The following is a 69,454-nucleotide window of genomic DNA, read 5'->3' as shown; positions in this document are numbered from 1 at the left end:
TATGGGCACAGGAACGGAGAAAAAAGCTACCATTACCGCCTACCTGCAATGAATTGTGCATCTATGCCCATATCATATTTGTTTTTTGTTGATTGTTTTGTACACAAATCAGGCCGTTATTTCTTTTTCGTTTCAATTGCTTTACATTTTTTTCAGGGCATTTTAGAGCTTGATATGCAGTATGAGTTTTTCTCTTTGTTGAATGCAATACGGTTACTTATAGTTTCTAGCTTCTACATCGTTTGGTAGCTGGGGCAGACTTTTAATTGGCCGTTATATGTGCCATTTTTAATATTTTAAATTAGCTCAATTTCATAGATATTGGTTTACCAGATCCTTTTTCATCGCAAACTTAAAACACTCTCCGTAATACATTTTATCTAAACTTTGATAATCCAAGATTATAATTCTAGAATGGTAATTGCAGAAACAGCGAAATTCAAACGGCCTTCGTCCAAAACAGGTAAAAATATGTACCTAAGTTATACTGTGTACTTCAAAATCGAACTAGGTTAACCTCTGGAAATTTTATTTTTAAGTTTTACAAATTCCAAAGGCACCAATCAAGACAATTTATTGCGGTTACAGCAATATCAAATGTAACCTGCATTTTATCGCAGCCAGCAAAGTTGCAACTTACACAACCTTTCTAATAAAATCAATTCAAATCATAACCTGCGAATTGTTCTACACGATGTTTCAACAAGAGCACTTCTTTGAAATTGTAATTGCGATAGCAGTGAAAATCAAGCTACGCCTGTATTTCAGAGGAGACCCATGTTTTTATTGCATTCATGAATTATTAATTCCTATTTCAAAAAGAACACAGTCATCATTAGGGTATCGTTTCTACCATTTGAAAAGAACGCGTATTACCTATGGTTGGGTATTTGCAATGTGTTTTGGATAACAAATTCAGAATATTGGGAATTCATTTTCTTTAGACATGTTAGACTGATTGAAAGCATTCTGGTTTCCAAACCTTTGTTTTGTAATGATTGTATGCATTTTTGCAGTCTTTAATATAATAATAAGGGGATGTGGTATGATTACCAAAGTTAAAATAAAGTGGATGTAAGCAATTATAGGCAACCGTACGGCCTTCAAAAACGACCAAAACCCAAACCGTATAGTCGGCTATAAAAGGCCCCGACATGAAAAGTATGAAACAATTCAATTGAGAAATCTAACGGTCTAATTTATAACAAAACAATTTACGAAAAACAAATATGAAAGACATGAACCAACGACAACCACTGAACTATAGGCTCCTGACTTGGGACAGGCATATAAAGAATGCGGCGGGGTTAAACATGTTTGTGAGAGCTCAACCCTCCCCCTAACCTGGGGCAGTGGTGTAACAGCACAACATAAGAACAAACTTTACAAATCAGTTGAAAAAGACTCATCAGATCGATACAAAGCAGAAAAACAGAAAACCATTAAACAAAAACACAGACCGGACGTGGCAGGATATTTATCCATTCCGAGTACTTATTAATAGGGACGAGGAATGGATAAAATAAGGACTTATTGTCTTACCTCTTGTCATTACTTATATTGTTTCGTTGTGATTTTGACAGGCTGTTTACCACGTCTTTATTCTTTATCTGTTTGTTGTGCACTGATCGATATTTTTGTCCGGGAAACAGGATTTTGTTCTACTTGTAACAGCTGGATTTGAACTAGTTTTGAGTAACTGCGAGTACTCTTAGATCAGTACTTGGAGTCTTTTGTCTGTTTGTATCTTTGCTAGTAATTGTGGCTTTTGTGTTTCATGAAGATCTGATGAGTCAAGCCCTTTTCAACTGATTTTTACAGTTTGTTTATTAGTTTTGCTGTTGCAGATTAGAGGGGAAGCCCTCGCAAACATGTTTAACTCACCAAATTATATACGTGCCGTCATTTTATTGTTTTAACATACATCTTTGGTTCCTATGTTTGAATTGTTTTATATTTTCTAAAATGACAATAAACACATATCCATCCATTAATCCTGACTGACGAATAGTTTAAGAGATGGCGTGTCAGTTTGGCTTCGTTTTATGAGTTAAATTTCACTTTAGTATCTTCCGCCTCTTTTCATCAGCGTTGTTTTAAGTGGAATATTTTTTTTTTAAAAGATGGTAACGACTGATATCACGTGGTGTGATACGCATTCGCTAACGTTTAAGGGAGATCAATATTAAGGACAAATGGTTTACTTTCATGGGTGGGGTTGAATGTGTATTAAAGATTAAACTCATTACTTTCTTGGTTAACACGAGTGTTTGTTTAATTGTGCATTAATGGGAAATTCACTTAGAAACGAAATCATTTTTGTATAATTTTATGAACAAAACAAGAATGAAAGACAATAAGTCGATACGGCAAAAAGTTTGAAATGCGAAAAATGGAGGCTATTGATCAATGAGACAGCAATCCTTCGAGAAAAACATCTAAAGACATATAGAGAATAACATAGTACATTATTTAAACAGTAGGCAAGTTTCTATACAACATTGTACTTCGTCGTCTCTTAATAGTTCTGAGTACTAGCATTTGGAAATAAGGATATTGTTATTTAAACTACAGTTCAAACCAAAGCTTTTATTTATTGAATGAGGTTTAAAAGTCTTCTAAATCAACGGGAGGCGAAACAAAGGTGGCCCTTTGTAATGTTAAGGTCCGCAGAAATGTAGACATGCTCGCCTGTTTTTCCGTATTTAACCGTATGTTGATCTCTAGATGTATGATTTTATTTTGTTAAATAGCGTGAGTAAGGACGGACGTGTTTAAATCATTACTGGTCGCATATATCTCATGTAGTGTGGTTTTCCTCTTCTCTATGTGAATCCTATATGGGCTGATTTTTTCCGATGTATCAAAATGCAAGAAAATGTATAACGTCATCTGATATGGTAAAATCTGCTACAGGCATTTTGTGTACTCTATATGTTAGATCCTTATGGTTTGGTGATAAAAAAAAATAAAAAGAAAATAAAGAACATTTTTTTTGCGTTAATACAATATAAAAAAAGGAGATAAGGTTTGATTGCCAATGAGGCAACTATCCACCAAAGTTCAAATGAAGTGGATGTAAGCAATTATAGGCAACGTTACGGCCTTCAACAATGAGTAAAACCCACACCGTTTAGTCGGCTATAAAAGGCCCCGACATTAAAAATATGAAACAATTCAATTGAGAAAGCTTATGGCCTAATTTATAACAAAAAATTTTGGGAAAAAACAAATATGACAGACATGAACCAAAGACAACCACTTAACTACAGGCTCCTGACTTGGGACAGACATATAAAAAAATGTGGCGGGGTAAAATAGGTTTGAGAACGCTCAACCCTCCCCTAACCTGGGACAGTGGTGTAACAGCCCAACATAAGAACAAACTATAAAATCAATTGAAAAAGACTGTGCTGGCTCGACCAGTCAGTTTAAACCAGGTGATTGGGTTTACTAAGAGATAAAACAATCAGGTGCTGACTTTTATTTTATCACCAATTCAAAAATGGTAAATAACTGAAAATACAAAATAAAGTACAATTTTACAATGTGTTAAATAATATTATTAAAGTTAATGATTCATCCGGTATGGAGTAACGGAGTAGTTCAGAATGTAGCAAAGGAATGCTTCCAATATAAAAATAGATAAATTTATACTTTTGTTACACAGTTAAATGTATCACGGACAGTTTGAGGGCATCAACTATAATATTTCAAATGTTACTCACACTGTGGTTAGCCACAATTGTGATCAAGAATGAAACCTGCGACAGTCCTTTTGTCCAGTGATAAGACGTGGCAAGGTAGATTTGCAAAAAACGGATGCGAGGATACGGTAACAATATAATGTTGTACGGTGAAGTCTAGATTAAATTCCATAAAAATATAAACTAATCGTGAATATAATTACACAAAATATATAGATAAATTAGCGGATGCAAGGCAACACACTCCCCGTCTGATATCAGACTGATATCACTATTAAATGATGAAATCGTATATGAATATAAAATATATAAATCCCAATTGAAACTGGGTACGACACCGTTTCCCATTCTTTAGAAGGAAGTATCCGACGATAGGATAGTCATCTGTGTACATTTTCCATTTTTGTTGTTGCAACGGTAAGAACAATTTTTTCCATCGTTGATAGAAGGCGATGGCGATCGAAGATGGTCCTCTTCTGACTTTGCTATAGTCACATATTTGTGAGTCTCTGGCGAAATAAATCGTTTCGCCTTAACGTTTAATCCTGCGGATCTAGTTGTTCTGTCTGTAATATGACGATCTCGATATTTGATTTTGTCGTAGTAATGTCTGACAAAAGGCGTTACTTTGTGATGATGTCCAGATAAGATCACTGGTTCCTTTTCACTAAGATTCGAGTCAGACTTGACGATACTGCTTCCTACTCGTAGTAAACCTTGCTTGTTTAAAGGCAGATTGAGATTAACAATTGGTCCTTGTTTCGGAATAGGTTTTTGTTTCTGAACGTAACTTTTTTCTTCTCCGTGAATTTCAGGTCTTGCTGATTCCAGAATGAAATTTTCGTTATCCATAGAATATTCTATAGAAGTCATAGATTTAGCTTTTGTTGACACAAGTGCTGTTCCTTTAGAGGAATTCGTTAATCTTCAAGACTTGGTACTAGGTCCAGTACACTGAAGGAATTTTATGGAATGCGTTTTTGCAACCTTGACATTCGAGTTAAAGTTTTGGTCGTTATCATGACCAACGATTATATTTACGGCCTCGGAGGCTATTTCCAATCTTGAGGCAAGAAGTTCTTCTGGTTCCGTGATTGAAACGTTAGTTATCTTCGTGTTGACTTCAAGTGGAACAGATTGCTTTTCAATATATGTATTTCCAATTATGACCCAACCAAGTTTCAACTTTTGGGCAAATGGAGTTCCGGATGGTCCTAAGCGTTGTTCGAGGACGTGGTGTGCCTCTATAAGGTCTCTTCCAATTAACAGTTGAATTTTGCACTTTTCCTCTATTTGTGGAATGCTTCCTCTGAGTTCTTTTAAATGAGGATGATGCATTGCGACTTCAGGAGTAGGGATTTCGTCCCGATTATTGGGAATATTATCACATTCAATTAATGTAGGCAGATCAAATTGTACGTCACCATGTACAGATTTTATGACGAAATCTCTTCCTCTTTTCCCGGAGGTAGCTACTCTGCCGGTGCATATTGATAGGGAGTAGTTTTCCGGTTTATCCCGTACGTCAAACAGACTGAAGAATTCAGACGTGGCAAGAGACCGGTTGCTTTGGTCGTCAATGATGGCGTACATCCTGATAATTTTGTACACATCCACAGGTAATATCTTGGCACAAAATTTCTAACTCTTAGGATCTTTGTGGATCTCTGTGCAGGTTGAACTCACAGAGGTTAATTTGATTTCAGCGGACTCGCCGTAGATTGTGTCGGAGGAACTAGATTGAGAATGTTTGTGCGGTTGCACCCTTGTTATGTGTAGTGTGGTGGTGTGTCGTTGACTTCCACGCTCGTTACAACTGATGCTCGCGTTGCAATCACGACTTATGTGTGTGGTTGACTCACAACACTTGTAGCAAACATTGTTCTGTCTTAACAGTTTCTTGCGTTCCTCCATTGATTTGGCTCGGAAAGCTCGGCATTCGTTTAAGGGATGCTTTGTACTATGCAAAATGCAAAGACTTTGTTGTTGACTGCTGTCTCCAGGTTGCTGTTCAACTGCCGTCTTATGGACGTTGACCTTAGAATACGTCTGAGGTGTGAACTTTGGCGCAGCACCTTTTGTATTTGGTTTGACTTTTGACCCAAATATGAAACCAGGATCGTTCTTAATTTTGCTAATTTCCGTGATGAAGGCAGATAATTCTGCGAAAGGCGGCTCGTATTTAGACTTGCATCTTGAAGCCCTTGTTAACCACTTTTCTTGGAGTCCGTACGGCAGTTTTTCCACAATTGGATTTATCCCAGAGGAAGAGTCGAAATAAGATAGCAAACATCCCAGCTTGGGATTTTCCTTGTGATATTCTATTTCTGATAGAATATCAGACAAGTCATAAAGACGTGCGCTGTCTTTGTTCGTCAAGGTAGGAAAGTTGATCAGTTTACTTGTGAAAGAGGCCTCCAACATTTCTGGAGCATCATATCGCTCATCCAGTCTCTGCCATAACCGCTGCAGGCCTCTTGTTGGGTTGTTGGCATTAGATGCTCGTATGCTAATGGCATGTCTAGCAGATTTTGGCCCAAGCCACTTGATAAGTAGATCTATCTGTAATTCGTCTATGACATTTTCTAAGCTAGCTTTCCTTGTATGGAAGGATTTGGCCCGGTCGTTAAAGTTTGTTAACCGGGAGAACAGCAGGTCCTTACGTAGGAGAAATCTAGTTATTTCCGATGTATGATTGATTTGTTGCTGGTGTGCAGCAGGGGTCTCTTCTATAATGCCTTGTTTTTGGTGTGAGACAGGGATCTCTTCTTTAACGCCTTGTTTTTGGTGTGAGACAGGGGTCTTTTCTATAACGCCTTGTTTTTGGTATGCACCAGGGATCTCTTCTGAAACGCCCTGTCTTCCTATGCCAGTAACTGTTCCCAGATCTGGGAATACATTAACTTCTGGTGACTTGGCATGTGTAGGTAAGACCGCAGGTGTTTGTGATGGCAAGTACAATGCCACGGATGGCACGAAGTCTGGTGCTTCATGACTTAGCTCAGTCTTAACAGGAGTTTGTTTTTTCTTTTGAGGGCCTGTCACTTCCTGTACGGCAGTTGGTACAGGGTATTTATTGACGAAATCTTGCACACGTTTGAGCGGGTCTTCTGTCTCGTCAGGTAGATGGCAAAACGCTTGACTGTCGTTGCATTCCAGAATACGAGCCTCGGCTTCTGCGGCTGCAGCTTCTCTTTGTGCTTCGAGAATGTTCATAGCAGCCTTAAGTTCGGCTTTTTCTCGGACTGCACGTGCGGCTTCCTGTTCCATTTGAGTTTTTCCCTGCGAACGGCCTCCTGTTCTTTTTTAGCTTTGATGTGCTCCTCCTCCTGCTCAATTCGAGCTTTCAGGTGAGCAGCCTCAAGTTCCATTTAAGCTTTCATGGGTGTGCAGCCTCAGCAATTCTACGTGTGGCCTCTTGTTCCGCCACGGCTTTTCTACGTGTGGCCTCTTGTTTTGCACGGATGGCTTCTTGTTCTATTTCGGCCTTGATTTCTGTTTGTCTGTATAGGGCCTGTTCCTCTAATACGGCCTCCTGCTTTAGGAGCGTAGCTTGTTGTTCGGCAAATGCTATCTTTGATCTAGCAGACTCTGCCTTCCCACGCTTTCTCTGTGCTAGGCTTGACATGTCAGAGACGTGGGAGCTTCCACTGTGAGTGGTTTTCTTACCCTTAGATGTCTTCGTTTTTGTGGATTTAGCCTTTGTCAGGGTGAGGCGATGCTCGTGTAAAGTTTCAATTGCCAGGTCCACTTTGGACAGTCGAATATCTGTTGAAAGATTACACGTATCAATATCTGTAAGACTGTCCAACGTTCTTGTATTTTTTAGAAATTTCAGGTACACGTCTGTGAGCCTGCGATAATTAGTACAGGCTTGTACAATTTTATCTTGTGCTGTTAGCAATTGCTGGAACTCGTTAGTAGGCGTGGTCACTTGCAATAACTGGAATTCTAGATCTGACTATAGGGCCTCTAGCTCCTGACAGAACTTGTCACGTTTCTCTGTGAATGCTCCCTGACCCCTTTCCGTGAGGTCACGTATTCACCTAGTCTCGGGATTTTCATCTAAATGTGCGGTTTCAGACGGATTTTCTAGTAGTTCTTCATTAGCGTCAACCTCTGGGTGCTGAACCTCGTTTTACTGCTCCGCGTGACTGGGATCGATGATGTAAATCAACTAACTGTAGGCAATGTTGGTTCAACGTTGTTGGTTTGCTGCCTAGGACACACAAGCTGTGTTACGTAGTGTCATTGTACCAGCTAAGAACGATGCTCCGTTGTATTTCCTGGTCAGGAGATGTGTAGACAAGTTGTTGTCAATTTACTGGATCAAGGAATGTACGGCCGTTGTCTGGTTGTAGGCGTTGTCACTGCCGCAAGGTGGGGTGTTCTGTGATACACAACAGGCAAGTTGAAGCTTATTTACTGTGCTGGCTCGACCAGTCAATTTAAACCAGGTGATTGGGTTTACTAAGAGATAAAACAATCAGGTGCTGACTTTTATTCTATAACCAATCCAAAAATGGTAAATAACTGAAAATACAAAATAAAGTACAATTTTACAATGTGTTAAATAATATTATTAAAGTTAATGATTCATCCGGTATGGAGTAACGGCGTAGTCCGGAATGTAGCATTTCGATGCTCCGATACGGCGTAGTTCAGAATGTAGCAAAGAAATGCTTCCAATATAAAAATAGATAAATTTATACTTTTGTTACACAGTTAAATGTATCACGGACAGTTTGAAGGCATCAACCATAATATATGGTTAGCCACAATTGTGATCAAGAATGAATCCTGCGACAGTCCTTTGTCCAGTGACGTGGCAAGGTAAATTTGCAAAAAACGGATGCGAGGCTACGGTAACAATAGAATGTTGCACAGTGAAGTCCAGATTAAATTCCGGAAAAATATAAACTAATCGTGAATATAATTACACAAAATATATAGATAAATTAGCGGATGCAAGGCAACACAAAGACTTCACTCACAGATCGATACAAAGCAGAAAAGAACATCAAACAAAAACAAAGACTGGATGTGGCAGGGTGTTTATACATCCCTAACAACAAAACAGTCACACAGTACAGATATGAGAGTCTTAGTAAAACCATAGAAGGGGGCAAATATGATAGACTTAACTTAAATTTAAAGAAATAGTACAAATGTTATAATAAAACCTAGCAGTAAACACGATTGTTTTGAATCAATGTCAAATGTATAAAATGATACCTATTTAATCAGATATCTGAAGTTTACACAATAAAATCTGAAACATTTTTTTTCTCCATCTACATGCATTTTTTCTTGCAGTTTGTCTTCCTCAAATGTTGAATACCTATTCGCGTTACTATTTGAAGGAAAAGAATAATTACATGCTATCAATAAAAAATATGTTACAAATTATACTTGTCTATCACTTAGTCAAAGGCAGCGAATAGAGGAAATGTTGGATGGCAAACTTATACAAGAAATTGAAAAGTATAGAAAACCAAAAATCCTCAACATATTATATCTCGGGTGAAAAAGCCTTAGCTAGTTTTCAAATAATTTAAAATCTAATCAACAGTAAAGTTTCAGAAAAAAAAAAACACTTGACAAAAACTTATAACCTTGCATTTAGAATTTAACATTTTCAATCTTGTCCTTCTGCAATGCTGTACATATCCTTGAAACTTGAGGTTTTTTTTATCTCTCAAAGTATAAGATTTCAAATTATTGTTCTATATATGCTCCTGTAATACTGGTCAGTGAAAAAAGCACTGAATTATCAGCAACCCTGATGTGCAAACAAGTAAGCCAACAAGTAAAATCAATAGTTTCTGCAAATGGAGAAGACCATTCATTAATTCGGTCCAAATAGTATTAATAACACATGTAAACCGTAAGATGCCGCACACTGAATAAATTTCTATGAAATTTTTACGTTTTTGTAAAATTTTACATCTAAGGAATTTTTGTACCAAATGAATGAGAATTTGTTTGTTTCTAAGTGACAATACATACATATAAATAAGAAAATGTGGTATGAGTGCCAATGAAACAACTCTCCATCTAAGTCACAATGTATAAAAAGTAAACAATTATAGGTCAAGGTACAGCCTTCAACAGGGAGCCTTGGCTCACATCGAACAGCAAGCTATAAAGGGCCGAAAATGTAAAACAATTCAAACAGGAAAACCAACGATCTAATCTAAATAAAAAACGAGAAACGAGAAACACTTATGAACCACATCAACAAACGACAACCACTCCTGACTTAGGATAGGTGCATACAAATGCAGCGGGTTTACACGTTTTAACAGGCGCCAACCTTCACCCTAACCTGAAACAGTAGTGTAACATTACAACATAAAAAAACAAACTATAAAATATCAATTGAAATGGCTTAACTCGATCAAAAAGACAAAAGACAAAAACAAGTAAACATACACTGAACGAATAAATTTGATCTATGACACAATATTAATACAATATTGATAAAAAAGATTCAAAACAATGTCAAAAAGACAACTCTAACCTGGGACAAAATGGCGTTAAATAAAATAACGTACACAGGAAATTTTAAATATAATAATCCTGTTGTTAGGAGTACGAAAATATTTTTTATATTTTACAAAATAAATAAATAAATTTGTTGTTCACAGTACGAGTACAGAAGTGAAAATTTATCATCATACTAAATACTTTTCAAAGGTGGTACATATTAAAAATAGTGAGGCGAGATATAACACAAAATAAGTAAACATTAAATAAAAAAAACGCATTACAAATTGAGTCAACAGGTCAAATTAACACGAAAGTACGATTTGAGAGTACTCGCAGTTACTGAAAGCTAGTTAAAAGCCAAAAACAATTAATAATAAAACATTATGCATCAGAGACTAAAATCAATTAAAACACATCCCATGGATTTAGTGTTTTGGTATAAAACCACTAATTCATAGCCACATTGCTTTCTATGTTAAATTCTGCAATTTCAAGCATTAATTGCTACTTTGTCTTAAGTTCAAATAAAGCGGCAGTCATTTGATGTCAAAACTATACCTTATCTTGACCTGTGCTGAAAAACTCAGCATACCTTTAGTTGCATATTAGAGCGTACTGGTTCCTGGAAGTTTGATAGTACAAAAACAAGTCCTTCTGATCTGAACAACAGGGGAAATGTGCCCTTCTATTATAATTCTATACACTTTTTTATTATTCAAAAGAAGCTTTCAACAAGGAATCAACAGTGATCCTACGTCCCCAAGCTTTCATTTGATACCAAACTACCCAAATATTTCACCTATTGCCAAAGATAAAGCTATACGTAGGAAGTATTTTGTTTAAAATAGGTACTACTTTCTTGTATGTTCTTTCTGACCGGCCTCGAATTAGTGGTTCTTTATCTATAACAGCAACAAACTTGTTAAATTGACTTCTGCCTTACTTCATTTCCTTCTATGATCTATGTCTAGCATAGAAAAACACATAAAGCTTTTGTCGAAACACTATATCACTGAATTCAAGCTCAAATTGGACTGGTAGTAACATATACGTCATACAAAGAAAACTCCATATGGATAATAATAGTGACCAATATGAGACTTTTTCAATTTGTACCAGTTCTTATTTGTTAATAACTACTCAAATAACAAGGTTCTTACTTATATGTCTTATTTTTATCAGAGATTGTTTATTAAATATACGTATAGTGGTCCAAACATAAAATATAATTGACAATTTTGTCCCCACTTTTTTCTACATGGTGAAAAAGTAAAGTTATTTGGTAAAACCATACTTTTATGTAAAAACATGGACCAACAAGAGCAATTGATATATCTCCCAGCTAGACAACTTGTTGAACTGGTTATAAACTGCATTTCAAGTGAGATTTTGAAATTCCTATATAAGTATACACCAATTTTCTTTGAAATAAATGATACACTAAGAAACCCAATAAAACACAAAAACGCACTAGATAATTTGACCAAAAGCTGTATTTATACTATAAACCAGCCAAAATATACATGTTTCATTGGTTTCAGTTTTAGATAATGCAAAAATCTAAACTTCAGGTAAAGTCTTAACCGTATGCATAGGGCTGTAATTTGACACCAACATAATTGTTAAATAAAATAATTAATGTAACATGATTACTAGCAATAAATGTGATCAATTTTCATTGTAGTGGGTATGATTTCTAAAATTGGAATTTCACATGCCTTTCAGTAAAAAGTAATAAACCACTAATTCTTAGCCCCATTGCTTTCTATGTTAAATTCTGCAATTCCAAGCATTAATGGCTACTTTGTCTGAATCTCAAATAAAGTGGCAGTCATTTCATGTCAAAACTATACCTTATCTTGACTTTTGCTGAAACATTCAACATACCTTTAATTGCATAGTAGAGCGTACTGGTTTCCGGAAGTATGATAGTACAAAAACAGGTACTTCTGATCTAAACAACAGGGCAAATGTACCCTTCTATTATAGTTCTATATACTTTTTATTATTTAATAGAAACTTTCAACAAGGGTTCTACAGTGATCCCACGTCCGCAATCTTTCATTTGATACCAAAACTACCCAAGTATTTTACCTATTGACAAAGATACAGCTATGCGTAGGAAGTATTTGTTTAAAATATGTACTACTTTCTTGTATATTCTTTCTGACCGGGTCCGAATTAGTGGTTCTATACCTTTTAACGCCATGGTCAGTCAAAGAAGACATGACTTGTGCAATGCAAAAATAAAAGTATCGACAGGCAGTAGGATAGTTAAGCCTCGGTCACACCTTAACGGATAGCTCGAACGGATGCCGAACGGATAACTTTTTTTCAATCCGTTCATGTCCGTTAGACGTCCGTTCTTATCCATTATACGTCCGTCCATATCCGTTTCATGTCCGTGCAGCGTCCGTTTTATCCGTCGACGTCCGTTCTGTCCGGTGGAAATTTTGAGCATGTTCAAAACTTTGAATGGACGTCCAACGGATGAAATGTCCGTTGAACGTCCGGTAGGCGTCCGTTTTGTACGGTACTCGTCCGTTTCGTTTCCGTTTTGTATCCGTTCCTTGTCCGTTATGCATCTGTTAGAAGTCCGGTAGACAAATGCACCAACGGACTTCTACCGGACGTATAACGGATAAAACGGATGATGAACGGATGGGAAATGGACATGAATGGAAGGATAACGGATAAATGCCAATTGAAAATTTCGCGTCACTCAAAAATGACAATTATTGATATGTCAGATTTCTTGAGTGTCATGAACGTCTATTACTCATGATGGATCTTGGAGTAAAGGCATGTCTTCACTATCAAGCAGCTCTTATTCAGGTCCGACTGAACTTAAATGTTGCAAATATAAACCTACTAGTTGTCGAAACGAGAAGAAGGAGAAAACAAATGAGATGGTGGGCAAGATCATTACTTAGTCCTGAAAGATATGTATTATTATTACCGCTTTTAATTTTCCGCTTATCTTGTTCATCCGTTTTATCCGATACGCTTCCGTTAGGTGTCCGTTTTATGCGGTACTCGTCCGTTGGATGTACGTTCGACGTCCGTTCTGTCCGGTACGTTTCAGTTTCTCGTACGTTGCATATCCTGTGAGTGTCCGTTAGGCATTCTTTACCCGGTTCGTTTTATTTGATCAGTATACCAACGGACACCCAACAAATACAAATTTTGTCAACGGCAAACTTTTTTTTTCATCCGTTCGGCATCTGTTCGAGCTATCCGGTAAGGTGTGACCACAGCTTTAGGATTTAACCTTTAAATAAATATGTATCATGTTACATGTATATAATATAGATAAAGCAATCTCTATATAGAAAATAAACGTGGATGTGTATTTATACATCCCAAAAAAACATTCGAAAAGAATACAAATTTAGTTATGTTTTAATTGTTGACGACAAAGTCGATATTTGTGCCAATGTAAACAATATACAAAGATCTCATTCATGTTATTACAACATTAATAAAAAGTAAAACAACAAAAATACCGAACTCCAAGGAAAATTCAAAACAGAAAGTCCCTTAACAATTGGCAAAATCAAAAGCTCAAACACATGAAACGAATGGAAAACAACTGTCATATCCCTGACTTGGTACAGGCATTTCCTTATGTAGAAAATGGTGGATTAAACCTGGTTTCAAAGCTAGCTAAACCTCTTACTTGTATGACAGTCGGATAAAATTCCATTATATTGACAACAATGTGTGAACAAACAAACAGACATAATAGGTAAAACTGTCAAAATTAGGGGTACAGCAGTCAACATTGTGTTATAATCTCAATCCCTATAAAACAAACAAATATGTCAACAAAGAAAAACAAAATAGCATATAGACAAAGCACATACGCAAAAATGAAACACAGGAATACAAAAAAATGACCATAGCACAACAACACAATGGCTGGATGGACAAGTACCGAGCCACGCCTAAAGGATATTACCAAAAATGGACCAAAGAGTAAACGTTAATAATTTACAAAGACAAATAAAAGAACACTATAACACGTAATTAAGATGATACCTAGAATCTATACATCAAGACCATCATGTATTATTTGAGAAGTTGATACGGAATATTTATCAACAAGGTCTTGGTACCTTTCGATGAACTTTTGTAGAAAAAGGACGAGACGTTCTTTGACATAACACTGGTTAATCAACTTTCTGCTCAGACACTGGTAATAACCTTTACTAATAAGATAACCTTTACTAGTAAGTTTGTTTGAGGGTTCGATGAGTTAACACGGATCATATAGTGATGTCCGCGCTTTTAGTACAATATTGCCGTAAAATTTAGGATTTAGAATACCGTTTTTAGTAATTTTTCTACAGGTACAGCCAAATTTACTAATCAAAACTTTGTATCTATGAGAGAATTTAGTAAGTTTTAAGTAATTGATGGTAACGAAATCCCGGACTTAATAATTTACCAGTAATGCATTGATTACGTTCGTTAAAATCTACACCGTATGATTGAGCCAAAGGAACATCAACGTCTAAAAAAGGAAAATTAAGAATAGGGAATGAGAAAAGTCTGTTTTGTCGTAATTTTTTAGTACGGAGTTTCCCTTTCGAAATTGAAATGTCTAAATCTAGAAATGGACAAACTACTGTTTAAGCCTGTTTACAGGAAAATGGGTGACAATTTGATTGGTTTACTTCCAGTGATGGTTGCTATCTTACATGTAATGAAAGATGACGAGCAATGCTCACTATTGTAATGGCTAGGATAAAACTTTACTCTTGCCCAGTAGATCTTATCTGAAACAAAGATAAATTCTGCTCATTTAATTAAATGTCAATCTAACAACGACTAATAGGTGAATAACAATGGTGGTATTACTCGTATTTAGGGAAGCTGCAGTTGCATTTGTGACCTTGTATATCCTCTCATTTTTTATCTGTTTTTTAAAGTCATGCTATTTTTCTGAATATTCCATGCATTACATACTTTAAGTGGATAGAGACTCAAATACGCGATTGAGGTAAAATAGATATTAGTAAGCAGAGCAAGCCATACTCAGTGTTTTGGAAAGCCTTTCTGACATTTTCTCCTCACTTCCTATACTGGACTATACAAGAAAAACTTCCTAAGTAATACTTTAAGAAATATACAGTAGTAAGTAGTTGTAATGATTTTTGAAGCAGTAACAACAAATTATTCACTAAACGGGAACCATTTTATGTCCCTCTCTGAGACGAGGCTTACACTAACGTTTTACGTAAGTCCATGGAGTCAGTAAACTTTTATATAGATAGTCCATTCAGCTTGAACATTTTAAAGACCCTTTTATTATCACAATTCTTGTGTGATAGTTATCTAAAAATTTTGATTTATAAGCCTACAAATTTTAATATTGAGAGAATGAGAGGTATAATGGAACCAAAAGGGACCTGATAATGAAGACAAAGAGATACATTAGTGTTGTTTACTATTAAAGCCTATTATTTGTTTATCATTCAACTGTTTTTATTCAGATGGAATGCATTTATGGGTCCACATCATTTTCTATCATAATGCGGCTTGATTTTGATTTTTAGAAGAAATTAACCTCAAATCGATGTATATGTCGTCTTACATTTAACATATTTTTCTCAAACTTTTGAGTGATTATGACAAAACTCGATAGTTATACTTGCAAAAACCAGTATTTCAAAGGAAGAAAAAAAAAATGTCCTCTTCAGGTGTATAAATAGCACGCAAACAGAGACCGTTACATCCGGTTTCATACGAAAAAAATTCCCGTGAATTTGACAATTGTAGAAAATTGACCCTGCATTTAATTGCAGATAAACTTTTTGAGTCATAAACAAATATCTTGGGTGTTTCAATGCAGCATTCTTTTTCTATTTAGTATTTCTATACAATATTATGAAACTTGAAGCGACGTGGTTACTAATATGGCACAATAAAGACGCCAAAAGTAAATGGTAAATATGAACGATAACAGAGAACCTGCACACTCAAACACAATGGCCAGATCGGCACAACTTACAATATTTTGGTTTTACTATGTACTTGTTTATTTGTTTCTTTATATTGTTTAATGACCATCTTGTTACCGTCATCTGTATTAGTAAGTCTAAGAGTAATCCTAGGTAAAATATATTTTCCATAGATGTCTAAATAAACACCCCGGATACAATTGTATTATCTTATTGATTCTATTGTTTTTTTCTCATTTTAGTTTGTAATGTCAAAAGCTCAAACTGTAGTATGTTACAATCTATTTATACAAAATAATTCATAATTGTAGTATCTAGAGATAGCTTTTATGTTTTAAAAGCCATCCCGGCTGGATATCCGTACGCATCCCGGCTGGTGTAATTTCCGTATACCCACAATCCAAACCGTGTCTTTTCTCTGTGGGTGATATGATGTTGTCCACTAGATATTGGGATGCTAAAACTACTGAAATGATGTTCCTCTTCAGAAATACTGAATATATTTTGCAAGTTTACGAAATTACCGTTTAGTACAAATCCATCGACGGCGTTTGTTGGAACAGAAATGCTAATAAAACTTTGAAAATCTGTTGGTACCATGAAATCATAATCGTACAAATACTGGTTAATACCGGGAATCGTCATCATAAAGGCATCTCCATGACTATCTGATATCTCGTGCGGGTAAATATGTACCATTACACCTCTTTCAGACGAAACATATGAGATAGTTGTATGAGAATAATCCATAAAGTCTCTAGATTTCAGTACTTTTCTAGAGCGAGTGTTTCCAGTTTTAACCACTACGCTTGTATCATTTACAGCAAGCACCCGAACTGTATTTTCCGGTCGATAATTTAGATATGGAATGACATAAACATTATCTAGTTGATTTGAAGGTAATACCATTTCAATAAATGGCTGATGGCTTCCTAACTCATTTATTCTGTTGTATTTATTACCACTGACCACAACAATTGGCTGAGATGCAATGATTCTTGTTCCTGTCAAGTCTGTTATGTGCGATATTTGAAATGCTGTATACTTATTAAGTACCAATGTTAATGTTTGATTGTTAGAATATTGTATATTGGCATATTCAATCGTCCCATCCTTTATTTTAAAGTGTATTCTTATAACTGTGTTTGAATACAACGAAGATAATGAAAAAACGCTTCTATGACTGCTGCTACAAGGAGTGAACGAAGGAATTAAATATTCTGTAGATGCAAATCGAGCTGGTAGAACAAAGAATCCTTCGGAATATTGACGAACAAATAAGAATCCATACAGGGTGATCGGCACATTGGAATGTATTTCTACACCGGCCTGATGTAAACCATTTGTCATCAATACATTGGAATCGAGTATATAATGATTATCGACTAAATTTGAAGTTACCGAAACATTTTTATTATTTGAGAAATAGAAAATAGATAATTCCGCCTTTCTGTTAATTGCTGGAAGTATTCGTGGTGATGGTGTTCGGGGTGTGTCATGAAATATCACCATAAAATCCTTCTCTCGTCCATCTACAATAAGTTTTGAAAAATACAAGTTGTCTAATCTTGAGACAGTAATACAAATGAACGCTATGAACAAATGTAAGAGAAACTATCAACAATTTGTGATTATATTCGTATCACAATATGTATGATAAAACAAAATAATATAGATATAATGGCTGACAATCTGTAACTAGGTACATGACTCTAGTAAGATAGTTCAACAAGTGATGGATTTTTAATTTAACAACTCTTTCTCCGTTAATCTCGACCAGTTCAGTAACGCACAGTAACATTTATTAAGAAACAATAACCTAAAATATATGTAATCGGGTTTAATTGACAAATGTTATAGGCACATATAAAAACAACGGTAAATACTGTTTTGGAAATTTGATTGGTTAACTTGTCATGGTTAAAAAATACATAAAATAACACCATACAAACGCAATTCCAATTTATGTTCTATTTTTAGAGATTTACCTGTGATAAAATAAACGTAACAAAAATTACGTCACTTTTTGTTGCGTTGATACCTTCGTGTGACGCACAGTTTATAATTCTATTGTGGTGTCCTGGTGTGCTGGTGTTTTGTCGTAGATTCATGGGATGTGTCCGTTGTTATTCTGTGGGTTACATGTTGTAATGTACTAAAAAATTATTTGTTTATGTATTTCTGTGTCCTGAGTGTTCTTGCGGTTTTTTTGGTACTGTATTCCTGTCACGTAATGTTGTCAATTTAGCGGTATTTTTAACATTGCATATACATGATGTAAGTGGGAGGTTTTGCTAGCAACAAAACCAGGTTCAACCCACCATTTTTTCTTAAAATGTTTTGTACCAAGTCAGGAATATGGCAGATGTTATCAAATAGTCAATTTCTATGTATGTTGCCGTTTGTTTTTGTAGCAATTCAGTGTTTCTGTTGATCCATTGTTTTCCTCTAATAGTTGATGTGTTTCCCTCGGTTTTGGTTTATGAACCGGATTTGTTTTTGCTTAATCGATTTATGACCCTTGAACAGCGGTATACTACTGTTGCGTTTATTTGCCTATTCTGAAAGCAGTCAGTACTTGCAACCTTAGGCGTTACTGTTTGACGGGAACTTGGGTGATCGGTGAATTATCGGTGATGGATGTTTGACTGATCGATGAATGATCGGTGATGGATGACCAATTGAATCCGTCACATACTTCAATTCAGCTATGTGAGAGCTACCGTGACAACGTTCAGCGATCGATCAGTAAATGAATTATATGCACGGATCGGACGGATACGTATATAATTAAAATTCTTATGTAAAACGAATACCACAATATTTACATGTGATAAACGCGGACTTCTACGAAGACACATTTACTCGTTAATTTGTTATCAACTTTGTTGCAATAACACATACAAAAATGTATAAGTTATTTTCACGCATTACAAGTATTTTTTCATAATTGGTTTTTCTTATTTTTTTGCCAAATAAAATAAATAAGTGCAGAATAATGTCATGCTCAGAAAGTTTCTGTATCACTAATGTTTCTGTATCACTGAAAAGCGATAAAATGTTATCATTTATAAGAATAAAGATACTAAATCTTTTGTTTGTGTTGAATGAAATTCAATCATTTCTTTATTTTAATAGAAATCATGAACCGCCATTGGATTTGTAAAACCCTTGTACATCAGGATCGGTTGTTTTTCATAGAATTAGAAGAATATCAGAGGAAAGATACTAAAATTTTGTTCGCATTGTTTAAAATTACCAATATTTCATCTTTTTATCAAAAATGATGCAATGTTATTTGTAATTATTTATTTCAAAGGCCTTCTTATAAATTATTTTAAAAAGAATTTCAATAATATAAGGAGAAAAATACTAAAACGTTTGTGTTGGATAAGAATGAAATAATTACTTTATGTTAATAGAATTATGAATGACCATTTGATTTTAGTACTTTTTACACATCAGGATTAGTTGTTTTTCATCAAATATGCTGAATTTCAGGGAAAGATACTAAAATGTTGTTCACATTGCTTAAAAATGCAACTATGTTTTTCTTTTATATCAGAAATAATGCAGCATCATTTGCAATCAGTCATTATAAATAGCTTTAGATAATTATTTTTTTATACGATTTGAATGATAAAAGGATAAAGATACTTAAACTTTTGTTTGTGTTGAATAAGAATGCAATTATTTCTTTTTTTCGATGGTTTCATGCACTGTTGTAAGCAATCAGTTACTTAAATTGCTTTTGGATAGGTTACTTTTTATAAAATTTGAAAAATCTAGGGATTATTAAGATATTTAAACTCTTCTTTGTGTTGAATAAGACTGCAAGATTTTTTTTTATTTCAATAAGATTAAATTACACAAAAAATATCATTAGTATATAATTATTTGTTTTGGGTTGTTTCCATAATATAATGAATTCTGAGGGAAAATATACTTTATATTTTTTTTTGGCAATGTTTTCGAGTCTTCCACTTGCATATTTTTTTATTATATTAAAAATAATGCACCAAAATTTGCAATAAATGATCATTTCATTTCATTTTTCAGAGCACTTCTGGAAGAAATATTTAACAGTCGCGATAAACACCGTTTTAGCACTCATCAGGTTTGACAAAAATAACCCAAATATAAACAACTATCACAATTCTTTAATAATATTCAAATCTAGTTTTATCTGCATATTTCTCTTTTCTTTTTATTCTTAAAACTTTGCTGAATGATTTATAATAAAATGTCGAGCTTCTAAACAATACGTAATTTTCGTGGAACCATTTTTTATTAAAAGAAACTAAACAAAACTAAGATTCCGTAATTTGTATGAGTTCAACATGTGATGTAGTAGAGTTCAATCCGTCAGGAAGGTCAATCTGTCCGATCTGTACGATCCGTCCGATCAGTCAAAAATTTTTACTATACGTCTGACGGATTGGTGGCGGGAGTTTGACACGAACTTGACTGATCGGAAACTGATCGATGACCGCTGATTGATCGCTAAAATAGTAACGCCTGCGGTTGAAAGTACTGCAAGTACCTGGCACATCATTTAGTAAGTGAGAAATCGTTTACATAAGTATCAACAGTAAGGCTCAAATTAAAAACAATTAAAAGTAAAAAAAAACTCAAAAAGGTGGCTTTGAAATTTATGGTAAATTGAGATAAGATCTTTGGAACTAGTACATTTATAGCTCTGTTTGTTTTGGAGACAATTGGATGTTCAGGTTGGGATTTTTAGTCATTCAATCTTCTAAAAACTTTATTACACGTTCCAACTCATCACTGTCAAGTTGCTGACATCAAGTAAGTCTGTTCAGTATGACATGAGAAAAGAGTTACGGAAATACTTGTTGGAAAGTAAGTATAAAACTATTAAGGGGAGTAAAATGGTATCGATAAAATCACTTTAATATTTATTCATATCACCTTAATTTATGTTATGATAGACGGCTGACTAGTGTTACATGATTGTAGAGTAATTACGATCCAATATCCCTTTCATAATTGAGGTGTGAAATTATAAGAAATAAGAGAAAAAAAGAAAAGAAGGGCAAAGGATACCAAAAGTATTAAACTCATCAATCGAAAATAAACTGGCAACGCCATGACCAAAAAAAAAAAAAAGAAAAAGAAAAAAGACACAAGGACAAGAAACAGTATACAAATCACACCAAAGAGAACAAAAGACTAGGCGATACGTACCAATCCAAATTGGGGTTGATCTGAAGTGCTATGAAAAGGTAAGCAGATCCAACTCCACATGTGTAACCCGGTGATAAAGATTGATTAATGGTTTGTATGTGTTTAACTTCGCTTTCAGCACTGTTGGCTATATCAAAACGAAAATCACCGATCTTCAGCAAGAAAACTGGCAATCTTTGGTATCAAACACACCCACCACGTCTTGCGGGGTTCGATCTGAAAACCTCAGTTTTGAAAGGCTATTGATTCTGTAGATGACCTTCTTAGACCGATGAGCCACCGATACCCAAGACATAAAGAGGTATCTTAACACAGCAGCTCCAATTAGTGATTTAACTTGAATACACTGGGATTTTTAAATAAAAAAAAACTTTCAAATTTCGACAACAAGATTTAACTGTTATAGAATAGTGTTTTACTTTCGAATGATACTGAGTACGTTATTAGTATTACCTGCATACTGACATTTGTCACCGAGATAGCCGTCAGCACATACACAATTATGTCTGTTTTTCAAAATCTGACATTTGCCTCCATTCCAACACTGTTCGTTAGCGCAAATATCTGTGAAAATTGAAATATGAATTTATGATTCATGTATCATGTGTGTATGTTAATGCTCAGATATAATACAAAATAAAGTGATAAATGTGAACACTTTATATACAACATATAACGGATCGTACTGTTTGCTTTTAAACAGTCACAGAGTAAGGAAAAGTAAAAACAGGTTTTTAATTGTACACGATTGTTTCGATGCAGTTCTATAACTGATATGTAACTCTCCATCGTATTTTAGACATAAGAGATTAACACTTTCTTGGCTTTTATTAGGTAAAATAGAAATTACACAAATCATGTGCCTGTAAAACTATTAATGCTTCTTTATTTGTGCATTTACTGTCATTTTCATTATGTTTCGTGGATTTGAGTTTGGTTATAAAATACTTTGCACTTGATTTCTTATATTGAACATTATTAAGCTTTACATGAAATTCCATGTGGTAAGCTCCTTTTTTTATATTGTATTGATATTTCTTATTATCTTGTAGTGTACATGCGATCCCGAAGCGTTAAATGCATCTTAATTTTGTTTCAGCATTATGTGTCTTTTATATATAACAAAACAGTTTTTTTCCAATAATCTGCTTTTAGTTTGTTAATTTTGTGCTTGTTTCTGCTGGAAGAATGATCTAAACAAAAGTCAGTACAACTTTATCATGTATATATGTTTAAAATGTAGTTTCAACAATAATGAACAGTTGATATGCCACGATACAATACTTTTTGCACATGCTGATTGTGTCCAATATTCAGTGACATCACACTGGCAGGTCCCTCTAATACAATGTAGTGTGTCTTGGCATTGGAAAGATTCGTGGCATTGTGAAGTCATATTTCTTTCTAAAAAGGAATCAAATAATTCAGATGAGCCCTTAACAATCTCAAACAGGACATTGGATGAGGCACATAATTTCACATTGTTGCATCTTTCCCTCTTCTTGTCAACTCTTTTCTCCTCTTGACTTTTGTCGTGTTAAAAATAGATTACATTAGTAAACAATATGTATGAACATTGGATTTATTATCCTTCTTTACTTACTTAATCCTGACATGTATTCTGCAATTAATGAGCGAAAGCAACGTTATCAGAGTTTTATGGGTTCCTTTAAAATGTGTTTAATTGTGGTCGTGAACTTCAGAAAATAAACTGTATCAGAATTCAAATGCATTATAAGATGTAAACTGCTGATACATAAAGAGAATGTTAAAATAGAATTGGACATCCTATCTCAGAAAATTAACCTTAAGAAAACAAAAAATTATTTTTAAAACATACTGACCCTCTGTAATAAAACAAATGATTTTGTGATCATGTTCTCTACGTTACAGTTCAGAATTTTATCGCAGTATCATTTTAGGACGTAAAATGTAACTAATCAAATCATTTATCTGTTTTTTTTAAATATAAATTCTGCGCTTTACATTTGAGCTAACGGGTTTGAGGCCCTTTCGAGAAGTCCTAAGTTGTGATTCCTCAAGCTTCCAATCACGACTATAATGTTATTGCAAATAAACAAAGCTTTGAACATCGATTTTGTCATCAACAAATTAAAAAATAACTAAATTTGTATTTTTTTCGAATGGTTTGTGGGATGTATAAATACACATCAACGTTAATTTTCTATTTAGAGATTGCTTTATCTATATAAAACATGATACATATGTATTATAAATTTAAATTCTATCGCTCCTACTGCCTTGCGATACTTTTATTTTTGCATTGCACAATTCATGTCTTCTTTGACTGTCCATGGCGTTGAAACACTAAATCCCTGGGATGTGTTTTAATTGATTTTAGTCTCTGATGAATGATTTTTTATTGTTAATTGTTTTTTTGGCTTTTAACTAGCTTTCAGTAACTGCGACTACTCTCAAATAGTACTTTCGTGTTAATTTTACCTGTTGACACAATTTGTAATGCATTTCTGTATTTCAATTTTTACTTATTTTGTGTTATATCTCGTCTCACTATTTTTAATATGTTCCACCCTTGATAAGTATTGAGTATGACGATAAATTTACACTTCTGTACTCGTACTCTGAGCAACAAATGTATTTTGTAAAAAATGTTACTTCCATACTCCTAACAACAAAATTATTATATTTAACTTTACCTGTGTACGTTGTTTTATCACTGTAACGTCTATGTTATATAGGCACCTACGTTTTAATATTGTATTTATCTTTTGTCATATATCAAACTTATTCGCTCAGTGTATGTTTACTTGTTTTTGTTTAAATGTCTTATTGATTGAGTTAAGCCATTTCAATATATATTTTATAGTTTGTCTTTTAATGTTGTAATGTTACACTACTGTCTTGTGTTAGGATGAAGGTTGCCGCCTGTTAAAATGTTTAAACCTGCTGCATTTTTATGCACCTGTCCCAAGTCAGGAGCCTGTTATTCAGTGGTTACCGTTTGTTGATGTGGTTCATAGGTGTTTCTCGTTTCTCATTTTTTATATAGATAAGACCGTTTGTTTTCCTGTTTGAATTGTTTTCCACTAGTCATGTTGGGGCCCTTTTAACCTTGCTGTTCGGTGTGAGCCAAGGTTTTGTGTTGAAGGCCGTACTTTTGCCTATAATTGTTAACTTTTTATACATTGTGACTTGGATGGAGAGTTGTCTCATTGTCACTCCCACCACATCTTCTTATATATATTATTTAGAATGACTACATTAAATGTTCGAATCTTCTAAATCTACGCCATAAGCTTGTCTTACTGTCTTTAAAGGTGATATTTGGATGTGAAAAATGCTTTGAATCCCATTTTTTGTTTTCATTATAAAAAAAAACTGGATTCTGTACTTGATTTGTAAATTCAAATATAACATTTTTTTTCCAATAAATTATAACACGATCAAATTAAGAATATAGCGGGGTTTTATTTTAAGGAGAAGAACGGTAGTTCACGAATTTATGTGTATCATACAACAATGTGTGTGTAATAGGTTTCTTTACACTTATGTGTTATAGTTGAGAAAAGAGTTTTTCTATCTATACTTTGAGAGATTCCTGACTTAGGAGAGGCACATTGATCTGTGTTGGGGTAAAACTAACACCGAAATGAAAATTATTTGCTGTAATGAAATCATGAGGTCCCTCCGTATTATAGACTACTGTACTTCTTTGAAGATGTCAAACAGTAACTGCATGAACAGTTTGTGAAGACAAGATATTGTGCAATGCCCAAAAACAAACCATACAGTAAAAACACACAAGACCAAAAAAAGAGTACAGTTTCTAACTAGTATTAACCGAATTGACACTTATATCCAAAAATACTAGATGCATTGATTAAAGAACAGTATGATTATTACTCATAAAAATCCTGCTATTCAAGTAGAAGAATGTTTCTAAATCATGCCCTTAGAATTGCATACACATGTCAAAATTGTACAATTTGTGGATTCCTGTGGATTCTTAATAAATTGGGTTGACTATGCATGTTTATATTTTAAAAGAATAGCGTTTAACGTTTAATCATTACTACCTTTATTGGATTGAACATGTTTAAAATCCCAAATACTGTTACAGAGTATATGTGTTTCAAAATGCAAATGAAAATTACTTCGTTTTTGTTTAAACATAAAAAGTCTTATTATTTTGTGACATATGCAGGTCTATGTATGTTTATCTCAAATTACATGTTCTTACAATTATTCTGACCTGGAATTTATCTTCTACTGTGTTGTACATTCTATGTTCTATAATGTTCTTTGTATTTTAAATTGTCATGTTACGTTTTTGTGTTTTTTTCTAACCAGTTTATCTTTTTTTTTAGATTTCAGGATTAGTTTCTTGTTTTAAATATATATGTTCCATCCACGAAATATTGTTCTTAATTCAGCTCAGATAAAAGTTTCAGAGATTTTATTTTAACTAGTATAGATTTGTAACCCTTACTTCTCTCACAGAACTGTCCATTCCAAAAATCCCGTTCACAGCAAACACAGAGATTTGTTCGGCACTGTAGTGTTGCTTGACATTCAAGTGAAGAATTGCAGAGGACGTTCTCGTCTTTTTCTGAAAGTACATAATACAAAAACGCAAGTACATTTATATCTTCTGTGTATTAAAGTGCCCCAAAAGCGTCCCAGTTTATCAATATCGTATTTATGATACGGGATTTTGCATTTTGGTTAGCATTATTGTTTTGCATTCCGTATTCGCTTTATTAATTCACATTTATTTTATGTACACTTCAACATTGATTCGTCAATTAAATAAAGTAAATTAATTTTTTGATAAAATTCCTTACTTTCTTTTTTAACAATCATGATGTTTTTCTTTTTTTTAAATTCTAATTTGGGTTTACTGTAAAATCCGTTTAAGTTATTCCTGCTGTCATTTCATGTACCAAGTCAGCAATATGGCAGTCGGTATTCACTCGTTCCGTTGATTGATAGGGTTTGATTTTGTTAGCTTCTCCATTTTTCAATTTGCCTTGGAGTTCGGTATTTTTGTTATACTTTTTTCTCACACGTATATACACACCGTTCGTTGCTAGGTGCGTTCGACAACGATTGTAATTGACAGGATTTGCCAGTTTTCACCCAAAGGTTGACGATCTCTCCGGGTTATTTCGCTTCCTCCGCTTATAGCAAATTGATCAATTTCTTTTTTTTATTTATTAGCCCAAGGCGTTAAAAATTGCGTTGAACTAAAAACAAATCAAGCTGTTGTAAAATTGACGTGAGTCTTTTCATTTATGGGTGATTTGCACAATATTAATCACTTGAACTAGTTTGATCGCTTTCTCTTCAACTGACATGATAAACGAAATAAAGCGGAACTTATGTGTATTCTTGAAACTTACTTTAAAGAGATATTTATTACTCAATTTACATAGTTTCATGTTCGTGTTGAAAATTCTGCCAATTCACATCTTGAACTCTTGCGCTGTAGTTATCGTTCTTTGAAAATATTAATCTTTTGCCTTTTTATTTTTGAAATGTATGTGCTCGTTGTAAAGTTGTATATAATTATTTCTGAAATGCATGATAATGTAATATCCTGTGTTGAAACTTAAAGATGGTATTATTGTTTGACTTTGTTTTCACGGCTATTAATTTCACGAAACAATTTGCATAGCGGGAAACGGGGCGTGATTTACGTTGCCCAGAGCTCGGACGTTAAACTTTGAGCTCCCTACCTGAATTGGGTTAAATATTGGATAAAGAATTAATACAATGTTAATATTGTTAGTGAATAAGTATTACCTATATTCTTATATATTTTAAGTCATAAAGCGATGAAGTTCGCGACTTGAAAATAAACGGACTCTAGGTTTTTACATTGAAAGGGAGTTTGTCCTTAGCTAAAATTGTTATTACTGTTATTTATATATAGTTAATATTTAATACCGGGTCGGGCAAAATTCACTGACACACAGGTTAATTGTTTTTTGTTTTTTGTTTTTTTTGTATTTTGTCAGCTGTACTGATTTATTTATTCGATATTTGTAAATATCCATTTGAATAATTTATATTGATTTTGGATTTCGTGAATAATTTGCCATCATATTCTTTTCTTAAAGTATTCAAACGTCTGACGTAGAAAGTTATAAATGATGATCTTTTAACAAATTTTGCTTTGTGTCCTTATGTAGCTTTGAAATTAAACACTGTTAAAGTATAAACATCTTCCGCATTGCTACCAAACATTTTTGGTTTCATTGACGATGTAGTGCTTTATAAAAAATAGTTACCGTGACTATAATATATAGAAAATATATTTAGCAATAATAAATGTAAACATTGGAAGCATAAACTACGTTGGATTGCAGAACCAAACTTGGTTAGGCTAGTGCACTAAACAAATAACTCTCTGTACTGTCTGGCTTCTTCGGTTCTAAAAGTTTTCTGCTTCTTTTTCGAAAAGAGTTCAAATAAGACGAGATGAATTACAGCGTAATTTGTATTTAAATTTGGTTTTAGCTGAGTTTCAAAAAAGCATTCCTAAGTAAGCATGGTAAGACTGTCCAATCTAGCATAAAATATATTCGACAATACTATTAATTACTATTATCCATACTTAAAGAACATTTTTGATCCAGTCCAGTAATCGGATGACGCACACTGGCATACACTCCTAGCGCAGTATAAAGTTTTTCCACGTTCTCCCTCTTTCATACAGGCATCGTTTACAGATTTTCCTAAAACAGTTTTGATATCGGTATCATTATTAAGGTAGGTTCATTTTGCATAAGCTAGATACAAACAGAAACATGCATCATCTGATGTAACACTAGTAAACATGTTCGCAAAATAACAAGCATAAGAACGATTTTAGAAGGGTAATGTATTCACAATGACTGCAAATACTGTGCGAACATCGATGCGGATATAACATAATACAATTTCGATGATTATTATCGCATGTTTTATTTAATTATTTTAATAGTTTTTTTATTTGTTAATCCCAATTATTAAAGAAAAAACAATAATTTTCGCTGGTTTAATGATAATTAAAAGCAGTCATACATGTTTCTTGTAAAATTATTTAAAAACTTGTCTGTCGGTAAAGATTGTATGTGTAACCTTTTATATATTTTATTTATTATATCTCCAGTGTAGCACATAAACTAACTATTATAGTTACCCGTGTATTTTATAACACCTTTTGATTTGTTTTAGAAAATAGAAAAGCAGGGATGATAATTGGCTTGTTCAATTGGCGCATGCAACATCTAAATACAATCGTATCCAAGAATGCAGGACTACAAGTTTGATATTATGAAGGAAAAAGAATGATAACTCAAACTTAATACTGGTCTTTGTAGCACACGTAAATGTTCCCTGAAACATATTTCTGTAGAAGTTATGTTAAAGTAATTAAAACATGACTGTAGGTTTTTATGTACTTTTAAATGTAAATTATTTGTTTTTTATAGGTGAGAAAAATACTATAATGATAACAACAAAGGGTTTAAAAAAATGAATTACCATTTCAAATTAAGATTCTAAGTTGGTCCGTAAAAACTTATACACGACAAAAAATTAAAACACTTTACATATTTCATGCGTCCGAAGCGCTTTTATGGATTTATCTTCACCAGGAACGCTCAAAGCCGAATGTTTGAAAGACTAAAATGTATAAGAAACAAAATGTTTGGACAACAATATGACAAAAAAGACCTAAACATAAAAGCCAAATCCATCTAACTTTGCCTGATTGAGTTGAAACCTTAGACAATGTGTCCTTTCAGGGCGTCTGTGTTGAATTTTCAAATGATTATGAAAGTAATACAAAACGCTCCCTTAATGTGATTTATTGTCTTTGGAATACTACTGTCTCGATAGTTAGTTATGTAATCTAAAATATAAAGAAGTCACAAAAACACAAATACGGTAATGATATTTATATAATTAATAAAACACCCGACATTTAAGTGAGAAAAAAACAATATGATCTCTTGAAAAGACCAATTTAATAATTTTTACATTACACCTTTTGATAATTCTAGAGTTAGATGAACGTATTGGGACATGATGTCTCAGTAAAATATATGTGTGGGCTGGCACATGAAATTCCGGTATAAGGCAATGTAAACATGAACACATAAAAATGCATATCTCACTTGAGGAACATTTGGAGTTATCCCAGTACTCTGATTCTGGACACTGACAGAGTGATTCCCTACATTCAAGATATTCTGCACATTCGATAGAATAACTACAAGAGAGAGTGTCCATCGAAATGTTCTGCAATATAAAATGTGCTGTCTATTCCAACTTCAAGTAATAATGATATTTATCACAAAAGGAATTATACAGTTTTTAACAAAAAAATATAAAATTTGACGGCATTGGATGCCGAAAGACTTGTATATTTATGTTGTAATCATACAATGACAACGTATATCCAAATATTTTGTTTGAAGTAACAAGATATTGTCTCAATTACAGGTTGATGATTGTTAAAGAGAATATTGGAAGAGTGAGGAGATTTTATTTTACTCAATGCAACCTATGAGATATTAGTTCTTTTTTTCCATGGAAGAATTTGCAACATTGTCAGTTCTTTACACATCTTGCAGTAGATAAAGAATAATCAAGTTTGGAAGCTTAATCTAAATTAAAGGCACCAATACAATTTTTCATGATGTTAAAAGAATACAATGTATGTACGTAAACAGTTTGCCTATATTTCGTGTATAATCAGCATAAAAGACTTTTTCACCACTGAATCTTTAGGAATACATATATTCCCACCCTCGAAATCTAAATTGTAAATTTTAAACAATATTGGCAAGTGTTTCGTTTTATACTCAAATTAGAAGAGTTGTCTTGCGAGGAAAATGTTATATCTTACTCGATGTAGTAGTAGAAATTCATGTAAGCATTTTTTTTCACTTCAATATAAAAATAAGGTGATGTGGTATGATTACCGATAAGACAACTATCCACCAAAGCTCACATGTAGTGGATGTAAGTAATATGAACAAACATACGGCCTTCAACAATGAGAAAAAGCCATATCGATTATTCGGAGAATAAAAACTAGTACTTACTAAATATGCATTTGCTTTCATTCCAAAATAAATCAATAGGACATTGACATTCTCCATCCTCACACAAAAAATTTCATCCACATTCGTTTGATTTCGTGCATGTGTCATTAGATTTCTTTTCTGTAAAATAGTATTAATGGTAATTGCAACAAGTATTTATCAATTAATTTTAGAATTAAAAATATCGATTTATTTTATAGATTTTGTAAATAAATTTATTTTCTAATTAGTTGTTTATGTTGTACGAAACATGTGTATTGTCTCATGTTGTTTGTGGTGGATTTGTCCATTCTTTTTGATTTCTTGTGCATGTATGGTCATATATATTTCCATGTATGTTCAATCATTTATACATGTACATTCCTCATTTGTATTAATTTTTGATTTGAATAGTTCATAATAAAGGTTAATGCAGTGTTAGGCTCTCCGGACGCAGCAAATTTATAAAGTGTATATAATAGAAAAGAAAGCATGTGGAATATATATTTTCATTTTGCTCTCTGTGACATAATGCAATATTTAAACTCATTTGAAAAAATAGATACTTCCTGTTCAATCATCTTGATTTCTTTTTTTTTTTTAGATTTTCGATTTGCGTTTTAATAGATGGTCATATTTCAATATGTAAGATATTGATGAACGATTTTTTTTTAGATTTGGTAGATATACACTGATAAAGTGTTTAAACGTTGATATCAGAAATACTTCTACTAAGGTTAGTTTAACAACCTTGACTACCCATGAGGGTCTCGAACCTTCTGTAATTATGTATATATATGGCAGAATAAGTTCTTAGTTGTTCTCACACAGAGAAACTATATGATGGAATTAGAAGGAGAAGGGCTGGTAAGAAAGTCGTGTGTGGTGCCAATGCGACGTCAAAGAAAACGAAGATGAACTATAAAATTGTGCCAGAATAACACAATGTGAGTCATTCTAAAGAAAAGCAATTGATCTCATTTTGCAACATCATAAAACAAAAACCTAGTTATCAGACAGCAACCCATGACAACCACTGGTTTATAAGCTACGACAGATTTATTACGAATGTCATGGTTAAACCAATTGTGGGCGCTCAACATCTCCATAACCTAGGACACTGATGTAACTGCAGAACTGAATACCAACGAGAGGTGAAAGATACCAAAGGGCCATTAAGACTTATGAGTCAAACATGAACAACGTCATGGCTAAAAAAGTAAAACGGTCAACATACAAACAAATAGAACACAAAACACAACATAGACAACCAAACTAAAGACTGAGAAACACGAACCCTACCAACAATTTGGGGTGATCTCAGGTGCTCCAGAAAGGTAAGCATATTCTGCTCAATATGTGACATCCGTCGTGTTGTTCATGTTAGTACAAACTCAGTAATAAGTCTAAATCGGTAGGTCACATTCGGGGAAAAGGGGAAGGGATTGTAGTGACGACGATAGGAATATATCCGCTATCATCTGTGAAACAGATATTCCACAACCATGATTACGGTCAACTAAATCGTGATATCGTTCGTTATTACGAAGGGATGATTTCAACTTCGCCACTTAGAACTCTTGATTGTATAGCTTTATTGTGAGCAGCAACACTATATCATGGAAATCGTGATAGGAAATACAATCACTAGAATATCAACTGGGGTACTTACACTCCGTATGCATGCGCTGATGGAATTTTGCTACATAGAAATGGAAATTTCACAATTGGGAAGCTGAAATCACCACCTTTTTCGAGAAATTTGTTGTCAAGGGACCTCATTGTCAATGTCGAGATGTAAGTCAAGATATCAAATCCGATAGGATAGATGCGTCTATCATAGTTACGAACATTTTGAATTATTTAGTGAGATATATTCATCTTGAAAAACTGTAAAATCAGTTACAAATTAATTCCAATTTGCATACATCACTCTTAATTGTTCCTGTAGGTGATTAGGGTTTTCTTTCTTTCACAATAATTATAACTTACTAGTTACACAGATATTCCCATTCCAGTAGTTTATCTGTGCACATTGACAGGTACCATATATACAGAACAATGTTGACCCGCATTCTGTAGTAAGCTTACATTTAGATTTAAAACTTTTCTCTAAAAAAAAGTAATAGACGTATTAAAAGAATATTTAAGCTGTCAGTGGCGGTTGCATATAAAATCTAATTAAATTGAAAAATGTTTATCTCTTATGTTGCCTAAATTTATGACTGTTGTTCCAATCTCTACTTACAACCTTCCTAACCCCTTTTCTACATTTATGCAGTCTGCGTATGACTATGTAAGCTCATTTTATCAAATTGTAGAATAAACTTTATATGATCTTAGATTTGAAAATTATGTTAATGTTTTAGTAATTTAAAAAGATCTCATTTGCTATACATTTTAGTTCTGAGTTTGTGCTTAGCATAGAAATTAGTGAATGAAATTCAAATGTAAATCATCATTTATTTTTATGAGAAATTAGCAATCTTCTTGGTTTAAATATAGTATGACGTAAATAAACCGGATATACAGTATAAATTCCTAATTCTTCAATTCAAACATATATTTTATTACCTCCAATGCAGTTGGTGCCATTCCAGATGTGGTTTTTGCAACACTGGCATTGTCCATTGACACAAATCAGCTTTCCACTACATTGATGTGTCGCTTCGCACGAAGTATTGATATTTAGTCCTTTACAAAACAGAAAGAAATTATAGCTTACGTTAAACGTGAACGTAAAAGTATGACAAGATGTCAATATTGAAATAAATCTATAGGCCAAATATTTTGATCATAATGCGCTGTCATTAGCTATCACTACAAAAGTCTAAAAGTCTGAAAAGACCAGTTTTTGTCTTGATTTGCATGAACTTTTACTCGACATTCTCCAAAAGTATGACTCGTGTCTTAATTTTTCTTGACAAATTCTCATTTATATTAAATTTGTATGAAATTTACTCGACATATTCTCGACATTCAGAATATGGTCTTAAAATTTCTTGACAAATTCTTGACATTTGAATACTGTCTTGATATTTCTCGACATATTCTCGACATTCTTATTTTTTCTCAGTATGGCTTGACATATTCTGAACATTTTGAATTGTGTCTTAAATTTACTTGACAGTTCTGAGTTTTACAAATCATGACCAATATTCATGATATAACTTTAATCTTTATTTCTCTTTATATGATATACTGTTGTTCCAAGTTACACTTCTTACAACAAAAACAAAAGTTGGGCATGTAAAATAATTGAAAATTTGGGTATATAAATATTTTTACAAATGCCAATATGGCTATGAAATCTAAAGTATAAAATAATTCAAATGTTGGTGTGTTGATATAAAATAATTTGAATGTGCGTTTTTAAATAATTACAAATTTTGATTCCTAAATCTTATAAATTAAATGATTAAAACCAATCATGCTGTAGACATATTTCATTCTACATTCATAATATTCAATGCTGATATGGTAAATAATTATTATACCAAAATGTGGTTTATATAAATAGCAAATAATGATGATATACAAATCATTCATTTAACAGAAGAAAAATTTGTGTAATGTCATCTGTTGGAATATATATATTAAGTATTACACATGGACAGGATGTTCCCCATAAAATTAAGGTATTCCACACCCAAGAGTACACGCAACTGTCAAATAGAAATTACTGCTTTACCTGTAATCAGCCATACAACTTATCAGTTGACCGAACATGCCACTACAATTTAAAAAGTTTGTTGATAGATGAAAATGAAAATCATCATTTTGATGAAAAAAAATTGAATTAAAATGGATTTTTTTCATCAAAATTATGAAGTTAATTATTTTAACATAAAAACAAATTGAATAATTCCCAAAGATTAAAAGAAAATTATTATCTACTCCAGGAATAATAAAAAAAAATGTATTTATAATGGGTTCCATCAATGATTTCTATAGAATTCATTGGTCTTATGAAATGGATCTCAAACAGAAATGCACAATATAGTTCTAAACATTCGTTTTCTTTTCAGGAAGGAGTTATCACAAATATTTATTTTTTAAAAAAATATAAAATTCAACACTAAAATTTGAATAAAAAATGTTTTTGGGTTGTTCTAAAAAATGAATAAGGTTTTGAATCAAGATGGGAACAAATTCTTTAACCTAAACGAAAGCCCCCCCCCCCCCCCCCCCCCCCCCTCTTTTTTTATCCACATAAACCCAAAAGATGAATTGTGGGGTCCAAAAGAGACAAATGGTCACATTTTAAAACTGCCTATAAGACACCTATTTTAGTAAAGCAAATTTGACTGGCAGTTTTGCGAACGGCAAAAATCTAAATGCTGTTTGTTAGTAACTTTGACTTATATTCCAAGTGAAAACAATTAATTGAATGTTTAATAAAAATAAATCAAAATTAAACTACATGGGGAATTATTCAGGGTATTCCAACTTAGTTGCACCAAAAGGGTATCTTACTATACCAAATTGATCCTTGACTCTTCAAAGTTTAGTTTAGCCATAATAAAAAGTAGTAAAATAACAGCAATAGAATGTCATAAACAGTGCAGAATAAGTCTGTTCACATTTCAGGCCAGACATATTCAGACATTATTAAGAATCAAGAATATGTCAAGACAGATCGAGACAAATTTAAGACAGTCAAGAATTGGTCGAGACTCATCCAGACTCTTATCAGATGATACAGGAAGTGTCGAGAAATTTTAAGACAATGTTCATACTGTCAAGACACTTGTCAAGAAAAATCAAGACCCTTCTTAGACAAATTCATACTATGTCAAGAATTTTTAAAAATTATTTAGACAAATTAAGAATGTCGAGTAAAAATTCATGCAAATTCAGACAAAAACTGGTCTTTTCAGACTTTTTGACTTTTGTAGTGTATGTTTCCTAACAATCTTCCGCCTCTTTCCCACTGTAGCTTTTCATGGTATTTATTTATTTTAGAAAGGTTTTATCGATACTCACATTAACAGTTTGGAACATGAACATGCATTTTTAAGTTTTCAAATATATTTTTTAAATTATCATTTAACATTAATAAAGACAGGGTTAATGCGCACTTTCTATGATTTGTTTTGCATGTAACCTAATTTAAAGACGACACACAATATAGGACAACACAACTGTATCAGTTCTATATTGGCAGACTACATGCAAGTTCTGTGAAAGTTTTTCTATTATTAGCTACAAAACATGAACGAGCGTTAATTGAAGTTGTATGGTCTTTTATTCATTTACATGTGTCTGCCTTACTGTCGTAATATATAAAAAATACAGATATAAATGAGTTTTTGATAATACTATAGTTCAGGGAAAGCTTGGACGCGACCTAGAATTCTGAGTGGGTCAATCGTTTAATTAAAATTCATGCGAGATTTTGCGAGATTTGGATGAACTGGGGGCAAAGTTATTTGGTACAAATCAATATTCGATGTTAAAGACCGGACTTGGGGTATAAATAGCTGCCAATGAAAAAGATCATGGTTTCTTAGGTTTTCTTCAGTTTTCAAAATTAGAGCACATTTTTTCAAATATTACTTTCAACAATTTTTTTATTCACATGAAATTTAGCCCTCAAGGAGGAACAACAACAACACACCTATTCACAAAAAATTGCTGAAAAATAACTTGTATTTGAAGAAATATCAAGGTTGTAAATACTCAAGGGGCAAGATTTTCAAATTTTGAATTTCCCAGACTGACAGATGAAGGCGGAGCTTTTATTGTTATTGTTTACACGGGAAGAAGGAAATACCATGCTTTCCTGCATATCAGCATGCTGATAACAAATCAGCTAACCTTAGAGGCAGGAGAACTATTAGCATCCGATTTACAAACACCAAATGATTCATCATGTCAATTAAATATATTTCTAATCAGCACTTATATTTCTGAGTTATTATTCCCACATGTGACGCCCGCCTTTTTCCCGTTTACCTGTGAAGTCGTTGAGTGTCATCTGTTTTTTTTGTTTGTTTATGTTTATGTTTAATAAAGTAAAAAAAAATAAAGTGAAGAATTTCGAGACCTAGTGTTTGAAAATTATGGGAGAAAATTGGGAAAGAAATTTGAAGGAAACTTGAAATTTACCTTGCAAATAACCAAAACGAAATGTTTGATAAAGAAGGAACAAGGGTCTACAAGTCCCTGGAAGCTTCCAAGAACTTTGAGGAAGTTTATGTGCAGAAATATCATCTTTTGAGATTGAGAATAATTTCCTGATACATGCTGACGTAATGGCATTAATTGCCAAAACAGTATATCATTCAACGGTACTATACATAATTTATTCTCTTTGGCATGTGTCGGGCGGATATAGATAAACAATTTAACCCATGTGATTGTCATGAAAAACGGAGCTTTTTGAAAAGTTGTTGCTTGTCATAACACAAAGTCGATATCATGAATGATATTATGCGAAGTATTCAATAAAATAAAACCATGGATTCATAAATGTTATGTTTTCAATATTGTATAAAAAGTCTGATCGTTTAACCTTGGAACAGTAAATACGTTCCTTGTTCAACCCATAATAAAAAAGTTCCCATAAAAACAAACAGCTACAGGTCGTCGTATGGAATTAAACTCTTAGCAAAAAAGCCACACCCACTAATAAGCTATACAATGTCTTGACTCGGACTGTTGCATTTTGAACAAACAAGTGAAAAGTCCAGCGCAACATAGAACAAAACAGTTTCAACATTTATGTATTATCATCGTCATCTTGACCGGCATGGATATGCATTTTACTTGCAACTGGACGATTAAACAAAACGATTATTGATGACTGCATGAAAAACTTTAACCTCAGACAAAACCTGAATTTAACTGTTAAGGAAAAACGAAGTCCATCTAGTAGTATAATACGGAAAAATGAAAATAAATATTTGCAAAATTTTGCCCTGGATACTGTATTTTGGACATAAAGAAGCTTCTGTCCCAATTTCCCGAAATTCCATTATGTTTGACAAGGATTTTGATGTAAAACAAAACTTTAACCACAGACTGAACCTAAATGCTGACGCAGTCGGTGTTAACACTGACGACGGAATCTAGGATCGCCAAGTCTCGCTTACGCGAAATAAATTTCGCAAGCTTGACAAAAAGAAGGATGTATGTCAAAAGATCCAAGTAGGCAGTTATTTCACTCATAAATCTTGAAGATCTCCTTGTTTTCGACAAGACGACAATCATTGTTTTTTTTTTTTTTTGTCTAGGGGGGGGGGGATACTTTTTTCTAAATTAATTGTAATATTACAATATTTTTTTTTCACATTTATTATCATTTTTCTACCTATTAACGTGAATTTTGTGACACAAAAATAAATATACAACAGCACTGTTCATTAAAAGTATGTGATCAAATGCCTAACTATATATTTGTGTGAATATTTACTTTTTGAAGATATAAAAAAAATATATAAAGTATCTTTTATTCTGTTTAAGATCTTATAAAATCTCATTGAAATTAATTAGATATTCTGCATACTATATTATGTATGCTTCACGATAAGACAAGATAAAATGCTGAACGACCAAGATCCCCCTCCTTTCAAAATTGTCAATATCTGATGCATTGAATTAAGCACAACAATACCTTTATGTAAATTTAATACACGCATGCAATCAGGGCTAGTATTTTGAACATATGTTTTAACGGTAACTGTCAGAACATGATTATAATTATTAAGGGTATATTAATTTTGTCCAACTGTCGCCTGGTGAGATTAATAGTTTAAGGTAAAACTTTATGATACCATATGGCCTAGGTGTTGATTGACTTTTATTTTTATGACCTAAGATATGGTAATGAAATAGCACCCGTAACTTATTGAATGTATCTGCTAAGTGAACATCACAGCATGAATCTGTCCATTTTTGCGTGAAGGTGACACGCAAAGTCAGGTGACATATCAAACCGTTTCCTTTGTAATTAAGATTAATTAACATAGCGGTCAAAATAGTCTGTTTTAATCTGTCAGTGTAATCAATCACTTTTTATAAAAAATCTGATTACAGTAATAACCATGCCGATCTGATAAATCAATAAACTGATAATGCCCCCAGTTCACCAAATCTCGTATCTAATTAGTCGATAACGCAAAATCACGATCGAGCTTGCACATGCGCATTGTTACCCTGAACTAGAGTATTCTGAAAAAAATTCGATACACCGTTTGCTATTCAATTAATTGATAATAAAAACAAATTTAAAAAAAAAATTGACCGCAATTTATTAATCAATAATATAAATAACATACACATCAATTGTTGTTCGAAACAAAAACAAACTACAAACAATCCATGCATTAAACAAGAGAGGACTTTCTATTGCTCTAGAATTCCACCACTACTGTCAGGAATAAAGTTTAAATATTTCTCAAATGATAAACAGCTACTTAAAACATTGAAATATAGAACATAATTATAAACCTGAATCGAATGTTTTCTTTAAGCAAATCACATGACTTTTGCATAATATATAATTTTTTATACTTAAAGACATACAATTTTGCTATTATCGATTTTGACGTTAACTTGCAAACTTACTATTAAGTACTTGTATGCCCGTCTCACCTGTATATATTCCAGAATCTAAGTCACTACTATTAACCGTAGAACTAATTTTCAGTGTATTTCCATATGCTGACATCCAGAGCAGCAAAAATAGCAGCATATTACACGACGGTAACATTTTGAATATCTGGTGGTAATGCCAGTTAATAGATGAGTCAAGATGTTGCACCAGAAAGAACGTAAAGTCTCATGATATCAAAACAACACTTGTGAGAAGTACGTTATTACTTTCCAATGATGAGGCACATAAGGGGCTTTATTCATTGGAAACAAAATTGTGCGGAAAATAAGATGTTTTTTTGGTTATATGATTAATTTTTAACTATCAGTTTATAGATTAATAACGAATATCTACAGAAATGTTTTTTTTTTAAATAAATGCGCCAACCTATCAAACCTATCATGGACAATATTGTAACTGTTAGTACAAGTGCCTCGTGATTTACAATAATACTGGGAAGAAGAAAGTGTACAAGGACAAGCGAAGAGTGTCTTATTTAGCGTTCACTTAAGAGTCATTCTCTGTAAGCATTAAAATCATGTGGAAATGACATGTCACAGAATTGGTTCAAAATATTTTGTAAAAATGTTCTGAGATATACTGAAATAAACATCATGTTCCACATAAAATTTTGTGGTAACGGCTTGAACACTTTTTGGTCAACTTTTGTATATAAAAAAGGCTAAAAATGTGCAATTACAATTGAATGTATATGGCCTTTTAGAGCATAAAAAAGAAAATTGTGTTTGTTGTTATAACTAAGTATGGTTATGACATATTTAAAACATGTATTTTGAAAACTTTACTATTTAGCAGTTATGTCAAGAACCTATCCCCCAAAAGAGTCAAATTCCTGGTGTATTGGGAGTCCCAGTTTACCCTGTTTTGAAAGCTTTGAGAATTTTCAACCCAGATTTTCCTGATACGGCTAAAATAAAATTTTAAAAGTTTAAACATTGATAAATTAAAATTCAAAAAATTGGGAGGGGTATATTTGAAACTTTCCGGAATTCGATTTTTTCGAAACCATATTTTTCGAAATTACTGTTACAATCAGAATATTGAAATTAACGTTAACACGAATGCTTTATTTGTCTGGAAATACTTAATTCTGATCTCATAAAGTATAAATGTTCTCAAATCAAATATAACAACTGTTAAATTTTTAAATCTTAATTAAAAGTCCCTTTAAGTTACCTCTGTGTAGTAGGAGTAGCTTCCCCTAAATAACTCTTCAGACAAGAAGACACAAATGTTTTATGTATGTCTACAGAAAACAAATCCACATAGGACAATGACAAAATGTATTCCAAAGTACTATACACACAATAGAATGTGATGTGTTTGCCAATTGAGGTTTAACCATAAACAAGACTGTTGAAAACATTCCAGGTGCTCTACTCAACTTGTGAAATTGAAATCATTTCATCAATCGGATATTTTGATAATTGATAAATTTTTAACTGAATTCAGTGAAGAGTGAAGTAGATATTTTACCAAACTATTTGGAAATGTCTGATTTTTCCGAAATGTTTGTTTAACACATTCCCAACAATTGTTCAAGCAAAATGGAGAAAAGAAATGGGGGAATCTGTGCATGGTATCCAGAACAATCGGTACACACCCAAATGTAGATCATTCAAAGAAGGGGTCGGGTCTAGCATTACCTGCTGTGAACCTGGTGGAAAAGAAAATGTTCTAAACGCCTGTCAGAAAGAGACGTACTTGTGACACCAAAACAATATTGAGTCATTTTAGCTCTTTGCACTCGGTAAGTAAAAAAATATTTTTCCTGAAATTATTGATGTGGGGTGGGGACGAGGAAGTGCCCCGACTACCCCCTTCCCCCAAAGCCGAGATCACCATTATCATTGAAACCTGTAATACAGAACCCAATTTACAATTTTCTGTATTAGCCATTCAATAGTATTTAAACAGTGTCTTAACTTGAATGTATGTATATTATGTATTGGACAGATATTCACATGTATATTGAAATACATATTTGTATATGTTGCAGTACATGTCACGCTATTCAAAGCTTCAAATTTAATTGAATTACATTCATAGCGACTAAAGCGCTGTGATTTGTCAAGTAATCTCCCATGCGAAATATCAGTGCTTATTTCACCCTAGATAGTAGCACAACAATTTTGTTGTCGACTTTGTCAAGCGATACAAACAGCTGGTTTATTGAGTATCTTAATTCAAATCAATGTACAAAAGTACAAATGTAATACATGTCTTAACAGAATAACACGTAACTATTGAATTATCATACTGAAAATTTATATTTTGTAACTTAAAATGTTATTAATTTATTAGGACACTCATATGCTATACTAAATGGACAGGGTCTTTGCATGTTACACTAAACATGATGTCATAAAAATCAGTAAAAGGAGCGTTTCCTACATGTATGTTTGTTTAAGACACATATCAGTTAAATTCATAAAATGATTTGAAATTATTTGTTAATTGTTAATCATGACAATATCATATATTTAAATTCTCTTTTTCATGACTAAATGTCAATCAATAGTTTACACAAATGTTGCTGAAACTAAAATGTACATGTGCACTTTTTACTGTATGCATGGTAACTAATCATTTTTTCTTTTTTCCAGCTTCTTGTTTATCATGAATAGTCCAAAGTAAAGAAATGAATGAAATACCCCATATGTCATGTATATGTAGACATGCATTCAATGGCAGGTATGTATAACATTATTTTTTTGGGGTAATATATGTTCCCTATTAGAATTTTTGAAACAAAGATATAATATTATTGTTTTGCTTCTTATCATACATGTTTAGCCCCATTTTTGTCACACCTGCAACAGAAAGTCGGCAGTATGCAAGACATAGATATTTCAATCCATCAGCGGTGTTTACTATATATATACTTCAAAAGGTAGAACACCAGGATGGTTCATACATTGTATACAGATACCTTAAGTGACGAAGTTTCCGTCTGTCATATGTCCATTGTCTTTGGACATCATTTTCATGGTTCAATGGCTGCTTGAATAAAATTACAAGTTTTTTGTTAAGTGAAATACTCACTTATTATGAGTTATAGGATAACTATGTTAAGCACAAACTTACAACTTCTCGTCCAATCAAACTGCTTGAATTTGTCTTCTAATTGTCATAGTACATACTTTTTCCGTGTAAAAAGCGTTGACATTCATATAATTTTGTTTCAAATAAAAGATGCTTAACTATTACGATAATTTTGTTTTATGCATTTTTAAAGTTTTAAAGATGACGTGATTTCAGTGTCTTTTAAAACAGGACGATACATATTGCACATGTTAACACAAAATACATACAGAATACAGGAAACTAAATACTTACCTTACAAAACAAACATACATAACCAACACATATCTGCTACGTTAAATGACAAACATCCAAACAAAGACAAGAAAATACTGACAACATATGGTCCAGACAGTCTGAAATGGTCAACGTCCAATTCCGTCGACTCATTTATCAAAATATCTTATTACAAAAAGCAATACTACGCCATGCACATTTCAACATAACTTAAGATTAATTATGGACGTAAGGTTCATTGTGAAAATATATTCCGAGCAGTTACATACCCTCTTCCGAAGCCCATGGCTTGTACATATCTTAATTAATTCGTTATTTTATGTTCTCCACACTATAAGAAATTTAGTTTTAAAGTCTAAATAACTGTCCATTCCTCGAAAATATTGGGGCGGGGGACTGTGGGCCGACTCCCATAAGATGTCAAGAATGCAAAATTGAAATACATTTTTTGTATTGAAAATTAAAATGAACATCATAAAGAATTCTATTTCAATTTGTAATGTTTTATTTTTTTGCATTTTCATCCCGGTGTTGTAACCAATAATCCACAGGCAGGATTTAAGATCAAATTGACCATCTACTAACTCAACGAAGTATTTATGAGCAGTAGCATAAATGTGATAAAAAGATTTTGAATAGAGGTCATCCAGATTTATGATTTTTAGTCATTGGATACGCACGTAGTTGGATTGAAAGAATAATTTTGTTATGTCTTTCAAATATAAATAACAAAATTATCAAACTCCAGTGAAAATTCAGACAAAGATTTTTTCACAGCAAACACAGTTATTTTATCTGCACTGTTATGATACTTTACAGGTTAGTATTGTTTAATACTTTCTTTTGTATGCATTTTGTTATTATTTGTTAACGTTATAACGTCGTCTAGCACAGTTATTTCGTAACCGTATATTCAACTTCGCTACTTAGGGACGGTATTATTATGATACAATGTATGAAGTTTAGATAAAGATTTCATTATATGAAGACGCTCTTCATTATTGCATTAGAAAATATATGTCAGAGTTAAACTTTCAATACTGCAGTGATCTGGAAGGATTTATACTCTATGGGCCCAGGGCCCCCCAAAAATAAATTCAATGGGCCATTTTTAGAATTAATGGGCCATGTTGTCAAATGAGTGGGCCATTCGTTTACAATAAAAGAAAATAAAAAAAGTGTATATTTCACTGTACTAACAAGTATGATTCTAATTAATATCATGGATATTGTTCCTGTGATTTTGTAATTTCAATTTCAATGAATATACAATAACTTCTTCCAAAACGGGCAATATTTACGATAAGCTTTATTTACAAGGTTAAAACTGGTACTGTTCCCTTGTTCATGTTCATGTTTTTTTCACATTAAATTTGGGTCTTCGTCGATACCATACTTATTCCAGACGTTCCGTATTAGAGGACGTTTCTGGCATTTCCTCTGCACTTGTATTATTATTACTTCATCACGATGACAAGAATAACAGTAGAGAGCAACGTTAATTGATAAGACACAACAACAATTCGCTGAAGGCATGTGTACAAAATGTAAAAACGAGACAAAGACCAAAAAAATTGACAAGGACAGTTAAGCCCCATTTATGGAGACAAATACTATACTATTCATAAAAAGGCTTTTGGGTTTTTCAATCGAAATAATAGCAAGCTTACTTAAAAGATTATAATTAGAGAAGAATTCTCGCTTGTACTAGCCAATTTTCACAAATTTAAAGTTGTTTATAAAAAATTATATCATGAATGTTTTTTGGGTAATCAGTCATACCGCTTGTTGCTATTATTACCATAGGGAAACACCCGAGACGTCCAAAAATATAAAGGTGCTCCTATCATTGGAGTAAACACTACACAGTTGTGTACTCACACATGGCGGCATGTAATACGATCGGAAATCCATTTGACGATATCTCAACGTTTCAAAACGAAGTGAAAAATATCATGCGCCACGCGGGCGCTTACATTTGTCACTTTATGCGCCATTTCTGGTCGATAAGCGCAATTGGCGCAAGGCGCACGTCCTTCCCGATCACTGTAATACTGTATCAGAATATGTTCTAGCCAATAAGCTTACCGAAACTTTCTGTGTGTTTATTTCACGGGTATTTTTATTCAATATTGTCATCATACTTATTTGCTAAAATGACACTTTCGTGGTTAAAGATAAAACATTATATTACTGTTTATACACTGTTTATGCTTATTAGTCATGAAGATTGGTGAAGCAATTGTAGGTTTGATGATAAAAACACCAAATTACTCATGGTAGTCTGATTTGGTTTGTCCCACACAATTACATATGGACCCACTTTGAGATTTCAATATGGAGGCTATTTCCAATGTTCCCACCAAATACAATCAAAATAAAAGAACATCATTTTCACAATGTGTTTTGTTTGGACAGGAAAACTGACTGCTCTAACTATCATATTTAGTGCAAGCATCATTCGTAAACTAAAACCAGACCTCAAAAAATTATAAGGCGATCATTATATTTTGGGGAGGGGCTTGACAAATTTTGAAAGTTAATATTATGACTCTAAGTTGGAAATAAATTATCTTGCATTATTTCAATATTCTGACAAAACCAAATGTAATTTACGACCATTTGATTTGATGACCTGAAAATAAGTGTTCTGGTATTAGTGTTAGTAAAAACAAAATAATCTGGCCGCCTTTAAATTGGAAATAAATATCTTGACCTCATCAAATTTGCAAGCCCCCTAAGATTTGAATTGTTTCCCTTTCGTGAGGAAAGAATATATTATCTAAACCATGCTAACCACGGCACTGTTCTTGCAGAATAGTAGTCTCCAACGTAAAAATAACGTATCAACACTGAATTGATATGATTTAATAGTTAAGGAATACTTAGCCAGAATCTATACTTCTGGACGCAAAATGTTTTCTTTATGATCAACTGGAAGGGATATAGTGATGATGAAAAATCTCATTCTTGCAATAATTTCAACCCTGAAGGGCCATTACCAAGCTTAAAGCAGGAAAGTGCTTCTTCTGTAAATGATTAGTGTTGCATGGATAATGAATAGGCATCGATATTCCCAAGAGCTTCACAGGTATTATGATTCAATTATGCCTCTGTCTACAGTGCAAGGAGATTCCTTTTATAAAAAGTAAAACATTGAATATGTTGTTTGTCCAGCAAAATATTCTGGTTATTTTACAATTCTAGCCGTGGGCAATATTGAAAAAAATAGACTTCAACTACTGCTACAAAATTGTCACTAAGTTTCAATGTTTGAGCGCCAGCTACAGGAAATGTAGTTCCAGGTAACTCCAATTGATGCCGCATTAACTCAGCGAAAAAGTTTAAAACTTTTAACAGAATAATATAGTCGTCTCACTTGTTATGCTTCAAAAGAAAGCAGCAGAAATACCAACAGTTCATGGTAATGGTCTAATGATGAATGACGTGATGAGATTATTGGTACTTTGAACTGGATACTTGTTACAGGCGGAAGAAGAGGTACTTTTGATACTCGCATTATGATGTCAGCTTTATACACTAAAAATATACAATTACACATTGTAGCTGTAATTGAACTAAGTTATGCCTGGAAAGTTCATAATAACCTTAAACTGTGAGGTACATCTAGATACCTTATAATTTGTTGTTGTACTTAAGCCAAAATATTATGTTTTAGGAATATATCATATCTGTCACAACTTTTGGAAAATCCATGATAAAGTCAAATAATTTGCATATTCTTAAATCCTAGACAGACACCTTATGAATATATTGGTTTTGAGGTTTCCGTTTAGAAATGAAATCTGGCACATTTTTTTTTAGAAAAATAATGGTTGTTCAAGTGTAATTTTGATTCAAATTTTTTGACTATCTTTTATTTTGTCATGAGACCATTTAAATAAGAATGACGTTAAAGTGCTCGTACGCGATATGAGGATATTTAAGTGCTGCAAACGTAATTTGAAATGATGATGTAGATAAATCAAACCCATGAGAAAAATAAGAATCTTGTCAAAAAAAAGGTAGGACAAAAGAATGACCATGAATGTAGCACAACAAGAGCATTTATTGATGTCTTGTGTAGAATTGCCAAAGTAATTAAGTTTCATTCTTCCTCTGAAAAAATCAATCAAGATCAGGAAATATGCATGAGGTTTGACATAAGAAACGGGTTGAAAGCAAACAAAAGACATTCTCAAAACATGTAAAAATTTTAGGTATGAGAATGTTCCAACTTTTTTCAGTGGTGGCTACTTCAAATGAACTACCAAACAAGTATCAACATTTTGTAATGAGCTGATTTAATATTGCTGCAAGATAGAAACGGATGCCGTGGAAGATGCAAATGAGAGAAGAACATTTATTATGAACAGTTATGTACGACGCTGTGTAAATGAGGTGGAGATTGTGACAAATAATAAATGGGCTGTCAACCAGACACATTTGAAAAATGCTGATGCCAAAAAAAGCTTCTTGGAGATGGAGAAGATACTAAATACATGAAGTTCAATAAAAACATACACCATCACGACAAAAAACTACAAAAAGGCTTACTGCAGTCAACAAATCACTACACAGATATCTACAATGGCTAAGCAACACGAACTCCAGTAAAAATCGGAGTTGAACTTAGGAACTCTAAAAGGGTCAGTAGTTCCTGTTCCACAAGTGACATCAACCTGTGTGCTCTTGTTTTAATAGATCGATAAGTAATGACCAGTAGTTATGCATATTCTATTACAATAGCGGATTAATAAAAGGTTTTTTCAAAACATGAGAATCACAAAATTATGAACACATTAACCCTCGATGCATTTTTATTCTCTATAAATTGATAACAGTCGACTGAATTGGAACGTTTGAAATAAAATAAAGTTTTCCAGGACAATGTACAAACTAGAATGTTTAAATAGATGACTTAATCATTTTAAAAAATAAAGGCGGAATATACTAAAGTGCTATTTAAATTACTTATAAGTCGACAACAAACTTAAAGCGCAACAGCAAAAACAATTAGCGTCCAAAAGACATACAACAATTTACGAATCAAAACATACAACATGTAGAATATTTAGAAATTAGCAACACAAACGTAACCAAAAACTGGGCATGAAACCTTTGATTTAATTGCATTCTTATTACATGTAGCTGCAACCGTGTATCATTAAAATCCAATCGATAGAAATTAGATTCGACAGAAAAGATAGATATCAACAAAGGCGTCTCAGTTTTGTTCATTTTATCTTTTTGACGGCCATTCGGATATTTTCCATCATTTTTAGAAATATTGAAGAATCTTAATAAACTTATCATAGATACCAGGATTGAAAATTTAATATAACTTCATGACTTATTTGAAACGTATATTATTTGCATTGTTTTATACATAGTTGTGTAATTTAAACTTATTAAATGCCATCTTGAAAATTTCCGCAATATTGAATGTTTCAGAGTGGGTTTTTAGCTTTTATTAACTACCAGGTGTATGTCTTCAAATAGTCAAAGTTTTATTATTTCATCATCAAACCCACAATTCTTCTTAAAATATGCCCAAATTAGCTTAAATATAAGATTGAGATAAAATTGAAAATTCCTTCTGTTCTGATTTTTTTATTGAAACAAACAATATTATCGTCTTTCACTTGCTACTTGTTTCTCTCATTCATCAACGGGACGGCAGTTCAATCCCTGGAGAAAAAGAATAAAATATGTTAATAATAACTCTTCAAATCTTTTATTCTAAATTAAGTGCAATTGCATCGTGGGTAGTATTTCGATTAAATATTTGACTTTGATCACGTGTCTAGAGTTAGTATCCAACGAGTTGGGGGATTTGTTTTCACAAAAAATGAAAATTTATTTCATAATCATTAGAGAAAGACAGATTAAGTATTGATTGTCCACTTCTACCAATGTAAGAATCTATATAAAAACACCAAGTAGTGAGACTGTATAAAATTTATAAACACAATGTTAAATGAATGCAAAAGATGTTATAAACAACATGAAAAGTAAATACATAAACTGGTATAAACACCATGAAATGAGACTGCATATAAAATAACATTCCTTGTTTTAAAATTGATGAAAACTGACTGCATAAAATTATATTCCCTGTTATAAAGAAACAAAACAAGGAAATTGGCTGCATACAGTTACATGCCCTGTTACAATGTAGCAACACCATGAAAAGGGACTGCATCCAATTTCATGCTTTGTAATAAAGCGTCATGACCATTAAAAGGGACTGCATATATTTACAATCCCTGATACAATGTATCAACACAATGAAAAGTGTCAGCTTCAAAAGAGGGAGAATATTGTAAAGGGACAATCAAAAATCATAAGTTGAAGTAAAACAGAATATACCAATATATACGGCAAAAAAGAAAAAAAAGGACAAAAGAAGAACCACGGTCTACAAAACTCTACACAAAAAACTAAAGACAAGGCCCACCTAAATCTTAAGGTAATCTCAAATGCTCCGGATTATTCAACAGATACTGATTCACCAGTACAACCAATTACTCATTGTAAGTAATATTTAAATGATAAGTCGCACTCGATGATGGCACAATCAGATAAAGAAGACGGGTTTGTGGCTACGACAATTAGACAATTGAAAGTCCTTACCTTGTTATAAAAGTCATGAAAAATAATTGCAATAATTTTTTTCTTTTTTTTTTTTCTTTATCATAACTTAACTCTGTCCAAAAGTGAGCTTTTTAGAAGGGTATATCAGAGGCGGGGTTAAAATGTATCAGACATTTATTGTCTAAATAATGTCATACCTTACATGTAGGAGATTTGAAATTAATCTGTAATTAATAACGTTGAAATAAATATCAATATGGATAAATAGCAATTCTATCAATTTTATATCAGAGGACCAAACATTGGTGGCCGTAAGAAAAGTAATAAACAAATAAAACTATGAAAATGAGAACGGTCTTTGTTTTGTATAGTTTGTTCTTGTGTTGCGACGTTGCACGACTGTCCCAGGTTAGGGAAAGGGTTTGGCGCCAATAAACTAGTTTAACCCCGCCACATTGTGTACGTGCATGTCCCAAGTCAAGAACCTGTAATTCAGTGGTTGTCGATTATCATATTGTTTTTCGTTCATTATTTTGTAAATAGATAAGGCCGTTAGTCTTCTCGTTTGAATTGCTTTGCATTTGTTATTTCCGGGCCTTTTACAGCTGACTATTTGGTATGGGTTTTGTTCATTTTTAAAGGCCATACGGTGACCTATAGTTGTTTATTTCTGTGTCTTTTGGTCTCTTGTGGAGAGCTGTCTAATTGGCAATAATACCACATTATCTACTTATGTTTACATTATATGAACATAAACTTACATGTGAACACTCACATATATACCCCATGTTATCTAGGTTGCACGGAGCATCATTCCATTCATAATGATGGAGTGACCAAAAATGACCACAATCTTCACGATTGTTGTTATCGTCCGGTTGATTTGGACTCCAGTTGGAAAAACGAACAGACGAGTCATCTTCCCATCTCCAGTCTCCTTCTTTATTTAAGTCTGTCATCCCCATCCAAGAGCCATGATAGAACCTATCCGATTCTATGTTCACCAATAGTAAAATTTGTCAGTTTATAAAGGGGCAATTATTTATGCAAATTAAAATTAACTCACAAGTAAACATATATGCGCAAAGACATCAATGACACAATACTTTTATTTTTTATTGTCCATGCAACCAGATTGTTAAACAAACGGTTTCATAATGGAATAACATCACAATTTTAAATAATGGAATTCGGTTAAATTTCAGAAATGTTTCTCTAACTGAGTTTTGGAATTAGTACAAAAATTGTTTCTTAACCCAAAAATTTGACTTAACTGGCAGAACGTTTTTTGGAAACAGATTTGAAGACAATAATGGATGACGTATCCATGAATTTTTGGTATGTTTAGAACTTATTAAACTGTCAGTTTTGGTATTTGTTGACACTGTACTTTACCTTAATTGATATTACAAGATATGATAACATATTCAATGAATTGGTTTAGATTTATTTTTACACACTTTTTTCTATTTGTTATTTTTTCTAATATAGCTGTGTTTATTGTAAATATGTCCTTTCATAGGTATAAAACATACTTACTATTAAGCATGTCAACCACCCACGAGTTTTCAGCTGAGTCAGTTATCTTCACAAGGTAGCCTCTCATATTTTTACATTGTTTCTGAAATGACAGAAATATAACTGTATACCCTGAACAATAGCATCCTTCGCTTAAAATTTCGCATGATGTACCTTTCAGACAACTCGCAAATTTTGTTAATTTGATTACAGTTTTTGAAATATTCAATACATTGCAAGGTATAATCGACAGAAAATTGAGAAAGATGTGAAATAAAATACTGAAACAAATTGGCAACCATCGCATTAAAAAAGCAAATAGTAATCATTGTAGTAAAATTACAGTCAATTTGATAATGCTTCTTGATATACCGGAAACCATTCTTTATTTAGCAAATGTTCTTGCATTGGGTTATTTCTTTTAATCGAAACTTATTTAAACATTTCAGATTTTAGGACACACATTATACATGCTGGTCTTAAGTAGAGTCACCTGAATCGAGTAGTTTCAATAGAGAAATATTGATCCATCACTTAATAAATGATAGAATAAGTCTTGACAAAATTGAACATACCACATGTACCAGTTGTATGGAAATTTGTGAATAATTTCCTATGTAAATATAAGTAAAGAAGTGACATACTGCAGCATCATGCCATGTTTTACCATCAGGCGAAAAAAAGTAGCAGTGATCTTTGTATTTCTTCGAACCGTCTGGACACTTGTTTTCATTGGGACTGCACTCACGAGAATTGTCTGTTAAAATAAGTATTATAAGTACTATACCAAGAGCTGTGACTCAATGTAAAAATGATCAATGCATAGCTAAAAAAACTTTCAAACCATTTGTTTAGCTACTTTACTTTCAGCCGTTTAAAAAAGCGTTAAAGTGATTTTGACGAAATGTAAATACACATCAAAAACATTTTTTCTATTTAACGTTTAAAATGCAATTCTCTCCCAACCCATTCACTAACAACTTTAAAATACAATTCTCTACTAACCCATTCACCTAAAAAAAATAATACTAGCCTGAATCAAAAACAGAACAACATTAGGTTATTTTTTTTCATGATTGTCTAATTTGAAGCTTAATTTGCTTGTTAAATATTGTCAATTTCCAAAATATAGACATTGTAAGTTTACCGTTTATCTTGTTTTCTAATGACTCAAGCAATGAGTGCATAGAAACAGACATAGACCGTATTTCAGATATCATCGCTTTCTCTTTGGATATGTCGTATGTGAGTGCCTCGATCATAGAAATACAACATGGAAACAGAATTACAGAAAAGAACATCCTGTAAAACATAATCATTTCTAACATGTTTAATGTTTTTGAAATTTTAAAGTAACACTTCTATTATACAATCTATCCTGACATAAAAGAGTTACTGATTTATTCTGTGGCCATTTAAATTCACAAAAAAAAGTTTTGGTTGAGGCGATCAAGTATTCTTGTTATACGAGCCAGCTTGAGATATCAAAACCACTGAGTTTTTGTAACTAGTCAATACTTTGAATAAAAAGAGGACATGCTGACAAACTCTAAAGTGATGCAAACAAATGTTTGTAGTAATTGTGTTCCAATGTTGCTGTCATTTGAAAAAAAGTACTGATTTATTATGCGGCTTTATGAGTTTCTTTAATAAAAATGTAAATTTTGTCAGTTTTGGTTGATGCAGTCAAATATTATTGTAGAACGAGCCATCCTTATATATCAAAACTACTGATTTTTTGTAACGAGTTCATGTTTTGAATAAAAAGAGGACATGCTGGCACTGTAAGTTGATGCAGACACAATTTCGTAGTCATTTTGTTCCTATATTATTGTCCTCTGTATTTGTAATCCGTCCTGAGTTTAAAAAAATACATTTACTAAATTTTATCATCGGTACAGATGGGTGCGGTCCTCACCAGTACAAAAGTTAACTTTGAGCAGACTTGTTGACTGCTTTTCAAGTTAACTTGGGAAATTTAAAGCAGACAAGCAAGTTAACTTTGTCGTTGATAGACCAGACCTACGGTCTGCTTTTTTAGGACTGCTGCAGACCTATTGACAGGTCTGCTCCAGACCAGACCTGTGGACAAGTCTGCTTTTGACCAGTCCTGAGGACAGGTCTGCCCCAGACCAGACCTGTGGACAGGTCTGCTCCTGACCAGACCTGTGGACAAGTCTGCTATTGACCTGACCTGGGAACAGGTCTGCTTATGACAGATTACGGTGTTTAAGACTTTTGATTTTAATATGTAAACAATAATCGCATTGTTCTTTTTTCCCAGTATAGCAAATTACTTTACTCGTTAGACTCTATCGATATTATACACATTAAAAAAAAAATCTTTTTTTCATTTCATATTCTTATATACATTAAACAATGGCTATAAAATTACACACTTGTGATCACATACAGCTATCATTAAAGAAAGGACAGTTTTTATTTAATTAGAAGGCGGATAGAAAGGTTATCCAACGCATCGGAACAATATTTTTATGTCATGGGATATCAACATCGTTGTCGACGTTGCTTCGTTCCCCATTTTTTACAGTCTCTTCCTTAAATTTAACTTTATGCATTACATGGATATTTCATCGTAATTCATCTTGTTTGCCTTGGATTTACGATTCTGTTTTTGACAAAATATTCTAACGAAAATTGTACAGTGTCCGGATACATAAGGTGTTGCATAATTATGAACAATCTCGTCAATATTTCGTCCGATTTGTCTTTACCGATTAAAAATGATGATATGGGACTTCCAAAAAATATACTCGTTGTGCACATGAATGAAATAGTTGCCACTTGAGGTTTAGCTACAAACAAATCAATCAACCGACATGTATACTATTCCCAGAAGAGAACTTCTTATACTTTTCATTATGAAGTAAAAATGAAATCAGACATGTCAGTGTTGGATGATGCTGTCAAATAGTTTTGTTATACACACCATCCTCATTTTGATCCTGAACTAATAACTTTAGTGATGGTCTAATATTATGAATACGGAGATGAAATGCTGACAATCTAAATTGATGCGGAAACGATATTGCATTCATTGTTTTCCAATATTGTTTTCATTTGTATTGTAATACAGTACATCCATGACATCCTGACATAAAAAAAATTCTAATTAAATATAATGCAGCCATATAGATTTACATACTAAAGTGCAAATATGGTCAGTTTTAGTTGATACGGTCAAAAAATTTTGCTATACCAGTCAGCCTGAGGTATCAAAAGTACTGAAGTTTTGTTACATATCAATATATTGAACAACAGGAGGACATGCTGGCACTCTAGATTTATGCGGACAAAATTTTGTATTCATTGTGTTCCAATATTGCTGTCATTTGTATTATACTTTAAATCCTGACATAAAAATATTACTGAATTATTATGCGGCTATAAAGATTTACATAATAAAATGCAAATATGGTCAGTTTGAGTTGATACGGTCTAATAATTTTGCTATACAAGTCAGTCGGGGGTATCAAAACTACTGAAATTTAGTTACGTATCAATATATCATGTATATTGAACCAAAAGAGGACATGCTGGCACTCTAAATTTATGCGGACAAAAATTTGTAGTTGTTGTGTTCCAATATTGCTGCAATTTGTATTATACATTGATTGATTGTTGGTTGCTTAACTGTATTATACATTAAATCCTGACATAAAAATAGTTGCTGATTTACAATGCGGCTATATAGATTTACAAAATAAAGTCAGTTTTTGATGATGTGGTCAAATAATTTTGTTATAGGAGTCAGCCTGAGGTATCAAAACTACTGAAATTTTGTTGCGAGACAATATTTTGATTAAAAAGAGGACATGCTGGCAATCTAGATTGATACGGACAAAATTTTGCATTCACATTATGTTCCAATATTGCTGTCATTTGTATTGTACAATACATCCTGACATAAAATGTAACTGAATTATTATGCGGCTATATAGATTTACAAAATAAAGTGAAAATATGGTAAGTTTTGGTTGATACGGTCAAATAATGTTGCTATACGGGTCAGCCTGGGGTATCAAAACTACTGACATTTTGTTACGTATCAATATATTGAACAAAAGGAGGACATGCTGGCACTCTAAATTTATGAGGAGAAAAATTTGTAGCTGTTGTGTTCCAATATTGCTGTCATTTGTATAATACATTTAATTCTGACATAAAAAAATAGTTGCTGATTTACTATGCGGCTATATAGATTTACAAAATAAAGTGCAAATATGGTCAGTTTTGGTTGATGCGGTCAAATTATTTTGTTATAGGAGTCAGCCTGAGGTATCAAAACTACTGAAATTTTGTTGCGAGACAATATTTTGATTAAAAAGAGGACATGCTGGCAATCTGGATTTATACGGACAAAATTTTGTATTCACATTCTGTTCCAATATTGCTGTCATTTGTATTATACATTCATCCTGACATAAAATATTACTGAATTATTATGCGCCTATATAGATTTACATGATAAAGTGCAAATATGGTAAGTTTTGGTTGATACGGTCAAATAATTTTGCTATACAAGTCAGCCTGGGGTATCAAAACTACTGAAATTTTGTTACGTATCAATATATTGAACAAAAGGAGGATATGCTGGCACTCTAAATTTATGCGGACAAAAATTTGTAGTTGTTGTGTTCCAATATTGCTGTCATTTGTATTATACATTAAATCCTGACATAAAAATAGCTGCTGATTTACTATGCGGCTATATAGATTTACAAAATAAAGTGCAAATATGGTCAGTTTTGTTTGATGCGGTCAAATAATTTTGTTATAGGAGTCAGCATGAGGTATCAAAACTACTGAAATTTTGTTGCGAGACAATATTTTGATTAAATAGAGGACATGCTGGCAATCTAGATTGATAAAGACAAAATTTTGTATTCACATTCTGTTCCAATATTGCTGTCATTTGTATTATGTAATACATCCTGACGTAAAATATTACTGAATTATTATGCGCCTATATAGATTTACATGATAAAGTGCAAATATGGTAAGTTTTGGTTGATACGGTCAAATAATGTTGCTATACAAGTCAGCCTGGGGAATCAAAACTATTGAAATTTTGTTACGTATCAATATATTGAACAAAAGGAGGACATGCTGGCACTCTAAATTTATGCGGACAAAAATTTGTAGTTGTTGTGTTCCAATATTGCTGTCATTTGTATTGTACATTCTATCCCGACATAAAAATATTTCTGATTTACTATGCGGCTATATAGATTTACATTATAAAGTGCAAATATGGTTGATACGATTTAAAGAATTTGATATGTATTGGAATATATATTGAGCTCGTTAGCATTGTAACCATTATCGTTTTTTTTAATATATAGAAAGGCAGATCACGGATAAATTTGTATATAAACAAACAAAGTTTTATGCGTACTTTATTTACAAATAGATATAAGAAGATGTGGTATGAGTGCCAATGAGACAAACTAACTCTCCATCCAAGTCAAAATTTATAAAAGTAAACCATTATATAGGTCAAAGTACGGTCTTCAACACGGAGTTACATGTATTTAATCATGTTTATATCACGGAAGTATTAAATTGACTCTATTTTTTCTATGTTTATACCAAGAAACAAAGACATTAAAAAATATTTTAAAAAATCGATGTAGATCGAGCGGTCCTGGTTTAAAGTTAACTTAATGTTGAGCAGACCAGGCCAAAAGCTAACTTGAGATCAGGTCTGGTTCGATCGGAGTTTTCAAAATCAAAGTTAACTTGTGCTAACTTATGGCAGAACTGGTTTCGAAGTTAACTTATATCATGGCAGACCTGTTTCCAAGTTAACTTTTTCGGCAGACATAAAAACAGTCCTATGACCAAGTCCGCTTTTCAAATTAAATAGATTGTAGTCCTAGGACTGGTCAGAGCAGTCCTAAATCCTGTCACAGGTTAACTTTGACCAGTCCAAATGACTGGTTATCAAGTTAACTTGCTGTACAGTTTAGGACTGCACCCATCTGTACAAGGACATCATTCGTAAATATAAATCAACATGCAGACATCTTATACGTTCAGGTATTTCACATCCAATCTTTTATGGTAATATTCTTTACAAAGCACAAAAATGTCGGCATTGAAAATACCTCATAAGCTAACCAAACCTTTAAATAGACTTATTCAGAAGTGATATAGTTACGATACTGTTGTCGTTGTCAGGTTATTAAGGATTGCATATTTTGGTATTAATATTGATTCACTCATTGGGTCTTTGCATCGGAAATAAACACATTTATTCTAAAACCAGTTGTTGGCATGATACGGGTTACGCTCTTCTCATATATTTTATGATTATATGATACTAAATCCCTAACGGTAGGGATTGTGCTTGATTATCATATGATGAAGACGTAATCTTTCAATCAGTTTAATTGAGGTCTGGAGCTGGCATGTCAGTAACTGCTAGTAGTCTTTTGTTAATGTATGTATCATTGTCATTTTGCTTAGTTTCTTTTGTTACCTATTCTGACATCGGACTCGGACTTCTTTTAATTTTAGTTCATTTATATGTTTTGGAGTTTAGTATGACGTCCGTTTTCACTGAACTAGAACCCCCTTTTTTAGGGGCCAGCTGAGGCCCACCTCCGGGTGCGGGATTTTCTCGCTGCGTTGCAGACCCATTGGTGGCCTTCGGCTATTTTCTGCTCTTTGGTTGGGTTGTTGTCTCTATGAAATATTCCCCGTTTCCATTCTCAATTTAATGATTTATTATGCGGCTTTATTATTTTTCTAGTAAAGTGCAAGTTTGGTCATTTTTGGTTGATGCGTCAAATATATTTGTTATATGAGCCAATCAGAAATATGAAAACTACTGATTTTTGGTGACGATTCAATTATTTAAAAAAAAAGGGGATATCCTGGGAAATTGATGCACAAAAAAGAACTGGAAATAATGTTGGCACTCTGAATTTCAGCCGACAATAAACATGATCAATATTAGTCGCTGTAAACCAATATTGCTTTCAATTAACATGATTATTGTTAACAATTTATGTACCATGTTTTTATGCCATTGTTAAACTATTTTGTTTGATAACCAAGTTTTTTTTCAAGATTATTGCTACATTTTAGAACAGACCAGAACATTTTATTTCAATAAATATACGACTTCAAGAATTTGACATGTATTGAAATACATATTAAATGCACGTTAGTAGGGTAATCCATATCGTTTTTCGATTAATAAAAAGGCAGACCACGGAGAAATGTGTATAATTAGCAAAGTTACAGTCGTACTTTATTTACAAATGTATTTAGTATGTTTTGTTCATATCAAGAAACAAAGACATATCAAAATATTTTAATAAATCAATGCAGGACGTCCTGGTTACTAGTTATCTTAGTGTTAAGCAGACCAGCCAAAAGTTAGCTTGAGATCAGGACTGATCAGGACTGGTTCGATCGGACTTGTAAAAATCAAAGTTAATTATGCCAGACTGGTTTCAAAGTTCACTTTTAATATTAGCGGACCTGTATAAAGTTAACTTTTTCGGCAGTCAAAAAACAGTCCTAGGACCAGGTCCGCTTTTCAAGCTAACGTGATTGTGGTCCTAGGACTGGTCAGAGCAGACATAAATCCTGTCGCAGGTTAACTTTGATCGGTCAACATGATTGGATTCCAATGAACTTGCTGTACAGGTTAGGACTGCACCCATCTGTACCATAATAAAGAATATTACAAAACAGTTTTTAGTAATTTTAAACCACATACCTTTTTGAGATGGGTAAGAGCTATTGCAATGCAGCACATAGATATACAAAAAAGTCAAAAAGAATATTCATACATACCTAATGGCAAGATGACTAAATCCTCAGCGTTAACGTTGTTGGGTAGATTTTTTTTTGTATACAGTTGGATTGAAAAAAAAAATTATACGAACTTCTTTTTTATAGTCAATGCAACACCCACATGGTAATTAATCGATGTCAATCGTCGAAACTCCGCCTTTGTCAGCATTTTGTTACAAATTCAATTATTTTTGTTGTTTGTATTTGCAATCTGGCAAATTGTGTTTGGTGCAACAAAGAATTGTGAATCAAGTCTGATGAATGTTATTTGGGTTTTAAATTTTACTTGTTTTATAAATGTTAAGATAAATTGAAATTTGCAATTCCCTCCACCACGTTACATTGAGTGTAATACTAAATGGTGCGAATCGTATTTGGTTCAAATACGAATGAAGAAAGAGTAATTCTGTAATGGTGTATATATAATGGTGTGTTATATACTGATATATAACTTATTTATGACTTTTGAACAGTGGTATACTACTCTTGCCTTTATATATGAAGAATATAGGTGTGATGGTAAATGTTTCATGGTATAAAGGTCAATGGTTAGTGTGGACATTTTCAACCTTTCAAGAACTGTATTAAAATTTCTTTATTATTGACAATGCTGACCAGGAATTCATATACACAATTAAAATTAAACTTACAATTAAGGTTAAAAATTACAAAATAACAATAATAAGTAACGATGAGAAAGTCAAAGTGAGTTTAAAATAAATTTGAAAATAATTTCGTGCGACCGAAACGCTTTTCCAAACTGAGCTTAATCAGAAACGATCAAACCCAAAATTATTTTTAAGTCCAGAAGGTATAAATACCTGAAATCTTTATGACACATATAAAAGTGACTTTAAACGTATACCAAAATTCATCTGCAGTCAACTTGAAATTAAGATAAAGAACAAATGGTAAGGCGGACAGTCTAGATTTGAGTGCCATTGTTTGATAAGACCAAATAACCGATTACTAAATCCTAACCCAAGACATCTTCAATACGTTTTTGACCAAATTATTTGTCTTAGTGGCAAATTATTTGCCAACTTTGTTTATGAACTGATAAAAGATAGAATCCACATTTGACATATTTGTTATATACTCGCACTATTTTCCTATTAGTGACAAGAAGTTGGTTTAAAGTGTCTAACATGAATCTACGGTTAACTGGAATAATAAGTACATATACAATGTAAGGAAAATACCAACTTTGTGTATGTAGTTAGGACTGAGCCTCTAATAGTTAAGTGCCGACGACACACAATGATAATAGGCATATAATATATAATATGTTTTACACTTTAGCTTAAAATTGTCAACTATTATAGCTATGAAATTGTTAACACATTAATGAAACTTATTGTCAATTCCTCAACGAGAATCAATAGTCACGAAAAATAGCTTAAAATTGCCACTATTATAGTTATGAAATTGTTAATACATTGATTACACTAATTGTCCATTTTTCAACAAGAATCAATAGTGACATAAAATGACGTGACATTCATTAATGCATACCTTAATTATGGGCAAGTGATAATTTAAAAATGTTTAAGTATAAAATTACACAATTGTGCAAAATAAATAATTTTACTATCAATCATAAGCAGTTTGGCATTTTCAACATGCATATGCATGTGAACATAAACAGATAATTAATATTTAATTGTATTAATGTATAACATAATTACAGATAACTCATCAACACGATAGTTCATTTATAATATCATTATTGCAAATAGCGTCATTTGTTATTCATCATTTTTTAATTCCTAAAGGGTTTAACTAGGTTATATTCTTCATCCGGTTGCCACGCTTTGTATGTACAACATATAGGCTGTAACCCTTAAAGAATGAGCTATTATAATAGTAGTAATTCATTTTGATATTTCTCCCCGTGTAAATGTGTGATTATTGGATATAACCAAGGTATTCGTGTTTATATGCACATGCGTACCATCGCTACACATAGCAAACGGTTGTGTTTTAGTTTTAAAGGAGGGAAAAACGGTGTGCGCAACATTTGCAAATACTCTTTTCGAAGATGAATGGGTTTTTCCCCCAACGGTGAACATTTCACATATTGGTATGATAATGTAATGCATGTAGACAGTACTTACAACATATATATTGATTTGTAAATAACGCCATTTTCAGCACTAATGGCTATTTTGTGGCGGTCAGTTTCTATGGAATGGGAAATCGTAATACCCAAAGAGAAAACATCGAACCTCGACAGGAAAACTGATACTCCTATTCACGTGAGATTGAAGTCGAATACGGCTTCCTTGTGATATAGTAGTTCGACCCAAATGCAATATACACGTTAGGCTTCTGCTATAGTAAAAAAACTATCTTATTTGTTTAAATGACTTAGCTTATAGAATGAGCGCGGCAAAATATGAAACTGTAGAAGATCCGGAACGTATTGTTATATTTCTTTATATGTTCGTATGTAATTGTTGTTTTGGATATGTTTACCTCTTGTTTCACATGTTAATGTGACAGAGTATTTTATGAAAAGAGCATTGTATTGTATTGTATATTATCACTAGTGTACCGCATCTGGTTCTGCAAATAGAAAGTATGGAAATAAACGCAAAACTAAACCACAGTAACTCGAGCGTCAACTGAAGGCCATGGTGACCAAAAGAAAAAAAAAGTATTGGTGTTCTCTCTAAGAGTAGGACGGACAAGGGTGATAGTGATGATGTATGCCCTTCCACTTCAGACATGATAAAACACACATACAATCATACTATAGAATGTATACACTACATATGAAAATGTTATAAACGATGACGATCTGGCGCTTCACCTTTTATCTTATATATATGTCCGATAACGCTGTAACCTTGTTATCGTGTCCGCATGAGTAAGGACTCTTGATCATACATGCTAATACATCACTTAATACAATAAGTCTTGACAAAATTGAATTTACCAATCATTTACCAGTTGCAAGAAAATTTGTGAATAATTTAGGTTATCAAAAGCTTTTTGCTGCATAAACGTTTAAACTAAGATTTGATCAACCATTTATAGTTTCTAAAATAAAAATGTTTAACAAGGATGAAAGGGAAACAACGATTAATATTTTACTCATTCAATTCATTGAAAACAAATAGTTTGTTGACCATATATGTAGCACTCTGAACCGCGATGGTACGCTGATGTGCGATGGTTTGACTCGGAAGTGCGTGTTTCATCACGCTGAAGTGCGATGGTGGCATTGTGACACTACCTAGTTGATAGCTACGTTGACGTGCGTTTGTGGGAAAGCTCAAGTGCGATGGACTACACAAACTATTTTTTAAATACTTTTCATATATTCATCAATATGTCGATGAAGAAGTCAATTTATTTGTTAGTATCTGTTTTTTTCGGGTTTTGAAATGATAAGGGGCTAATAAACGTTAATACTATGGGAAACGGGGAGTAATTAGTGGAGATAAAAAAAGTTAGCCTTCTGTAGTGATTTTTTTTTTTTTTCAAAATCGACAAAAGTTTGTTTTGTTACTGTGAATACATACGGGTCCACATACAAACTCTTCGTATTCTAATATCACGATAAACGAGTAGCCCATGAGAGGAATTCCAACAAAGTAAAGATAAAATATTAACGCAGCATTATGTCCACATGCAATAAATCAAAGAGAACAATGTCTCGTTTAGTATGCAACTGTTACTAAGGCTATACACAGACAATAACGAATGCAAAGTCATCTGCTAACTATTTAAAAGATCTACTTATTATAATGTTTGAACATCTGTACACTTTAAACTAGTCATTAAGCATGATATAGACCATAGACCATAGCACATCAGCGAACGGACCATCGAACTTCGTCACAAACCATTGCACTTCTGAGTGACCATCGCACTTCAGCGTCCCCATCGCACCTCCGAGTCCTAAAATTATGACCTAAATACCAGAATGCACGTGTACAATTTGCAGAGTTCGGTAAATTGCGGTTGAAAAGGTCGAGTTTTAAAGAAATTTTATATCAGGAAAATATTCGAATATCCTTTATACACTATACGGTATAACATGTAGTAGTTTGGTTGATGTCGAAATATGCACATGTGCTTGAAAAAAATGTCTTATCTAGTAATGGATAACTTTAACATGTTTAATGATGTTTCTTTATTTATGAATTGAATGCTTCTTTTTGTAAATTTATTGTGGTGTAAAAGCGTTGACCGAAGTATATTTTGTATGAACTGCGGAAGTGCTTCATTTTAAAAATACGCGCACTGTCAACACTTTTGCAACCCTATAAATTTACATTCAATACTAATAATTACATTTTTTGGCTAGGATCACGAAAACACGATTTCTATCAAGTGTTTTTCTATTATTTATCTGTGCACTTTATATTGGAAGCTCATGTCATCATGAATGTTACATTTCATTTTTAAATGAAGAATAATTTCAGAATGACGCGAGATTACTGTTAGCCAATACAAAATACCGTATTATAATAAAACAGACGTGTAATGTAATTATTTTTTATTTTCAGTATTGCGCTTTACAATGAAGGATACAGATGGTCAGTTTATATATCCAATGTTTAGGTATAAAACTCATCAAAGAAACGTAAGAATGTAGTTTTTTCAGGTTAAGGAATTTTTGTCAGATGTTCGGATTCCTTTGATTTTTTCCTACGATACAGGGTTAAATATTTTGCCCCATATCACCCACTTTTCTTTCATTGAAGATTTCAATAGCTCATAAAAGGTCATTACCAAAATTTAAGCAGATTCTCGATTTCTTTTCTAGCATTTATAGTACGCTTACAATATCCTTAAGATATTGAACACATACTGGACATCCTTTCCTTCGTCGACGAAAGAAGAACATATTATCGAAGGTAACAATCAAAAAGTCGAAGAAAGATAGAAAGAAACACGACCAAAAGAAAAAAGGCAAACAGCCAAGCAGCAGTTCACAACATACTAAATAGAAAACTGAAGTTTTCAAATATTGAGCAAAATTTATCTTCTGACCATGTCTACAACATTCTGATATAAAAGCAAAAAATTCAGGTTTAAGAATTAAATACAAAGGTCGATTAAGCACACGCAAACACCAGAAAGTGGTTTGAATTTGTCATTGATTTCGGAGCAAAGGCAATTTACATTTCAAATATGTCAACAAAAAGAAAATAAATTTGACTTTAAAAAACATATGTTTACTGAATATAGCTAGTATATTCATTTTTGCATATTTTATAAACCCCTTTACTAACATGTTCCTCAGTTTCAACAATGTTTCTACAAGTTTCACAAGTTTGTTTTTGCACGAGTAGTCTCTCAAATCGCCGAGTCTCTATGCGGATCGGTGCAACACCAAAACGAAACTGCGCGTATGCTCTTCTATGTGATGGAACTATAACTTTGTGCAAGTATTCTTCGGTGTGTATTGAAGTTTTAAAAGTTCTATAAGTCCTGAACTTATTCTCACCGTTTCCATTCCTTTGAGATACAGTTTTATTTAGATTTTCTGACCATTCATCGTAAAATTTAGATAAAAGACTGTCATAGAGTACATTTTTAACTGAGGCGTTATCCACATTTTCAGCGTTATACAGGATCAACATATCTGCTGATAAAAAATGCTGACGAATTCCATAGTTTCAGCTTTTACATTTACGTGCGCTTAAGCTACAAACTTCTGACACTTAAAAAATGTGTAGTTAAGTCTATTGCGGTCCATGTTTTTGAGTCTACACCATTGGTTATTTACACTGTTCCATTGTTTTACGTTAGCTGGTATCCATCCTTAGTCACCAACTATCGTCGTGTTTGGTGTGTATCGATCAACACCCATAAAAAGGCGAATCGCTTTATTCTGAACCGGGTTAATACAGGAAAAGTTTGTATCTCCCCATACTGCAGCTCCATCGCTGATAGTGCTCCAAACTGTTAAATCGTATAGTTTGGAAAAAGTGCTAAACGGAAAACCTGCAAACGCTTTATGTTTCGAAATTAAAAGTCCTAAAGCTCTGTTGGCGGTAGCTGCAACATGTTTAACCCTGATCTGGTAGTCCAAATGTTCCGTCAATACAAGTCCAAGATAAGTGTACTTATCGACTGTTTGCAATGTTATATTTCATCATTTAAAGTTCGATGCAGATCTTGGTGAAGAATTTGGACGAAAATGTATGACATTTGACTTGACAAATATTAAGAGTTGTCCTTACTATATACACCAGACAGTCCGACATGTTTTACATTTTTGTTCCAAACTTTCCGTTTATTTTCTCCGTGTTTTGTGTTGTATTTGTTCTTTTAAGTGAAAATTTAAAAAAAAATTGAATGTTTGAGGGTTTACTTTGCAGTTATGTTTTTCAAATAAATGATGTAAAATTTTTATTCAGCGATTAGACTTTATTTAAAATAATACTTGTTAAATTCAATTATACATTGTATACCAACCCGATAAGTATGAATGCAAAAACATGTTGGTTGTATGTTAATAAGACAGCAACCCTACGACAATCTTGAGACCAACATACAGTATATAACATTTGACATGTGTTCCCATATAGTGTATCATAGATTTTTATAGGTTGTTCTCATGTTGTGTTGTAACACCACTGTACCAGGTCACGGAGGAGTTGAGCGCTCACAAATATTTTTAACCCCACCACATTCTTTATGTGCCTGTAGCTCAATGGTTGTCGTTGGTTCATGTCTGTCATATTTGTTTTTTCGTAAATTATTTATTTGTTATAAATTAGGCCGTTAGTTTTATCAATTGAATTGTTTCATATTTTTCTTGTCGACTATACGGTATGGGTTTTTCTCATTGTTGAAGTCCGTACGGTTGCTTTTAATTGCTTACATCCTCTTCATTTGAACTTGTGTGGATAGTTGTCTCATTGGCAGTCTCACAAAATCTCCTTATTTTCAAAGAACAGTTATGAATTCATTAAACAGAAGCAATCAAAGATCTGTCATCAACACCCAATTCATTTTTCATAAAAATTGGTCCTGAACATGTATGAAATAAAATGACATGTTTTGAAGCACAAAGTTTATATGTTGTTTGTGCTGTATTTAGACCCCTCTAACAAGAAATTTGTTTAGCATGCACACGTATAAAAATTGCGGTTTTTATCCAACGCAATCATAGGTTTGAACGTTGTTTTCTATTAGACTTGTATATATATATATATATATATTTGGTGTCACGATATCTCAGTAGCATGAGTTCGAATCCCGGCGAGGGAAGAACAAAAAATTGGCGAAAGCAAAATTACAGATCTAACATTGTTGGGCTGATGTTTGGACGAGTTATATATATATATACGTAAAGCTGTGATACTGTAATTTTTTTATAAAATATTTTGTTTTTTAAATTGATCAAATTTTGAAACTGAAATTCTTATAAAGAATATCTAACTCAAGTTCACAATGTTCCATAAGATTCCTTAAAAGTACATTCGAGAAGATAATTGAAATAGACGAGGGTCTATATGGGGTCATTCATTTCTGTGTATTCTTTAATTTGTTTAGGCCATTTTTCTCTATTATTTATACTTTTTGCTCTTAATTCTCATTTCTCTATATTTTAGCACCTCATTATTCTCTTTTCTATATTTTTTTTGTCCATTTTTCTCTATTCTGTATATTTTTGTCCATTATTCTCTATTCCGTAAACCGGGTCCATTCACACCCTCATAGACTGCTAATCTGTCTAAATCAGAATAAAATTGTGCAAACATAAAAAGCTTGTACATCTGCCGGTACGTCTAAAAACCGCTCAAGACTTCCTGATATAAATATGTGTGCGTGTTTTGTTCTAATTTCTTGTCATTAAGATTCATTTAAATACATGTAATTGACACGTTTGACTATTGATAGCCTTTATGTAAAACAAACCCAATCTAATTCCAAATTTCATTTAGTAAGATTTACTCCCCTTTTTTAACTCGTTCTTGTCCAGTTATAAATTCCTCGAACGGGTATGAGAAGGGAAATAAAATCTGAAGGAGAAATTTGTCATAATTTTCATGAAACAAGATTTAGTTATGTATCGATCCCGTTCTATTCTGTATTTGATGCCATACTTAATTTCAACAAATCATAATCTGTATTTGTAATTGATTTAACAAAAGATTGGATTTACATAACTTATTCCGCTTCACTTTTGATTGTGAATAGGGCTATGATGGTTCAGTTCCAATGGATCTGACTATTTGATAATGTGGTACCACACCGACTAGTTTTCTTATACCGATATAAGTCTGTCCGTTTTGCATACGTTTTATGTCGTTTGAAAAGTTAAGATTTTCTCATCTGATTTCCATTAATTTTTATGCACAGTCATATCTATAAAAAGAAGATCCTTGTTGATTTTCGTACAAATTAGAAAAAAATACATTATTTAAAAAACCGCAGGAAAACAACTGTCATATTCCTGACTTGGCACATGCATTTTCTTAAGACAATGGTGGGTTAAATCTGATTTTCTAGCTAGCTTATACGCCTACTTGTATGACAGTTGATTTATGTTCCGTAATATTGCCAAAGTGTGTGAGCAACCCAAACAGACATAATTGGTTGACGTGTCCATATCTGGGATCCAGCAGCCAAAACTGTGTAAAAAATACATCAGGGACATACAAAACAACTGAACTTAACGTTCAAACACACTTACAATTAAATCAAACAAAGATGCCAACAAAATAGTTTTTATAGTTGATAATACAGTCAGTAAAGTAGAGCATAATTATGGAGACCCTTAAGTGTCATGTAAATATAAATACTTTCGTTTACCGGAGATTTAATCTGGTGTGCACCAGTTTGAAAAATCGTGCATACGACATGGAAACTCGTGCGCACAACTTTTCAGCTCGTGCGCATGACTTTCAAACTTGTGCGCATGTCTTTCAAACCGGTGCGCATGACTTTCAAACTGGCGCGGACGACTTTCAAAATGGTGCGCATAACCTTTTAAACTCGTTCTCACGACTTTCAGAAATGGTGCGCACGACTTTCAAATTGGTGCGCATGACTTTTAAGAACTTGTACGCACGACTTTGAAACTCGTGCCCACCACTTTGAAAGTAGTGAGCACCCGTTTGAAAGTCGTACGCACCAGTTTGGGAGTCGTTTTTAAAAGTTGTGTGCACCAGTTCTTAGATGTCGTGCGCACGAGATTAAATCTCCGGCAAACGAAAATGATTATATTTACATGGCCCTGAAAGCGCTCCTTACATAATGACATATACACTTTCACGATAAAATACAATATTGGTAAAATATAAATACAAGGGTATACAAAATGAAAACAACATTATAAAAACCTCTTCTGTCCGAATCGCATATCTGGACCCACCCGCATAATGAACACCAAAAGCCAAAAAATCTGAAAGCTGGATGCACATATATCGAACCACGCCAAGATCAAATGGAATATAATAGTACAAGGACAAATACAAGTAAAACTGTAAAGTATATAAAATGCTACACAGAGTCAGCACCTAGCAGCTATAACTGAAGACCATCCTGTATTATTTGTTAAGTAGACACTGAATATTTATGTATTAGATCTTGGTACTTTCCAATGAACTTTTTAAGAAAAAGGACGAGACGTTCTTTTACAAAACCCTGGATCATTCATTTTTTGCTCAGGCCCTGGTGACGTTTTACAAGCTCTTGGGTAGCAGCTGTAAGCTCCTGAAAATTGTATGAGTTGAGAAATGTATACTCCATACGCGGATGAAATTGGTAAATCGCTCATAAGGAAAGCAAAACTGTTTCTACTAAATCATCAAGGGATACCATGTGTCTGACTAATAATAGTTAGAACTATTTTTACTACACCTACAGACAATAGTTAAAGACTATTTTGTATAAAACCCATCCCTACTTTTACTTATAATGGAGGTTATTTTGTTTCGTGTTGACTGTCTTACAGTAACGTTACGATGTGGAACAGCAATAAGAGCGTTCTTCAGTTCTGAAGATTGGTGTATAGATAAACCATTTCAATTTACCCATCCGGCAGAAACAACCATTGGTCAACAGAGGATGTCCTTTCGAATTTGCAGTATGCATAAATACGTAGCCACGTCTGTTCAGAATGGACCTATTAAACTGATGACTCGTGAGGGGGAGCGCCATATCATTCTCATTCCACATTCAAGAACCCTTTTACTACTGTTTCATTGTTCTGTTGGTGGTCTGACTCTATCAATTTTTGCCTCAATGTTGAAATGGCAGAACATTAACCGCATTTGATCCTGGTTGAATCACTCTGTGGAACCTACTTATCGACTTATTGTTAATACATTCTAGAACTGAATATGCATGCAAATTTTCCAACAACAATAAGAGATAAGTCTACCTAAATGGTTCTTGTTGGTCTGTTCTTTTGTCGACGTTGATGAATGTATGCAGAACTTGGCCGTTAGTTTTCTCGTTTGAATTGTTTTACCTTTGTCATTTCGGGGCCTTTATAACATGTTATAACTCACTATGTAGTATGGGTTTCACTTAATGTTGAAGGCCGTACGGTGACCTATAGTTGTTAGCTTCATCGTTATTTGATCTCTGGAAGAGAGTTGTCTTATTGGCAATACCATGCACATCTGCTTTTTCTATTATTTTTTTGAATTATATGCTATATTCAAACATTATTTTATTCTGGTAATTTATCAAACTGTTGTCCTGACATGTTCTAGCTCTGATAACGAAGTTAAGCTACAGTTTGCAAAGTCGAACACTTTTATGTTTTAATGGTCAACAATTAAAGGTATTAAAAACATATCCAATTGCAGACAATATTTCATTTTGAAAAGTTAAAGTGTTGGGATTTAAAAGCGAAATGTATATATAATATATATTTTTAAAATGTCCCTGATACACTTCCTAAAGCGCTCGTTAATTGTTCTTTGCACTTGCAACATGTACGCAAAGGGTTTCTTTGTTGAAAATTTACAAAATTTTCTATTTATTGATTTATTTTGTCATTCAGAGCTCTTTACATGTCTTGTATCAGTACTGTTATTTCTATCGCCATTAACAATCTTCTGTTGGTTTTCTAAGTGTTTGATTTAAAATGTATGTTTCTTCGGAATAAATGCAAAACGAAAATAAACCATAAAGTTATGTATCAAAATA

At 32.9% G+C, this 69,454-nt stretch overlaps 2 protein-coding genes across 2 annotated transcripts; both read right to left on the bottom strand.

The window, feature by feature from the left end:
• Nucleotides 1-16,312: 16,312 nt before the first annotated feature.
• LOC127702913 (uncharacterized) lies at nt 16,313-26,146 on the bottom strand. The gene is made up of 4 exons (XM_052207222.1): nt 25,845-26,146; nt 22,658-22,777; nt 21,827-21,937; nt 16,313-17,697 (listed from the first exon to the last, which is right to left on the bottom strand). Exons 2-4 carry the CDS (start codon nt 22,767-22,769, stop codon nt 16,493-16,495), a joined length of 1,428 nt encoding a protein of 475 aa, XP_052063182.1. The 5' UTR covers nt 22,770-22,777; nt 25,845-26,146; the 3' UTR covers nt 16,313-16,492.
• Nucleotides 26,147-47,862: 21,716 nt separating this feature from the next.
• Nucleotides 47,863-58,385, bottom strand: LOC127702917 (perlucin-like protein). Its single transcript, XM_052207227.1, has 6 exons — nt 58,322-58,385; nt 51,636-51,790; nt 51,133-51,245; nt 50,510-50,591; nt 49,732-49,964; nt 47,863-48,064 (listed from the first exon to the last, which is right to left on the bottom strand). The coding sequence occupies exons 2-6, from the start codon at nt 51,787-51,789 to the stop codon at nt 48,035-48,037; spliced, it is 612 nt and encodes a 203-aa protein (XP_052063187.1). The 5' UTR covers nt 51,790; nt 58,322-58,385; the 3' UTR covers nt 47,863-48,034.
• Nucleotides 58,386-69,454: the final 11,069 nt, after the last annotated feature.

This window comes from Mytilus californianus, unplaced genomic scaffold (genome assembly GCF_021869535.1).
Source record: "Mytilus californianus isolate M0D057914Y unplaced genomic scaffold, xbMytCali1.0.p SCAF_5, whole genome shotgun sequence".
Lineage (NCBI taxonomy): Eukaryota > Metazoa > Mollusca > Bivalvia > Mytilida > Mytilidae > Mytilus > Mytilus californianus.
This window is presented reverse-complemented; position numbering and strand designations above follow the sequence as displayed.

What these genes read in the sequence shown, in the direction of transcription:
- LOC127702913 (XM_052207222.1), bottom strand. Translation starts at nt 22,769, where the DNA reads ATGACTTCACAATGCCACGAATCTTTCCAATGCCAAGACACACTACAT. An exon ending in ACAATCAGCATGTGCAAAAA is followed by an intron (nt 21,938 to 22,657) that starts GTATTGTATCGT and finishes CAATTTTCACAG; the next exon opens with ATATTTGCGCTAACGAACAG. An exon ending in TGACAAATGTCAGTATGCAG is followed by an intron (nt 17,698 to 21,826) that starts GTAATACTAATA and finishes AACTTATTGTAG; the next exon opens with ATGGACGAGAGAAGGATTTT.
- LOC127702917 (XM_052207227.1), bottom strand. Translation starts at nt 51,789, where the DNA reads ATGTTCTTTTCTGTAATTCTGTTTCCATGTTGTATTTCTATGATCGAG. An exon ending in ATTAGAAAACAAGATAAACG is followed by an intron (nt 51,246 to 51,635) that starts GTAAACTTACAA and finishes TTATTTTAACAG; the next exon opens with ACAATTCTCGTGAGTGCAGT. An exon ending in ATATATGTGAGTGTTCACAT is followed by an intron (nt 48,065 to 49,731) that starts GTAAGTTTATGT and finishes CTTTTTCTCCAG; the next exon opens with GGATTGAACTGCCGTCCCGT.